The sequence below is a fragment of the Cyrtonyx montezumae genome, unplaced genomic scaffold (genome assembly GCF_038088225.1).
Source record: "Cyrtonyx montezumae isolate F1298 unplaced genomic scaffold, pur_monq_1.0 scaffold_0, whole genome shotgun sequence".
Classification (NCBI taxonomy): Eukaryota; Metazoa; Chordata; class Aves; order Galliformes; family Odontophoridae; genus Cyrtonyx; species Cyrtonyx montezumae.
Window position 1 is genome coordinate 1,795,684 of NW_027071824.1, and position 72,089 is coordinate 1,867,772.

The following is a 72,089-nucleotide window of genomic DNA, read 5'->3' on the forward strand; positions in this document are numbered from 1 at the left end:
TTTACATTTATTGTTCTTCCAAGCTGGATTGCCTGTGTTCTTGGAATTCACTGTATTTATATTTCATTGTGGATAAGAAGGATTAAATAAATCACAGTGGCGGATTTTTTGCTTTGGTAAGATCTCCAGGGCTATAAGCTTTCCTTCATCTAGGATCACGTAGCTTTCTCTATTAGGTGTACATCTTGAATAATAACAATAAATAATTTGAAAATGGCATCTGCCCCTTGGTATGCTACTGCTTTCAATTCATTTTGTAGAGGTCAACCTATGTTATACATCAACCAAACAAGTCACAATTGTCCTGAAAAGCTCCAGGTTTTGCTCAGGACAGTCTGAGCATGTTCAACCAGCCCTGGGGGCCCCCGAAAGTGAAAGCACTTTGGTTCTAGCAGCTTTTCTCCCAGAAATGCTTCAGGTATTTCCTCTTCTCTGAGCAACCTTAGACTCCAGATCCTTTCCCTCTTTAATGTAGTATTTCAGAGTGCCTCTACTTGTCTTGCTTTTTCTTTCCCTCTTGTTGCTACAGGCTTTCTGAAGTCTGCTTTGTTTAGGTAGGCTCTTTTTGTTTATAACCCCTCTTCAGCAGCTTTTCTGTCATTGTTATTTTGTTATTTTTTTAATTACTGATATTGATTCAGGGCTAAAGACAAGGACATGAAGAAGAACCAAGTTGGTCTCAACCAACGAAAACATCATAGCTTAGATTTCGAAGTCCCAAGGTACGTGCACTTGGATCTCTTTGCATATACTGTTTGGGCAAGTTACAAGTGATCAGAGAAAGGCCTGCTGGTGCCATGCAGCCCTGGTAGCGTGCAGGGAGCATCACCTGGCTTCACCATTTGACAGCAGATGCTTCTGAAGGGGCATTCAGAGAGGCCAGGATAGGAGGTGGGTCAGTTCCTACCCAGTATCAGAGCCTTAGACGGCAATGAAAGCAACTAGCAGGAGCTGTTCTGTCAGACAAAAGGGACAGTAATTTCTGTCAGCTTCCATAAGGACATTCAGCACCTTCAATATATCCTTAGAAGTACGATGCCAAAATGATTAAAAATTCCAAGACTTTTTCAAGGAACAATACTAATGAAAAAAAAAAGTCTTATTTAGATTTCTGGTTTTGATTTGATTTTTACTGGTGTTAATATTTCACAGGGTGGGACATGGGTTATTTTGTTGGATGTGCTATAGCAATATGAAAGGAGGATTTGTCTAGGTGAGAAAAAGTGTGTTTCTTTTTTTTGAGGTCAGCTAGTTTGCATCTCTTGAACATCATTTGGCAAACCTCTAAACAAATAGGATACCTTCTGTTTGAACTTTGCATTCACATTAACTGGTTATGTTGCTTTGTGACTCTTTTTAATGTAGTGCAAGTTGGAGAATCAGGGCTTACAGCACCACCAACATGACAAATAGAGGCTGTCAGCATTTCAACAACTGCTTTTTCTATATTTCTGTTTTTATAAAACAAAAATTCGATTTGGAACATAAGCAAACATGACAGAATCACTTAATCACCTTTCCAGTCATTCTCTTTAAAAAATGATTCTTTTTATTTTGTCCCCCGGCCAGGAGAACTGAGTTATAAAACAGCTTCACGCTAATTCTTCTTACTTTGATTAGGGCTTATTAAATTCATACCTTCTTGAGTAAGCTGTTAAAATCCACATTTAATCAATGTTTTGGCCAATATATCCTCATTAGGAAATGTTATTTTTAGCATGAAATAAACCACACTCCTTAAAAACAAGCACATAAAGTGAGTGCACACTGATTTGCTGTTGCACTCTTCACTGGGGCCAGGGTACTTACACAGCACGTAGTTCACCTGGAGTTGTGTGAAATGGTTTATTCTGCTGAAAATGTACTTTGACTATGATTCTTCTAAAAAGAGGATTATTGCCCATGGGGCATTGTATTAGTGGGGCTGAGACATCCTGATTCCAAGCAGTCATTAAGCAAATTGGAGGTAATTTATACTGTGGTGAAAAAAATAATGTGAAGCCTTTCAGCTGTCTGGCCCTTCCAGTATGCCTTCAGACAAAACTTTGAAGGTTCGTTCAGGAGCAGTTTCTCTTCCATTGCCTTGTTGTTGTGACGGGAGGAGGACAGTCAAATTCAGAGGCAAGGCCCTTATCCAGCAGAAGTTTAAACGTCTGCATAGTTTTGAGCATGTGAGCAATCCTGTAAGAGTCAACAAGACTAATTTAAATGCCTAGAGTTAGGCATGTGCTTAAGAGTTTTGCTGGATGAGAGCCATGGTAAGAACCAGCCCCAACTGTGACCTAAAATTAAAACTGGAACTCTTTAAAGATTAATTAAGGCCTTGTCTACATGGGAAAAATTGTTTGTCGTGGCATGAGAAACTTTCTTCTCATGACGTTTGTGGCCCAACTGGATTCAGACCATTTACAATTTAGTCAGCACTTATGAGGTTTCCTGACCGCATCTGGGAGGTGTGGAGAGTTTGGGAACACACCCAATGTTTCGAAGTGAATTTTTCATTCACCAGCACATATGAAATTTGTATGCCTTCATAGTCATCTTTATGATAGTATCGGCCTTTCAACTCTTGGGAAAATGGCAGAACCATTCAAGTAGCCCAGAGAACAAACAAACAGACCTATTACATACCTACTTTCTTCACCACAACTCTTGAAAACCTGGAACACCACAAGCCAGAACTATTCTCCTTTTAAAGCTTAAGATTTGAGGACTTTGAAATCTGTGGATCTCATTCCCTTTCCCAGAAGGCATCTGCTTTGGCACTCCAGAAGGGCTGTGGAGTAGTCATAAATTGTACTGGCATCAATTTGTTGTCCCCTTTTTACTGCCAGAAGAAAAGGAAAGGGAATTAGTGTGTGTAATCAAGGCATTAGTTAATAATATACATCCTGCCCCAGCAAATAAGCCAATCCCTTGTGCTTGTGTCAGTGCTGTCCCTTCAAACCCATTTAGCCAGGACACAGCTGAGACCTGTACCTTCAAGGAACCATGAAGTATCTCAAAAAAGTTGTTATTTTTGTCCGTTAATATGAAGGATCTCAACAATTCTCAAGGGGAACTGAGAGTTTTGTACCTTCTCTACTTAACCTTACTGCTATTTATTTTTTCATTGGGGGACTAAACCTGGTTTTGAGTGTCTTAACCAAAAAAAACCTGAAGTGAGTTATTTCACTGTGACATCTATACGGAGCCTTTTCTTTCCCTTTGTCAACATCCTTTGAGGAATGACCTGCGTCTATCACTCAAGCACTCAAACAAAGGCAGAAAGTTTTCAGTGACACAGCGTCACTTCTGGCTAGGCTACCTTGAAGTTTCATTTCCTGGTGTCTGAGCTCCTTGATCTGTATCACAGCAGCACTGGACAAATCAGCTGTAGTGGCTGATGGCTACTTTTTGCCTTTAGACACCAAATATTTACTGGCAGATGGAGTGAGTCATCCTCCAGCTGAAGAAAAGGCTGAAACTGAGTTAACAATTCAGCTCTGCTCCAACCTGAGATAGGTTGTGATAGAAAAGAGGTCCCTGGATAGCTGAACAAATGTCTGTATTCCCAGTTTACAAACTTTATTAGTTTCTTTACAATGGTTTGTCTATTAGCTGGTATGTAAAAGCCTGCTAGTAGGCAAATAGAGAGAAAAAATGATAATTAGTGCATGTGGTGCCTTGCATTTGTAAAGTGCACTGCAAACCCAAAGAATAATTCAACTCTGCTGGTTTCCATGTGTGCATGAATCTCAAATCACTTTGTACCACTCCTGTGCAATTTTATCCTCTAAATAAATGGATATCAATCGTGTCATTTAGGCTGGGCTTCCTTAGAGGGATGGAGGTGGCAGATGAGGACATTTGAGGTTACAGTAGGGCTGGGTACATTTTCCTGCTTTGTATCCTTGCAGACAGGGTTGGCACATTCTCAGCTTTTTCTGGGGGCCTTATGGGAGTGACCACAGTCTGTTCCTAAGTTTGCTACAGTGACGGCTAATTGAGAGTCATAGTGAGATGAAAAATACTCTCATACCCTCTTCTAGAATGCTATATTGAATGGTACATTTGAGCTGAAATCGTGAGTTTTGTTTTCAGATTTAAAATGAAGAGACAGATTGGTGAAACCAGTCATGTTTTGCAAATGTACTCAGCTGCTTAAAAAGGCTTGTTTTTAATCTAAACATGGCTCAACTTCTAGCTGCCTCTAACACTAAGTGTCTTGGCTATCATTCATCACTTCTATTTCCATACACTCTGATCAATTAATAGTTTGTTGAATAGATCAGGTCCTTTATGGGTATTTGAGAGTGAGGATAACAGGGCATGTAGAAGAGTCCCTCATCACACATGGTGCTAAGCGTAATGGAAATCAGCAGATTCAACATCAAAAGGCAATGGAAAAAATAAATTAGGCAGATTTGTTTATATAAATGACTACACCCACCATTAAAAAAAATAAATATCCTGCTCAGACCCCAGAATGAATTAAAAGTTAGTTGGAAACAAACAAACAAACAATCTAGCATAAATAACTTCATGGGTATTGAGAATTAAAATCTAAGCCTGTCTGAAAATGAAGGGTGGATAAACTGGCTTGGATGAAATAAAAACCCATGTGAACTTTAGTCTAAATTCAAATTCAGTCAAACTCAAATCTTTTAATGTTCAAAAAATCTCTTTTCTTTAATTATCTCACACAGTTCTATTCTCTGGTATAGAGTATGACTAAAAGCCATGAGAAGGCTAGTCATGAAAATTTTCAACTCTTTGGTGTTAATGAAATGCTGGAGTTTTTCAGTGACTTTTTATTTTTGCTTATGCCAGTAGTCAGGCAAGTTTCCCTTAAGACAAGCATCTCAGCAGTGCAGAAACCCAATGCTACTTCTCCAGCAGGCATCAGCCTACTTCCATCTCAAGTGAAACCATCTCTAGATACAGAGGCTGTGCCTGTCAGCCTCTAGAGATGCCTACAAGCTGCAGAGTCACGCAGTATAGGCTCAGGTTAGCTGTTGGCTCCTTGCAAACCAGAGGTTAGATGTAGGCATTGCAGAGTCCTCCATAAACGGATGGAAGTATTTTAAAGAACCTGGAAGGTCTTTGGCATCTCTGGCACTGCCCTTTAAAAAAAGTCATTGTTAAATAGGAAAAAAAAAGAATGTATCTTAAGCACAGTTAGATTTGTTAAATCATCAATGACAAAATCTGTCTTTTTCTTAATTGGAATTGCATGGCACTTAGTGGAGCACAGAAGAGGTTTTACTTGGGTCTGGAGACAGGTATCCACTGAATGGAAGAAGGCATTGTAGTGGGCACAATGTGTCTTTACCTTGTTTTCCCTTTTTTTTCCATAAGGGGAAACAAAACACAATACAGCAGAGAGCCTTCTGGTTGGAAATACTTCATCGAGTCATTTAGACTTCTTATTTCAGAAATATTTCTGAATAAAATTTAACTTTTCAATATTTGGCATTAATTTGAAATATCAAATCATTTAAAATGAGGAAAAAAGTAGTGATTTACTCCGTGTATCCATCCCTTTTTGTTTCTTTTGACTGATGTTGGTGGTATGTTTTCAGTTGTTTGGGTCACTGAATGTCACCTCTGTATCTTGACTGAATTGCTAAAACTTTGAGTGCCAGCATGCAAGAAATCAAAGGGATTTAAAATATCAACACAGACTTTCAGGAAGGATTTGCCTGACTGTTCAAGTGAAAAAAAAAAAAAGACACACTAGTCATGAACAAGGAGGAATAAATTCACCATCATGAGTCTTACTGGAAAGAAAAATTGTAAACTGAGACTTGAATATTGCTAAGGCAAACCTATAAGCATGGGATCTCCATGGCTGTAGAGATTTAGTTAGATTTTCAGTATCAAAACCACTATGTCAGTTAACATCAGCTGAGGATCTGCCCCCACAGGTACTGTAAGGAGGAGTGTGGATAAACTTAGATAGAAGACCAGGTAGAAGTGATAACAGATTACATTATCAATCCTGAAACCATATTGCACAAACATTACTTAAGATTTACCATAGATTTTGCTACAGTATATGTTTTCCAACCAAGCATTTATACTTACAGATGAATTTCCAAGAGCAACATTTTCAGAGCTGTATGGACAAACTCACTAAAGCCTGGGTAGCTTTAAAAATATCTCTACTTATCAAAAGGTTTTGCACATGGGAGCTCTGACACAAGCTTTTCAATATTTTATAATTCTGGAAAAAATTGAACCTTTCACCTTTGAATAAAAGGCTCCATTCAGTTTACATTCCTGTTTGGTTACCTTATTGGTTCACTTTTTTTTTTTTCCTTAGCCTATTTGCACATCACTGGAATGCTCTCCCATAGCTAACACATCAGTTTTGCAGAAATGACTGCATTTGAGGCACTCAGTAAATCTTCCAAGCAGCTCAAGGGTCAAATTGTAAGAAATATCTGAAATAGCTCTGCGGAAAAATGAGAAGAGAAGAACTTGGAACATGAGAGCCATAACATTTGTTTATTTATGGCAACCCAGGCTGTTTTGTTGCTTTCTGCGAGGTGTGTCAACATAGAGCATGTGAGCAGCTTTAAAATGAAGATGTACATTGCTGTCCCTCTGCTTTCCCCACCACTGTCCTGTCTTTTTTTCTTTTTTTTTTTGCTTTGATCTTTCTATTTTTAATGTCCTCTCCCCAACCCCTTTCCCTTTAACTCTCCCTGCCAAAGAGAAGGCTGCTAAAATTGCCAATCCATATTGTATATACAGCTTTTCCTACTGCATTCCCCATGCTTTTGCACAAAACCCTGGTCCGAAGCCCATCATAACTCCGGGGGATTCTTTCCATGTGCTTCCGCAGGCTTGAGATCAAGTTGAGTAAGGAGAATTTTTTCCAGAGTGCATCTTTCAGCTTTCTGCCCCACCTGTTTCCCACCAGACCCCGTCATGGGCATTAAATGTAATTCATGTCTAATTATGGGTATTTACACCTCAACCTCAAAGCCATCTGCTTCCACCTGCGCCCTGGCTGCTGTGGGCTCAAGGATTGGGCAAGCGGCAAGCTGGCTGGCAGCAGGAGGGACACAGGAGCAGCTGTGTTTGTTTGATCTCTTCACTGCCAGGTCTTGGGGCTGGAAGAGCGGACGGAAGTTACTAATAGAGGCAGAACTAAAGAAACATACAGAACGGTTCCAGTGTTACCAAATACACATTCACCATTTGAAAGAAAAGAGTGAGAACAAGAAGGAGAGAGCATGGGGAAAAAGCTTGAGGAGGATCTGGTAACTACAGCATAAATACAAACAGACCCCACGTTGCTATGTGTTCCCTTAGATTTCCAAAATGTTGAAAGATCTCGGTTTTTGGCTTTTGCTTTCTCTGGGAGAAGAGGCGCTGCAAAAGGACTAAGGTGTTTCTGCAAAGACAAGGCTTTCTGAATAAGGAAGGGAAAACCATGGGGTCCTCCCAAGGTTTTGGTTAAAAATTATTTGAAACGGCAAACAAGTGCAAAACAAATACAAACACAGTATGTGAAGGATGTTCAGTGAGGCCTGGAATCAAATGGTTCTTTTCAAGGTGCAAGATATGGTGTTTTCAGGGATTGCTTTGAGCAACCCAGCAGGGCTAGGGGATGAAGTAGGTAAGGGGTTCATTGTTTTTATTTTTTCACGTGGAATCAGTAGCTGGGCTTCATGTACAGTTAGAAGGAGGTTTTTGAACTCAGTAATAAATACTGTTTACCATTTTAGAGCATACTAAACCAACTGTGGCTGTGACTTTCTACCTCTTTCAGTACCTGTAGGCACTTGGGACTGCTCAAAGCCGACGATGATAGACAGACAAATTCCTGAGGATCTGGAGACTATGTTTCCAAGTTTGCTACCCTTGAACTGGAATCCTAGCCTCTCCTTATACAAAATTAATTTTAAAATCTTCCATTCTAGGTTGAGACTGTGGAAGTGTTCTGCCACTCAGACATTTAGTGTGAGCACAGGGGGACGAGAGAGTGTAGAAGTGGTCATATTGGGTTACAGCAAAGGACCAGCCTTCTGCTTCCAGCAGGGGCTATTTGTGGATACTCAGAGACCTGGCAAGCGTAAATTGTTTAGGCAGTCTGAAAGTCCTTCAGCTGACTCCAGCTGAGGAATTGTCCAGATTCTGATGTGATCCAAGATCAAGCACGAAGACCAGGAATTTTATCAGACCTTCTGAGTTAGAATGCAGTTCACTAATCACACAATCCATCTTGCTTCATAGGTTGATGTTCTCCTCTTTTTCCTTCATGCATATCACATGGGAGGTCTCCAGTCCAGCCTCGTGTTCCAGACAGGGTCACACTGAGTGAAGGGAAGGTATCATAGGGTTTGACCCGGCTAGCTTTGAGAGCCTCCAAGGACAGAGGTCCCTTTGCACTCTGCTCCAGTACTTCAGTGTCCTCACTGTGGAACATTTTGTCCTTATGTCCGATCAGATCCTCAGTGAATTCTTATTTTGGCCTGCCTCTGTCTGCTCATTAACCTCTCTGTGGGTTCTGGGGACTGCTATTGGGTCCCCTCTCCCTTAGCCTGCACAACCCCTGCTCCCACAGCCTCTCCCCACAGGCTGATTGCTGGAGCCCCTGGTGAATCTCCATCAAATCATTCTGATTTATCAACATATCCATCTTAATGGGAGGCTCAGAACAACATTCAAGGTTTGGTCTACAAGGTTCACTGCATATATAGATTATGCTGAATACAGATTAGGTGTGTATGTAAATAATCCAAAGCACTGAGCTATATCTCCAGCTGATATTTTTCTGTACTCTGACTATCCACTTCCTGTCAAAATTGAGAAATGTAAATTTAAACCTTGGCTCCTTCTCTGTGTGCTGAGATTTGAAAAGCTGTGAACACTGAAAATTCCTCAGTGACAGTAAGAGCATGAGTATTAAGGCACTTGCAGAGCAGTGATATTGCATTGCCAGACAAAGCTTCAAACAATATCAGGAGTGGACAATACTGCCTGCTGGGTTAAAAACAGAAGGGATGAACTTCAGCTCCTAGCTAAGGCAAGCTCAATACTATCAGGCTCCCATAGCATATCAAAGACTTCATTAAAAATACTGATACATTTTTGTCAGATACTTCAGATCATTTCTGCTAATTTACTGAAGAAGTTACTAAAAATTAAACAAATAGAAGCTAATTACACTTATTAATTACAATTTACGTTAAGTTGGGGAAATTTCCATTTACACACATATAAATACATCACTGAAATACTGTACGTTGGTTTACACTACAATCAAAATTATAACTAGAAGCAGAAATGAGTTCTCCCAGAGTAATTGTGCAGTGAAATCCTTAGTCTTTAATTCCATAAATGTTAGCAAAATGTAGCATTTGCCCCTAGAATTACTACTGTCATAAATGCTTTATTTCTCACCAAGTATCTCAGCTACTATTTCACATTTAAAAATTCCTAGCAGCCTGGAGGAAAAAAAAAGAATATGGTAATTAAAAAAGCAAAATAAATTTTTGAAATGCGTTTTTGGTTATGCAAACATTTGGTGAGAGTATTTCCATTTCTGTGAGCACTTTAAATGATTTAGAAACAGGGATTCTTTCATACCCAATGTCCCGAACCCTCAAAAATGTCAAGAGAAATGCAGTGGGAAAATAACTATAACCTTATTTTTTCACAGAGAAATGTATTTCATCAAACCGTGGCCATGGTAGTTGAGTGTCTCAGAGGGATGTCAACTGAAGTGTTTTTACCCCTCCTGATTTTACAGAGAGGAGTGTAGCACTCACAGCCATGCCAATCAGGAACTTGTGTGTGGAGCCTGTCATGCTGGCAGAATGATACACCTTGTTTGCTGAAAGGAGAGTCACTTTTGGGACCTCTCTGTTGGTGAAGCACAAGGAGGTAGATGTCTTCCAGATTCCCAGACCATGGTCTAGACAGCACATCCAAAGGGTCTTGTCAGTTGTCCAAGAGCTAGATGGGAGAAGGCCTCAGGAAACCTCAGTTTATCCTTCCACTTAGAAATCTGACAGATTATATGATGGTCCTAACCCTAGTTAGGTCGGTGGGGAAAAGATCTGATGAGCCAGAAAGACTGAAATCCAGCTGCAACCATTGCTGCAAATATCCTTCTTCATCTCTCCTACTTTAGCATGATTTTTACAGCCTTGTGGGTGTCTTTTTCTGTTACTAAGAGGAGGAAAGGGTGCAGCATCAAAACCCAAGTGAACAAGATGTTTCTTACAGGAATGCAGGTGCTGTTAGCATGACCTGAGATAGACTCCAGCAAGCTCTGAGCCCCCAAACCAGATCAAAGCTAAAGTGCTGGGAAATACAAATATACAGCCTGTTTTTTGGCAACCTCACACCACAGCAGCTAGCACCTCTCTCGTCGACACTATCAACACATGTAGGATGTGGAGACACGTCCTGCACAGACAAGCAAGATCAGAAATAACAACCTGTTACTGTGAAAGGATTTTAATGGCAGAGAAAAATTAGAGTAGCAGGGATTTCAGGGGATCACAGCTAACTTTCCAGTAGCAAAATTAACTTGTGGCTTTTTACTTGCCTTATTTTTTTAACAGCATTTTCTCATTGATTGATTACAACCTTTCCAAAATGGGAAAAAGGGGCCCAGCAGTGTGTTTGGTTGGAAGGGCTCGAATTAGGAGTTATCAAGAACTTCCCTGTAGCCAAGCAGCTAATTTCAGTGGCAGAACAAGAGAGCTTCTGTTAACACGCTGCACTGAACTCCCGCTGCTCTTTCCATGGCAGGTGTGGGCCCAATACCTGTTTATCAAGAGACTTATATAAAAGTAAAAAGTTCAGGAAACTAAAAAATCTGAGTCACTGTCTGCTAAAGTCCCAAATAAAATAGTTTTATTTTCCAACCAACCCAGTTTTCCTTATTTAAACCCAAGGAAAAGAAAGAAAGAAAGAAAGAAAAAAAAACTTACTCTGAACCCTGACCTTTGGAGGTGTATTCCCCCCTGGGTGATTCATCTGTTTACCTTAGGACAATTAAATGTGAGTCAGTTTAAATAAACTTTAAAACCAAAGGAAAAATATTCTAAAAACAGACCTGACCCCACCCCTTCTCCTACTACGGCCTAACCGAGAAGAATGAAAAAATGCAACACAGATCACACTTTCAGGAAAATCCAGAGGAATCTAGAGCAAAGCAGCAAGTCCCAGTGGCTTCTGTCCCCAGGTAGGAGCTGGAAGGTGGAGCTGCTCTGGGAGGGACCATTTAAGAACTGTCCCCACACAGCCACCAGAAGCAGTTAGCCATCACCCATAAGCTGACACAGGCCATCAGGGTTGTTAACCCAATGCAGTGCAGGTAAACCCTTCACCTTTAGGCTGCTGAGGCTTCAAGGAATTTTGGTTCAGTAGTGTCCTGTCAGCTTGAAATATTCAGCATTGATAGCATTGCTGCTAGCTCGGGAAATGCAGCAAGCACCCAGAGGTTTGCAGCAGATTAAAAAATAAATAAATAAATAAATAAATAAAAGGAGATAAAATAACCACAGAATTATTAACTGAGGCCAATGGGGAAGAGCAAGAACAAGCCCCTCTTAAGTAAGGCAGTGCTAAATGCTAAATGTCAGGGTTTATGCCTGCAAAAAAATGTGGCAGCTGCAGGGTGTAGCTCTTAAGAGGTCATTTATGGAAAGAATCAAAGCTTCTCTAGAATGCTCCAAGCAGGATTGCCAGTGTTCTTATGGTATGTGTCGGCTCTGAGACTGCCTTAAAAGTGGTGGGATTAAACAACAACAAAAAAAACCATATATCTGAGGGCATTTTTCACTGAGTTTATGTTGAACTACCTTCAAGTCACCTGAAGACTTCAGGGGAAAAAAAGTGAGCATGAGAAAAAGCAGCAGCATTCTGGAGGACGTAATCCTTTGGTTTCACAGGAACACAGCAACCCTTCTGTGAAATTCCTCGTATGTCCTAGTAAGAGAGTTGGGGACACTGCTGAGGAGAGCATAGCCCACCTTTCTTTCAACCAAAACAAGCAAAGGCTCTTGCAGCTCCCCAGTGCTGCTCAGGGGGTGGTCGTCCCACTGTGCCTCAGTGTGGAGGGACATGAGCTGCTCCGCTCCATGTCAAAGGAGGCAGCACAGAGCAGTGCAGCACAAGCAGGGTGTAGGCAGGGAAGAGGTGCAGGGAACATTCTCATCTTGGTTAAAAACTCTCACATTCGGGAAAGACTGGGCTGTGTGCCAGGAGTACATTAAACGATCCAAGTTTTTTTTCCCTTTTTACTGATCCAGTGGTCTCTCATGATATGCCACTTGACTTAGGGAGTTGCTTTGCCGAGTGGTTCAGTCCCGACATTGCTTTTGCTATCATGACAAGCTCTATGCCTTATATTGACTTCAGAGTGAGGGAATCCTTGTGTCTGTGGCCATCAGAAGCTGCTGCTGGCAACTTTGCTGAGGAGTTCTGAGACATCTTTGGTCAGGGTGCAAGGAGCTGTCTGCATGCACCACGTGTATGAAGCAGAGAAGCAATGAGGATCCAGCAGCACTTGCAAAACGCTTTTTCCTCACCTCTACCATACTTTCATACTGTGACCTGGGGAACCTAATTTCTCCCAAGTGTGGAGATGAGGGAAAGTAAGATGGGGGAGATGTTGCTGCTAATGAAACTATATGAAAAATGGGTTTGGTCCTCTTTTCATTTGCATTCAGGGCATAACTGTCAGTATTTGTAGGTACTCCTCCTATCTGAGTGTGAGCAGCCATTCACCTACTGCTTTGGTTCCTTTGTACAAAAAGCGCAACTTGGAAATCAGTGGTAGATGAAGACCCTTTGTCTTGGAGCATTTATTTTCAAGGATAGCCAACAGTCATTCCTGATGGCAAGCAGGTACACTTCCAGGGGCTGGGAAAAAGGAAATTCTGGAAATTCTAGAGGAGGCTGTGCAAGTCTTGTTCCTAACTGAGGCACCATAGGTGGCTGAATGACCTGGGCTTTGTGAATGCTAGCACTCTGTGCAAAGCTGCCAGCCTGTATTTTGATCCTCTCCTGCATGTGTGAAGGAGCTGCTGTTGGTTTCCTACTAAACGGGTCATAGTATATCAGGCAACACAAAAAGCCATGAGAGCTTGAGAGGTAGAAAAGAAGCTCTCCTTGGTTCTTTGTGGGTAGAGGATGTTTTTTAGTATATAGAAAAGGCAGGACTGTCTCACAGAGAGTTATGGAAACTGGAAGAAAAAACATTCAAAAGAATTGGAAACTGGAAGAAAAACATTCAAATGAATTTTGTAACACTGAGATATAACTGCCTGCAGATTGTTAAAAAGAAAAAACTTTTTTTGTGTGTGTGGATGCTCCTCTGCAGGGTGCCTATGTTTCACTTAAACTCACCATCTCAAGCCCAGGCAGGATTAGTATTGCACTGGCTTTCTGCTCCTGGGCATGTATGTGTGCAGCTCTACAAGCTCAACTTTGCTAATCTGACCTTTTTGCACATATGACTCTATCTTGCATGGTCTGAACCGATGTTATGGAGTCCTCTTTTAAAGTTTATGAAAGGTCCAGAGATGTGCTTCTCTGATTATAGGTGTAGATACCAAAACTATCAGAAATGCATCTCTTTCCCTGAGCCTAAGCCTCACTTGATCCCAGACAAAATTCTGTGTCATAATGTTGTAGAAAAATAAAATGTTCTGCAAACAAACAAAGTCATTGTCTTCTGAACTAAGGGAAATGACAAAACAGTCTATAGATAAGATGAAGTAATTCATTATTTAATGTCTCTAGGGACAGAAGCAAAGTTATCTGCAAGTCTAGTAAAAATTCCTTACATGTAGAGTACCCCGCATGAACTGCACAAGTCAACTGCAGACAAAACAGTCTGCTCATACTGGTGGACTTTAGGATCCAGACTTCAGGATCTGGATTGGTCTTTTTTTGTTGTGTTGCTCATGCATCTGCTTAGGAAAGTGGGACACTGATTTGTGCTGGGAGTTGGTATATGTTCCAGTGAGCCATTGCACAAAGACTGTGAAGGCATTTTCAAATCACAAACACATCTAAGAAAATGACAGTCTGCTGGTGGAAGTTTTATGCATGGAGAAAGAGCAGGAATAGGTTTGCAGGTGGGATCGTGGTGCTCTCTTACTGGGATTTTGCCACACTAATACATGCTGTTCAGGGTCAAGAGTGGGTGTAAATGCACTTTAACATTTATGTCATCCCAGAATATGAAGATGTGGGTTGTGATGGCATTTTACATGTCACAGTCACAGTAACCTCGTTGACTCTCTACAGCTACATATTCCTACTTGTCAGTAGATGGCACTATTTCTATTGCCTGTCCTAAAACACAGCCACATCTCTTTTCTAGAGCTCCCTGTAAAGCTGAGTATTAGGAAGGCGGAAATGGTACTTTGCCAGGAAGCAGCATTTCAAGCACCTGCGGTGAGGGCAGCTGGAGTCAGGAAGCCTAGAGGCCAAGTACAAATAGAAATCCCCTTTCCCAGAGAGCAGCACCCATGGGCCACGCAGTTATGCGTCTCTTTGGGGAGAGCATCGGTATGCCCAATCTGTCATCTTCACTCTTCCTCTGGAGTCTGATCTTGCATCCACTGCAGTCAAACAAAAGTTGCATGGTTTTAATGTGGTGCACAGTTTGGCCTTGGGACTAAAGCAGGGGAATGAAGGCTTCATGCTGGCAAGAGGAAGGTACCAACCCTGCTCTGTGCTCATCCAGCCGTGCAGGACTGCTATGATTTCAGCACAGGAAAGGCCACTGGATACCAGGAAGCCTGGAGGTCCCCCGGGGGTCAGCATCTGCTTTGCATTTGTACTTAGGGCCCTGTTCTTGCCATGTCATGCCAAGGATATGTACTGAGTCAGGCTCACAGCCCTGCTCACGCCCATCCTGAAGGTGTCAAACCCATTACACAGGGCTTACATTCAGGTAGTGTCAAACACTAAATCCTAGAATCACAGAATCACAGAATCACAGAATGGCCTGGGTTGAAGACCTCAAAGATCACCCAGTTTCAACCCCCCTGCTGTGGGCAGGGTTGCCAACCACTAGGCTAAGCTGCCCAGAGTCACATCCAGCTTTGCCTTGAATTCTTCCACGGATGGAGCATCCACAGCCTCTCTGGGCAACCTGTTCCCGTGCATCACCACCCTCTGAGTGAAAAACTTCCTCTTAACATCCAACCTAAATCTCCTCTGTCTTAGGTAACTATTCCCCCTTGTCCTGTCACTACCAACCCGTGTAAACAATCGTTTCCTCTCCTGTTTATGTGCTCTCTTCAAGTATTGGAAGGCCATGATGAGGTCTCCCTGGAGCCTTCTCTTCTCCAAGCTAGATAAGCCCAGTTCCCTCAACCTTTCTTTATAGGAGAGGTGCCCCAGCCCTCTGATCATAAATGTTGACAGCAAAGCTATAAAATAACACCCTTTCTCTACTCATGTGTGCAAATAGGCTCAGAAGTTATCCCTCAGCATTTTCTTCTCTGAGCTCCTTCATGCTGTTCTAAAATGATATATTTTTTTCTGTCAGCAACTCCTTGCTTTGTGTAGGCTCCACACTAGCATTGCATTTGAAAATTATTTACAGCTATTTGGTCATCATCACTTATACAGTGTACATCCCAGCTCTTCATCTACAGGACTTTCAATTAGGCAGGTTATACAGCTTGCTTATTCTAAGCACATGTCCCAGTTTGTGTAGAGAAAAGGCGTGACTGTGTGCAAGTGGATAGAATAGAGCCCTGTGCTTTGGATTACTTCCATGCCCCATGGATTTATGATGCACGTCTAGCAGAGTGACTGCCAAATGCGTCTATGGACTGCAATGTAATGTGTTCCCTCAGCATTCAGATTTACTGCTCTGCATTAAAATAGTCACTCTCTTAATTGGAGATAGCATCTTGGGATTAAAGCCTGAAACAATTATTGGACTGTTATAAAACTCCTTTAAATAGTCCTACCCAGCCATTTCTTCGTTAGGTAATGACTAGCTAAAATGTTCTTCCCTTCATTTTCAGACATCATTGTTAATGACCTCAAAACAGGTGAGACTGCAGCTTTGTGAGATATGGGAGTTTTAACGTAATCACTTTGCATTCTGCAGCCATTAGGTCAACAGAGCTCTACTAACATACTGTGTGTTTACACAGCTTCCAACAGTTCAAAAAGCCAAAGGAGGATCACAAGTCTATCTTCAAGCCAAAGGGGAAAAAGATTGACACAGGGTTGTAATCATCGGTGTCTGAAAAAAGCCTTCTCATCTGTTTTTCAGCATGTTCAAACAAGACATGATTCTTTGTACAACAGGGGTGCAGGGAAGGTGGGCAAATGCCATTCTTGTGGTCTAATTAAGGACCTCAGTGAGGATCTAACAAACACAGTGTGAGTTGTGCCTAGTGGTTCTTGCATGTGTGTATGGAGAAGAGGGAGGGGGGATACCGGGGAGGGTAGAAAGGGTGTGGGATTTGAAGGACGGTGTGTGGCAGCTGTTCACAGCAAATACTATTCTCGCTCATGGCTATGTGTTCCAGCCCTGTTGGAAAATTACATCTAAATAACAGATCATGAAAGAGCAACCCTGACGAGGCCTGTAATTTAGTCCCAAGAGGAAATTCTTCATTCATCAACTGTACAAGAGACTAAATTAGTTCTCTGCTGGATGAGACTTTGCTGGCAGTTTGCTCTGCAGGTCAACTCTACCTTCAGAGAATGTCCCACCGGGGAGTCACTCCTGCCAGGAGCAAAACCCACTTCCAGTCTGTCACTCTCCAAGCCTATGGCAAGGGTTTCTTCCTCATGTGCATTTTTGGGTTTGTGGGGAGTGATTGGCACTGTCTGAGACTGTTGGATGAGAGTATTGCAGTGAGGGGTGAGAGCATTTTGCCCAATGTGATGCATCACCTGAAGGCAATTCATCCTTCCCATCCAGAACTCTTTGTGGTGGGCTCTATTGCTCTGCTCTGGACAAGAAGTACAATGCTTTCTTGCTATAGTGATTACCAAGAAGGCCAATGGCATCCTGGCTTGTTATCAGAAATAGTGTTGCTTAGCAGGAGAAGGGAAGTAATTGTTCCTCTGTACTGAGCACTGGTGAGGCCACATCTCAAGTACTGTGTTCAGTTTTGGGCCCCTCACTGCAAGAAAGACACTGAGGCCCTGGAGCATGTCTAGAGAAGGACAACAAAATTGGCGAGGAGTTTGGAGCACAGGCCTTATGAGGAGCGGCTGAGGGGGCTGGGATTGTTCAGTCTGGAGAAGAGGAGGCTCAGGGGAGACCTTATTGCTCTCCATAACTACTCAAAGGGAGGTTGTAGTGGGCAGGGGGTTGGTCTCTTCTCTCACAGCGATAGGACGAGAGGGAATGGCCTCAAGTTGCACTAGGGGAGATTCAGGCTGGATGTTAGGAAATACTACTCCTCCGTAAGAGTGATCAGGTGCTGGAATGGCCTGCCTAGGGTGGTGATGGAGTCACTGACCCTGGAGGTGTCCAAGGAACGTTTAGATGCTGTCCTGAGGGTCATGGTTTAGAGAGAACTATTGGTGATATGTGGACAGTTGGACTAAATGATCTTGTAGGTCTTTTCTAACCTTGCTGATTCTATGATTCTGTGATTCACTGGAATATTCTTCTTTAGCTCATTGTACATGGCTGCTGACCATATCTCTGTGCTCTCATGCTATCTGAACAGGGGACTTCCCAGCCAGAATAATCAGTACAATGTAGACTGTGATAGCCAATGGCACTTCACTCATAGCCCAGTAGATTTCCTGTGAATGTTTTCCTTGCTGACAGAAGCATATCCATAACTGTAAGCATGTTACAAAAGGGAAGAGTAGGCTGTGCAATAGTACTAGAGGTGCCCGCTCAGACACCTCTCCCTATACCTTAGATGCTATCTCTGTACCTTAAGTTGCCTATGTTTATAGATATTCTGCTATTCTAATGAAAACCATGGGCTAGTTTGCATTCCCCAAAATATATTCTTGTCTAGTACTTCTGACCAGTATCTTCTTTAATCTATTGAGCTACTGAGCAGTTCTAGGTGTTTTCAGGATAGTACCAAAAAAAAATCCAACTTGTACATAATTATGAACAGTTTTCTACCAGCCTATGTTTTGTTTATGTCTGGAAATACAGGATCTCCTATACCCCTAGAAACAAACTGATCATCTGCATGTCCTTATTCTTATAGCAGTTTAATCCCATTTCAGTTTCTCAGCATTTAGTCACCATGTTTTTCTTTCAGTTATATATGTACGTGCAGATTATTAATCTTCATTTTTTATTTATGTTTCTCTGAATGTTCTTTTGCCTTTGTGTTAAGGAATGCAAAGTGCATATGAGGTGTTCCCCATCCCCTTCCACTGTTTAGAGGGATTGTTCCTGTCCCATCTCTGTTTATTTGCCATACTGGCAAAGGAAACACCTGTTCACTTTCCAGACTCTCTGCAAAAACTTATCAGCTGCTTATCATTCCGTTTCTCCTTCCTGAACTACATGTTCTCTTCTGTATCTATTACTCACTCTTCTTCTTCAGTCGCATTTAATGGTGTGTTAGCAAATACATTAAACATTTTCCCCTTTGGTCTGAGAGGTAAATCATTATTTAAGGCCTTGTAGGACTTTTTTTCTTTTAGGAGGAGAAACGGATGACATAAGCCAGACACATGCATTGACATAACCTGTTTATTTGCAAAGAATGCTCATGACTCTTCCAGCCACGAACACAACAGGAGCACACAGTGGAAAGTCCTGTTGTTTGCAACCTCTTTGTCTGTTCTGCCAATCATTTCTAAGCCGCAGGGAGCTCTGTGGCTCTTCAGCCTGTCGTCTCTTGGGTTTTCTCCTTGCTCTGCCACAACACACACACACACACACACACACACACACACACACATGCATACATTGCCAAGCAGTGTTTGCACCCATTCAGTTGCAGTCACCTCTGCTCAAAAATTTGCCTCCGGATTGGACCTAGGCATGCATAGTGGCTCCCATTGTTTCCAGCTACCTTACTGCATTAATAACTTTGTCCTTTCACACACAAAAGGGAGGTATGTGACACCCATTAGTTTTTTGCAGAGCTGATATTTGCTGTAGACCAGTGACTCAGTTGAAAGCAGCTAGTACTTCCTTTCACATTAAAAAACCTCCATTACTAGGATATGTTCAGTCTGGTTTTCTGTCACATCCTTCATACTTGTTAATACTCTTTTTACTTGTTTGGCTCACTGTACCAGCTATGGAGATTTTTCTTTCAGCTTTTTAAGCTAAGTTCTCCCTGGCCACAGGCAATGACAGGTAATGTATACACCAAATGGAAGTATGAGTAATTTTCCATTGTACTTTGTAGTAGGCATTACCTACACTTGTCATTAGTGATTTTTGTCTTCCCATTCATCTGCTTGTCCCAAATTGTTCTTAGTTTCCCTATTGCTTTCATTGATGTTAATGATATAAACTCACTACTTCATGTGCATATTTTGCCATGCTGGAGTTGACCCATTTCTGGAGAGAGTACATCTGTGTGAAAATATACAAACTTGATTTAGAAGTCTGTTTCTGAGCAAGAGACGTTTGTAGTACTGGGACTGAGGCTAAGCCTAGGGCTCTACTGCATAATGGGCTGTGTAATGGGACTTTGTCTCTGCACAGATATCATAGAAAAGCTTTTTGGTGGGTATAGTCCAGAGGAGCAGAATTGCAAGATGTCCAACTCAGTTCCACCACAGTCATTTTGTGGAACTTTGCAAAGCACTGCCTAGCTTCTTAGCCTGTTCCTACTTCTCTCCTGTTTCATGGGGTTTCTATGAGTGTTGGTCATCAGAGGGACACCATTATCTGGTTTTTTTTACTAAAAGAAAGAGTGAAAGAGCCCTAAATAGAACAAAAGTGACCTATATGGAGCTGTAAGGTAGCATTGCAGCACAGAGGATAAATTATAGTGTCTTCTCCAGACTTTTGAGTACTACAATGCTTGCTAAATGCAAGTCATTATTGTAACTACCAACAGAAGTGGCAACAAACCTTATGTCCTCAGTGACATCATTTTTGTATGGCAAATCCAACTGTTGTACCTTATTTTGCAATTTTTTTTAAAGGGTTGGTTGGAGTATGAAAAATGTAGCGGTTTCAGCTGAAGGTCAGACAGCCCACAAAATACTGAGATTACTTCTCAGATTCAGTTCTTCACTGTATTTATTGCACTGAACTCGCTTTCACTTTTTCATTGGCTATTCAGTTGAGAATAAATATCTCTTTTCATAAAATAACAGTCAAGAACACAATTTTCATCTTCCTCTTAAAGTTACTTGGTAGAGCAACAGTGTGCAACAATGACTTCTCATGGTATTAAAATGAAATGGTTCAGGTGTATTTTACTTTTCCTTTTACTGAGGGCTGGGAGTATTGAGCCCTGGGATGTCAAGACACATGCTGCAGGTCACATACCTTCTTGTAATAGGGCTGAGACCAGATATCCCACGTTCTGACCTCTGTGCCCACCTTTTGTGACAAGAGCTGCTGATAGCTGGTCTCGCATGTCTGGATGAACTTGTAACCTGCTGCTCCTTTGAAATAAGAGTTATACTCATCTTGCTAGGAACATGTGACTGTAAGAGCTGTTGTTTTGGTATTAAGATTTAAAAATATAAATAATAATAGAATAAAAATTAAAGTTAAACCAACCTTGGGAAGCTGTTTAAGTTGCTGACTTATAACTGTACCCACTATACTGCTAGCAGCTTCTGTCTCATATTGCTTTACAGTGTAGACCAGATGTTTTCCTCAAATTGGAGCCTGTAGCCCAAGCACTGCTTGGTAGCAGATACAGTAACATTAGTTACTACAGCAAGCCCTGCACTTTCAGACTGTTTCATCACTGTGTGTGTTGCCTGTGTCTACAGGAGCACCCAGGCATCTGCCTTCCAAAGTTGGGAGCTGAGTACAGCAGGGTTTGCCTCAATTACTCTGCTTTGGCACGTTATTTTGTGGTATGGCTTGATCTCAGGTTTTCCTTATTTGTGCAAAAAGTGACAGCCTCCTGAAGTATAATTTACTTTATAAAGACTGAAAAGTGCCCGGCTGGTGTCAGCTCTGGGTCCTGGCCAACAAGGAGTTCACGAACTGGTGAGCTCATAACTAACCCCAAAGCCTATAAAAATGTTCAAAAGCATTGTCCATGAGCTTCTTGCAGTGCAACATTTCATGGTTAGCCAAACAGAATTTTTACCCTTTTTTTAAATCTTTATTGCATCCTAGGACACTTACCACCCTTTTACTTGTTTGCTTATAACACATGGCAAATTAAGTCTCCCAAGTGACACTTTCTGGCTCCAAGTTGAAGGGCTGTTGGTTGGGACATGTGTGCAACACCTGAGGGAGCTGTATGGGTCTATTCATATTTGGTGTCCATATCTGGAGGACTGAACTATCTCATAGAATTTATCCAAAGGGATGCAAGAGAAGAAAGGCTTCTGTAAAAGCTTTGAGTTTTGTGTTGCTGGTCGAGCAGAAAACAGTGAAAATTCTTGAAAACTTAGAGAAGTATTTTCTGTCCATGCAAATGGTGATATGATCACAAACTTCTTCTCAAACTCTCAATGCATTTAATACTTGCAAAGAATAAAATGTGATAAGTGATTGCTCCTGAACCGTACGAACAACCATTTTGAATTTCTGTCAAAATGACTATTTGTGTATCTATTGCTTTCAAGTTTAGATGGAATTTCTTGATGGTGATCTATGGGGCACTGTGTGGGAAGGACTAAAGAAACTACAATGTTTTGCTCAGTTGGGATTCCCATTCTCCTCTCTTTCACCCTTTTGCCAACCCATGCAATTGCACATGGTAAAAATAATACTGATGACCAAGGTCACATCAAGAATAGGAGAACTTTACAACACATGCTGTTACGGAAAAACGCTCCTTGCCTGAGCACAGTTATACTAAGAAAGCTGTACTCTGTAGCTCCACACAATGAAGGCACCCTGCCATCACCCTCAGGACCAACAAGCCACAGCTTGGCTGTCAGGCCATCACCGCTGTCTGCAGTGGGGCCAGGGCAGCACAGCCTGGTTGGTTGCTGCCTCTCTGTGCAGAGCAAGGTGCTGCTGAGCTTCCCATGTTGCTGTGTTGGAAGCTGCTGAGCCAGGCTGCTCGTGTTCCAGGCAGTTGAGCGATCACTGTGGCAAACAAATCTTGTGAAAAAATCTCAACTAATTACTTACTTTTTCCAAGAATTGCCATGGCACTGATGCTGTCTTTAACTGTCAGAAGCAAATGAATTAACTGTATCTGCTTGCATACTGAAAACATAGACACTGTGGACTTAAAACTGCATGCACTCATGTTGTGTATAGTTATCTTCCTCTTACTTAATCTTTTTTTTCCATGAGAGTTTGTCTCACAGAGCCTTTCCACAGAGAAATCCATAGCATTTGCATTAGAGCACTTTGACAGCAAAGAAGTATGTGTCAGGATCTGCAGTCTGGGTGGCAGTGACAGCTCTGGATGTACTGTGCTCTTATTTCTTCAATCCTATATGGAAAAGGGATATATATATGTATATGTATGTATATATGCATGACATGAGTCAGCTGTGACACTTTCTCAGCCAGATCTCTGTTTTCTTAGCAACCAAAAACTGGATCTCTGTTCTAACTCAGTGATATATGTCATCAGGGTATTTAGACACCCATCTCACTCTGATTGCCAGGAAGGAGGTATCTGGTTGGCTTGGAAAGACCTCCACTGTTTGTCTTCTGTGAGGATACTCCAGAAAGTTTAGGCTCCACATGAACATATGGAGAAGCTGTTATTTGTCACCTCCTGGAGATAAGTAAGCTTTATTGCTAATTATCTCAGATTCACTTTTTAGAGGATGGATTGTTTCCATAAGATAGGGCGACACTGCTTCTGGTTATCAAAAGAAGAGGAGAGGGGAGGGCACTTAAAGCAAAAAAGCTTTATTACATACAAATAGGCAAAGGGTAAGTTAAAAATTTTGCCAGCTGGCACTTTTCACTTGACTCCCTTATTTCCAAGCATCATTATGTAAAGCCTGAGTAGATAAGCCTATGGTAAACATGCGTGTGTTTGCACTTGAGTATTCATATATGCATAATTAATATATTGATCCTCAGAGTCCTTCCCATATATTGAAGTTTTACCACCAGATTGATTGCTTTTGAAAGATTCAACTTCCAGGCAACTGGGACCTGCTCTCCATCCGAAAGACTTCACTCATTGTGTAAACAGATAAGAGGGTAAGAGGAGATGATGCTTGGATCCCATTGCTATCTGGCCTCATAATATGGGCACCAGAAAAGAAACTAAATGTGTATTTTCTCCTCGATAAGAGTAAAAATTAATGTCGAGATGACAGAAATTTCCAGCATCTGGATAGTAGCTAAACTTCTCATACAGAACAAATGCTGTTCATGTCTGTCCTCACAACTAACTCCAGCAAAGTAAATAAAATAAATTTGAGAACAAAATTTGATCCCATTTCCAAATGGAAAATCTAAAGGTTTTATGCATCACAAAAGCTCTTGTTTACTTGTTAAATATTTAACATTTGTAACTATTATATTTCTATAATATTACCCTTTGTACCTATTGTATTGTTTATTTTCCTATAGACACCATTTTTAAAATTTATTGTCTCTGCATTAATGATGGCAATATAATCTTGTGGTGAAGAATAGTGCTATCTAGATTTGTTTTATGTGGAAAAGTGTTCCTTTCATGTTGAAAGGTTGTTGTTCATGCTCTACCAAAAAAAAAAAAAAAAAGATAAATAGGTGTTCCAGCCTACTTTCCCTGTACTGCTCCTTGTTTTAAGTGCTTATATTAAATCTTCATTTTCATCTTCTTTTTCAGATAGGCCCTACCTAGAAAGTTTCAGGCACTGGAATTTTCAGGCTGGTATTGTAAAAGTTACACAGCTCTCCTAGGGTAGAGGCAGGATGCATTCCAGGATCCCCTTATTTTCCTCCATATGGAATATGTTATGCCAGTATAAAGCAAGTACACATTTTTAGGAGTGAAACTCTGACGTGTGAATCAGTTTCAAGAGAAATTATATCAAATCACTTCAGATTTTCTTGGTGTTATTTTCATTAGCTATAGAACTGAGAAGCCTCCTTTTAGCCATCAGAAACAGGAGTACCTATTTCTTGCATAGTGCAATGCTACTGATTAGGCTATAGTGAAGAGAGATATATGAATTTAAAGCCAAACTTGGGAAAATATAAGTGGTATAAATGATTTCAAGTTTAAGTTAGGTTTTAGAATTCATGTTTTTAGTACACCTTTGTCTGTACTTAGATACACAGTGCTTCATTAGTTTTAGCTGTGATAATAACAACATATGCATGCTTATGTGTATGCATGTGGCACACATACACATTCTTCAGAAGTGTACCCATTTTTGAAAGTTTTTAGAAGACTTTCAGTACAGAGAAAGCAGCAAAATAAATCTAAAAGGTGCACAAAAGCAGCAATCATTAATAAGCACCATCGCCAATGAGCATGCTTCTTCATGAGCTCAGCAGTGTCCACAGCTTAGAGGAGCTACTAATGAACCTTATCTTTGCATGAGATAATGGTTGGGACCAAACAGGGGAGTTGGAGGGGAATTTGGCCACCCACAGTACAAATACCATTATCAAAGTGAAACTTATGCCCCAAAGCGAACTTGCTTGCTAGAGTGACATTTCTTCCTGGCATTTCATCTGCTTTGTTAGATGAGGATCAGGGAGGAGGAGGGGAAGGGAGGGGGAGCAAAATAGCCCAGTTGACATTTCAAGTGAGTAAATAACCTCTGCGGGAAGACAGCTTGCAAGGTGTTTCCACTCATAATGCATAATCCCATGTGGCTGAATTCAGGTTGTGTAGAGTGGCGTGGGGAGGAAGGTGAGCAGGGCACTGTCCCCATCCCCGTGGTGGGCTGGGGAGGCTTTCAGCAGAGCCGGAAATCAGGGATCAGCTTTGTCAGGTCTTATCTCATCAAAAGAGAAGAGTGGCAAAACCAGGGATTTTGCTCCCACTCAGGGTGCCATTGGTCCCTGCAACCCATGTTAATCACATGGATTGAGTGAAAAAAGGCAATGCGTTCTGCTGCAAAAGACGGATTCAATTACTCACAAGTGTATCTTGCATAACAAGAGAAGTCAGTGCTGAGAAGCACTAACTACACTAAGGAGAGTGGGGAAATGCTCTCTTGGTTATCCTGTAGGACTATAGGAGCATTTGGTTTACCAGTATTTGTTTGAAAGGAACATCTATCTGCTTGTTTATAGCAGTCTAGGGACCCACCTCTGTTTTAGAGTTTATCTGGAGAGGATATGTGCTCCTATATGTGGGTCACTTTAAAAGTACTGCCTCCTATTTATTCTGTAGAAACTACAACAGATACAAGGAGCACAATAACACTGTTTGATAGACCAAATTCTCAGCTACAATACACAGTTATTCAACGTAATCATCACTGTGCATTTTCACCAGAGATGAACAAGAGCCTGCCATGCTTGTAAAAACCTGTACCGGCAGAGGTGATCTACTCATTCACATCTGCTATGACAGTGTCATTGCTAGGAGAATAATGCCCATGGAATACATTTTTATGCAATTGGAATGGCATAAAATATGGCATTAATGGCATGGAATATATTTTATGCAAATAGATGGAATTAAGAAGGCACCAAATCCATGCTATACAGTGGTGGTGTAGAACAGTCCAGACAAAATTGGCAGTGTGTTCTATGGTCTTCAAATTGATACAGGGCCTGGTATTATAGTGTTGCAAGAGAAAGATTGTCTTCTCTGGCCCTACTCTGAAAGCTCAAATCTTCAGCTTAAACAGCATCATATGTAGTGGACAGAGTTGATGGTTTATCTGGATTCCAGGAAATCCAGAAGGATCACCCCTTTCATATCCCAAATGACGGTGCACATTATTTTACTCACTGAGGGCTTTGTTTTGAACTTATTCTTGAAATGAGGAATTCACATGTTGCTGCTCCACAGACTGTCATTTTGACTCCAGCTCATAGTGGTGACACTATGTCTAGTCACGGGCAATGATGTGATCCAGCAAACTGTCACCTTCAGCCTCATATTGGTTCAACAGATCATGACACACAGTGTTCTTTCTGGTCCTGTAAGTGCATTTGTGGGGCCTGCCTGGCACAAACTTATCAATATTCCAGTGTTCTCAGTGTTGTTTCCAAAGCATTGATGTTGATATGCAGCTCCACGCAGAGTTCATAATCTGCTGATTGTTGCAGATGAGCTGATTGAGACTCTTCATTTTGTGGTGGGAAAGCTGTGCGTAGCCATCCAGAGTACAGCTTATCCTTCATATCAGTGCCACCACTGCTGAAGTGCAGCACCCACTGCCTCACTGTGCCATCATCCATCCATAAACATTCAGCAAGTGTCAATGCATGTCAATGGATGCAAGTTTTTCCACATTGAGTTCCACACCTTTGCTTCATACACGCTTCCATGTCAGACGCCATTATGTCAGACTGCCCCTCTGCTGCCAGCTGTCACACAGCAACAAAATGTAATGGGATATAGTTGAGAAGATTCAACCTCCACTGTCTTACCAGCAGCATCTACCTCTGATGTTGTGGGACAAAATCATAAAACCAAAAGCATTACTTTCAGAGCAGCCCTCATAAAATGAACTATAGAAGTTACATAACAGCTCAGAAGATGGAGATAAAATTAGGTATGATTCCTCGAGGCTCTGAAGAGCACTTCTGCTGTTTCAGAAATTGATATCTAGGCATAGCCCTGTTGTTTTCCCAATGAGCCCCAGCTAGCACCCAGCTCTTTGGGGCCCTGATTCCTGCAAAACTGCAAAAAAACTATGATAAGAAATATATGCTGGTAGAAAGCATGATGTCATTTTTCAGTTCTAACAGATGAGAAAGAAACTGAGGTTTAAGCTCTCCAACTCCCATTGAAGCAATTGTGAAGTTGAGGTTATGCACAAAAGTACATGGAGGTATGTCTTCTCTTAATCACGTGAACATTAATTGTTGCGTTAGCTGCAATTAGGATCAGTACAAGTGAATGTGAGTATTTATGGAGGAAATGTTCTTTATGGCAATACAGCACTATTGCCCCTCACATTATTTCTGATAAAATGATGTCCTTTCAGCTACAGCTTCACAGAAGGAGGGACAGCGATGCGGCACTGGGAAGGGAGAAATATCCTTGTCTGAAAAAGAATGTGAGCATAAAGTTTGTGTGCTTGACACCACATCTGGCTCTGATTTTTTTCCTCTGGTTCCTCCCAGCTGTTTCTGGACACATGGGTGCTTGCCCACTCCATTATTACAGGTTTTGATAACAGTGTGAATTTCAGATGTCTATTGCATCTCATTGACTTTGGGATCTAAAGCTCTGTAGTTATTTGTTCACGTTGTGTGATCCTTTTCTAGACCACTGGAGTGTTTTGCCATGGCAGTCAGCTCATGGATTTGGACCCTGTTGATTAAAGTTGCTTCAAAACAGGCACCGTTCACTGGGCCATGCTGTGCATAGTGCTCTGTGGAATGTAGTGAAATGTGGTATATTATCATAGGAAGCTGCATGCCAGTGGGTTTGCTGAAGTAGCCACTGAGAATGTGATTACACATGGATCCTTTTTGTAGACTCCTGTAGTTGCTGTGAATCATTCTTGACTCAAGTAAATATACATGATATTCAAAGGTCAGGAATTATCTTCTTAATCTTGTTTAAAATCCTGTTCTGTGACAGTTTTAGAGGTGCTCAAAATAACCTTTCTAAAAAACAGCTCAGAATAATTAGGAAATAATTTTTAACGCTGATCATTTCCAACATTGGCTTTGCCAAACATTCTTTTATAATTCTATTTGAAAATCTGATCCTTGTTCATTCTTCTACGCATTGTGTTTGTTTTCAGTAGTAATGAATAGATTGCTTTCCACCTGTAATATATGGATCCACGTGGCTCTGAAAAAACTAAAGAATCTCATTGCTCTTCATTTCAGTGCAGAAGTCTTATTTAATCCAGTAAAACAACAAACTGGTTGTTTCGTCACAGCTATTACTCAGAAATACCTGGTAAATGAACATACCAAGTAATATATGTTGGTTGGTTTGGTTCTTTTTTTTTTATTTGCTGGGAAATAAGCATAATCAGCAAGGAATCTACTGAAGTATGTAGCACTGACAAAGACTGTATCCTGCAGCTAACTTTTTTGAAAGCTTTCTTGAAAGTGTTTTTACTTGAGAGAAATAAACTTCATTTGTTCTTTCACATCTTAGAACTTCTACAGCTTCCACTATTCCAGTAGCTGCAAGTATGTTACAGTTTAGAAAAAGCCTACTTTCACTGGACAGCTTTCAAATTAATCTTGACTGCAAGGAAATTGGGCTTGTTGCATTTCTGCAATTCTTCTCCCTTGAAAGGCAGCAATGAGGATATAATGAAACTCTCTTCATCTCTCTAATTAAATATCTTGTGACCAAATAAGAGAGGGGTAGGAGTGGAAATACCCAACCCAGTTAGGTAATTGCTGATAATCACAAACCTGCTCTCAGTGCTTGAAAAACTGCAGGCTGAGGGCTTAATACCTGCGTGGCTGCCTGAGGCTGCCTGGGACCAGTTATCTCACCCGCATTCTGCAGCCCTGCACGAGGGTGAAGGGGAACCACCACCCTGCATGCAGAAACATGGCCCTGCAGGGAGGTAATGAGGAGTCTGCGAGATGAAGAAATGCCTTTGTGCAGGAGCTGTGAGAGTGCAGAAGGCTGAGGCACACTTGTGTTGCTCACACTACCATTGATCCTCTCATGAAAATTCGCATGTTGACCCAAGGGGCTGACAAAGAGCTACGTGCACTTCTCTGCATCTCAGAGGCAGCAGTCTAAGCTGTTTCTACCACGTTAGGTTCAGTGGTACTTTTTGCTGATAGGCTTGAAAACTGTGGTTACAAATGATCACATCTACAGGAACTTGGCTGGGGATCTCTGACACACAACAGTTTCCCAGGAAAGGTGATTGCATTTGGAAATGTGCTGGTAGGCTGTGATAGTGCAGCATGATGCTTGGGCTTCTGAAATGCCCTGACATCATAGAGGATTAGACATCTGTGAGTATCTCACAGCCAGCAGTGCTGCTATACCATGTATAAGATAAAAAGGGAAATGGTAGCGTCCAATATTTGTGGAGCAAATAGCTGTAAAATGTCTTAAGGAACTCATTAGGAAAGTGCTTTATTGAGGAAATGAGGACATTGACTGATAAAAATAATTTGCAGTGTTTTGTCCAAACATGTTAGATCCTTTTTTCAGGGACACTGTGCTCATGTGAAGTGGGATTAACACAGTAGGTGTTATTTGCAGAGTTCCCATAAGAAAACACAGACATTTGCTCTAGACTCTTATTTTCTTTTTCATAAGGATTTTCCCAATTTCCATAACTCTTCAGCAGTCAGGTGACCTCAGCAAGACAGCTGTGACCAAACTGGGAAGCAGCTTTCCATGGGCACTTTTTTTCCAGTGGTTTTGCTCAGTCACCAGAGGGCAGACATCTGTAGTTTCCCTTTGTTCTTTCTACCTCTACAGTTTTCAGTGCTAACTATAGGCTCACCAGGATAGCTTGGTTTCTGACTTGTCAGACATACTACTGGAAATGAGAAGGTGAATCTTGAGAAAGCTAGTGATATTCTTCCCATAATTTCTGACCTTTTCTGGCAAGCCTGTGGCATTGATTGAGATACTATTGGTCCTAACAAGGGAAGGAAAAATGTTCTCACCAAAGGCTGAAACGGGGAGGTGGGGCTAATCTGTTCTCTGAATCAGTGCAGTTATTAAGTAGATCCTTCTCAATATGTTAGTCTGTTAAATATCCTTCAGTCAAGCACACAAACAGGAGTGTTTGATGTTAGGGAAATTGAGAAACTACTAAAAGCAGTAGTAAGGGGTTTTTGTTTTCCATCACAATTGTTTTCATAGCACAATTGGCACTGACTATTCTGTACTTCTCAGAGTCACTTCATTGGCTCATTTATCTGTAGAATTCCTTTAAAGTTTAACAATGCAGAACTAATTTTGATGACTCGGTAGCATGAAAATTGTTGTTTTAAGTGCCAAAAAGGTATTTTCCCTGTGGATTTTCTAGCACTGAGGCAATGTTCTGAATGTTTTGACTGCTACTTTGTCTGACAGTATAAACAGACAGGAATAACTTAATGATTAACTCGTTATCCTTGATGCGTTCCTTAATGTCTCATCTTGTTATTAACAGTTTGGCCATGTTTTGAAATATATATAAGACACAGTGGAGCTAATTTTGCCCTGGTATGCTCTTTAGTACCATTCCACAAGGCTTTCCAGGTGCTGGCTGAGCATGGTCAGCAACTACACTCTCTATTAACACCCCAGCAACTTGCTCTGGCACTTTCAGCTGTATAAAATTAAACCTGCTAATAAGAAACTGTTCATCAAAGAACTTGAATATGTACATAAGTCTGTCCTTATTCAGCCCACTATTTAGACATATACTTACCTTTAGTGCATGCATGCAAATTTGGCTTAAAGCTGCCAGACTATTATTTTTCAGTTGTGTTTTTGAAATACTTCCTGGCACCATATCCTGTTTTTGACATCTTTAATAGTTACCTGTCTATCACATTTCTCCTCTGAAGAGGGTTCTGCAGAAAACTGCAGTCTGACACAAGATCTTGGAAAAATAACATTTGCCTTTGAGCTTTCTTGTTTTCTGCACAAACTGGAATGTCAAAAATTAACAGAACAATTTTCTGATCAGGGGGGATTTTTAATGCCTTTTCACCCAAACTTTCAGCATGATAATATCACTGTGTGCTGTTGTTTTCCTTTGACGTTTGTTACATGTATGAGATGATGTGTGTCTCGCCTGTGAAGCACTGAGATAATATTAATTCATCGCATTAGCATCCTAACAGCTAAATAGATAGATGACACTAACAGCTAGCATTGTGAGTGACCCCAAAGGGTATGAAAATCTTCATCAATGACACTGATGGTGGGATTGAGGGAACCGTGGTTGACACACCTGAAGGACAGGATACAATATAGAGAGATCTAGACAGGCTCTAGCAGTGGGCCCAGGTGAACCTCACGAGGTTCAACAAATCCACGTGACACCTCCTGCTATCACTACAAGCTGAGGAGTGTAAGGATGGAGCACAGCCCTGCCAAAAAGGACCTGGGGGTACTGGTGGTGGGAAGCTGGACGTGAGCCAGCAATGTGCCCTCACAGCCCACGAAACCAACCGTATCCTGGGCTGCATCAAAAGAAGGATGGCCAGCAGGGTGAGGGAGGTGATCCTGCCCCTCTGCTCTGAGCTGTGAGAGCTCACCGGGAGTACTGCATCCAGATGTGGAGTCCTCAGTACAGGAGAAATATGTACTTGTTGAAGCATGTCCAGATGAGGGCCACAAAAATCAATCAAAGAATGGAACACCTCTTCTACAAGAAAAAGGCTGGGAGAGCTGGGGCTGTTCAGCCTGGGGAAGACAAGACTGTGAGGTGACCTGATAGCAGCCTTTCATTATTTAGAAAGGCTATAAGAAAGAAGGGGACAGACTATTTAGCTGAGGATTTTTATTTTATTTTATTTTATTTTATTTTATTTTATTTTATTTTATTTTATTTTATTTTATTTTATTTTATTTTATTTTATTTTATTTTATTTTTATTTATTTTATTTTTATTTATTTATTTGTGATAGGACAAGGGGAACCTTTAAAGGTCCCTTCCAACTCTCAGGATTCTATGATTCTATGACTCTAAATAAATGTATGAATCTGAATATACATTGATGTTTGCAAAGGTTACCCAAACTCCTTTGATTGTAGAGATGATTCTTGTACTCCTAAACCACATTTCTATGGCAGACACCAACATCTGCTGAAGAAATGTGAAATCACTAAAACTATTTTGATGTAAGATGGAATGTGAAGTCTAGGCTACCTTTTGGCAGGGAACCATCAGAGATCCGGTATCTTTTAAAGGACTATAAAGGAACTTCAGCTTTGTGGGATCTGTAAAGGAATGTAGACTCAGCAGGAACTGTGGAAAACCACATTCAGTGCACCTTCTTCTGTCCCATGCCATCTTTTTCAGTGTCAGGCTTGTGCCCCTCATTATGCACAGTATTTCTGATGGCTCTTGCCCTGCTTGCTTTGCTCAGAAAGGGGAAGGGAGCTTGGGCAGCAGCCCTTCTCTCAGCCAAAGGGTTGACAGAGGAGTAGAGATGCTGAGTGTGACCTGGTACCAGATTAACTCCAACTGAACTGCTCCTCTCTCCGCAGGTGGGAAGACGGTGTGTCACAGACAAAGCTTGATGAAAATGCATCTGGGGTAGCTGAGTGTTTGTGTTGCATTAGCTTCTGGCATGGCCTGTACTGTATTTATTCTTCCGCCCACCTACCTTTCACAGAATAGGGATGTATGCAGTCACCGATCTTATCGCTGCCACGCTTTGATCCAGCTGGGATGTTAGTGCCTTTGGGAATTCCCCACATTTGATAATTCCTGATAGTTACTTTTAAGAAATACCAGCTGAAGGATGGGGAGGGATTCTTTAAATTCCAGAAACTGACTGAATGGCAGAATTTATCAGGCAGCCGAGCCAGATTTCCTTGGAAAGAACACATTTATTTTGAAGTGTCACATTTTCATTGTGTTCTGCAAGTAATATCACTTAAGGCCAAAGAAACCCAGTCAAACAGGACATTACTAGCATTTTTAATAAGCACAGGAGCCGGCCCTGATAAAAACATTACAAGACATATCTAAGCTATGAATAGCTAAGAAGCAGATTTATCCCAAGAGGTAACTCACTACTGCTTTATATTTAGCTTTCGAAGCAGCACCTCGGGAGAAACTTGACCCCAAGGAAATCTATTTCAGGAATGTGTGTGGCCCCCAACCCGGCGCTCCAACTGCCTCACCACCTTCGGAGCATTTACCTCGTGCCCCCCTGCAGGGCAGGACCCTGGCACCACCCTATGTTATGAACAGCAGATGGAAAAATGTTTACATGCCTTGCTGCTATTACTACCTACATGGTGGCAGTAAGTGACTTTCCCAAGCTCGAGGAGGAAGTTTGTGGCAGAGCAATGCATGAGAGCGGGTACCCAGTGCTCCCCGCGCCTGCCCTAACCCAGGGGTAATTTTTGGCTCGCAGGGTGTGGCTTCCCACCTCCCGGTAGCAGGCAGGTTACAGGGCTGTCAGAAGGTTTATGTGTTTGTTTTTCCACGGGGTAGCATCAGGAGAAAATATCCGTCATCTCCCGAGACCAGAGGCATTCCTGAGTGAAAGTGTGGGCGGCAGCAATGTCACACCACAGCTCTGGGGAGCTGTTTGCTGTGGGTTGCTCCCAGTCTGTGTCCAGCTGGGCCCACTTTGGCAGGTTTGGACTTGTAGATGTGGAGGGTATCGCTGTAGCTCGGTCTGGCTCTTCAGGGGAAAAAAGTACGAAAAAAAATCAGTGCTACAGCTTCTTGCAACCAGTCTGTTGATTTTGTTGGATAGCAGCTTAAACCCCAGATGAACTAATTCAAAGGATTTAAGACCTGCGATGATCATTAGGAAATCTGTTCTAACCTCCCAAGACACACGGGGCTTTATTCCCTGTAATTCCTGGGCTATTTGTTTGATGGCAGCGGTGGCTTTGGTTTTGTGTTCCCCTTGCTCCTTCATGCTCCTGGCTCTTTCCTGAACTTTTCTACATTCTGGAATGTGCAAACTGGGCATGTGGGTAGAAAAACTTGATTTACTGTGATAAAGATGATGCGCTATGAGGGAACATGTAATTAGAAGGGTTGATTAAATGTCACACAGAACAGAAAATACTGTGAACTCTAAAGGGCTCCTTTTCTTGTCATGTCATCTTACCATAGGACAGGCTTATCCATCCTGTGGCCTGTGGGCTGCATGCAGCCTGGGACAGCTAGTAATGGTACCCCACAAGATCATAAACTTTTAACATTAATATGTGATTTTTAGTGATATTTTTCATGAGTTGATTGCATGTAGTCAAGAGTGGACTGCATGGGCAACAATGGGATGCCGTAGAGGAAGGAGCAGTATAACTGCCTCTCACCACAACCACATGCACACAGTCGAATTGAAATCTGTGTGTATTACATGTTAGGTGTCCTTGTGCTACACGGTGAGCAAAGTGCAGGGATTGCCCATAATAATAGATCGACCTACGTATATGTGTGTGCCTATGAAGACACGTGTTGTTTATTATTAAGCAGACATGTACATTTTCTTATTTAGTTATTAAAACCGAACTTGTGCTATTTCATAATAATTTAATAAGCCAATAGTAAAGAAGGTTCGTTACTTATATATATAAACTATATTATATATTTTATATACGACCTAAGACAGTTCCTCTTCACTTAATGCAATCCAGGCAAGCCAGAAAGCTGGACACCCATGCCATAGGGCAATATGCTCACAAACATTTAGTACTGTCTGTGGGCTTCTGTGAGAGTCAGTGTTTTTTTTGTGAGAGAACTAGTTTCACACTATTCAAAAGTATATATTTTTTTTACTTTGTACACAGCAAACAAAATAGGGGTTGAAGACACCACAGATGGTGGTGTAGCAAGGTGGAAAGGATGTATTTGCCAGAGTTCTTTGGTGGTCACAGCCATTTCAGACAGTAATGACTGGAATATTTGCCTTTTGTACTTCAGTTAAATTCACCAGCAGCTCCTGCCTCACCTAGGAAATATGTCTGAGAAATTTCTTCTTCCCACCACAAGCAAACACCCATATTCTTGTTCATCAGTGAAAAAAAAGCAGAACTGTTTCACTTTATGTACATACATATTCCCACGCAATTTAAGCATTACCTGTTTATAATTGCTTGAGAAATGTTTTATAAGCATCTGCATCTGCTGGAACATCTTTATTGTGGGAGACTTTTGTAAGGAGACTTCATATGCTGCTGATCACAAGCCCTGCTTTAAAGCCCACTGCAGTCCATGGGAGGGATATACCTTCCTTTCCCATGTCTCCAGCAGCCTTTTGATCATGGCCGCTGTGTGAAAATGGTGTAGGACACCCTTCAGTCAGCTCCTCCAAGGTCTGTTTTCTGTATACACTGGCCAAACACTCCCAGCTCCTCTATCATATGAGGTGAACATGCCATAAGACACCCATGAGCAACCACATCCATTAAGCAACATCTGAGATGGGCACAAGTGGTTGAACCTATGTATTCTACAATTGCCAAAGCCAAGGCATAGTCCCAAATGTGTGTGAGATGTTTCAAAATCCTGGAGCTCCTTGTCTTGCTGGATTTGAAGCTCTGCTCTTCTTGTAAGGGCTGTGACAGCAGTGTGGGTGGGTTGTCTCCTCTCCCTTTCTCCTTGGAGGCACCACATCTAAACCAGGATTGCCCAGGAGCCTGCAGGTCTGTGCAGGTGTGTGCAAGCTGGGAGAACTGGCCACTCTGCCAGGAATCAGTGCCTTGGGAACATGTGTTTTCTTGGCTTCATGTCTTTTGCTAAAGCCTCTCTTGTGCTCCCACCACCCACAGTACCAGACCAGCCTCTGGTAGAGCAGGTAGGGGATTTTTGGTGTACCCTTGGTCCAGCTGGAAAGGGGGATGGAAGAGTATCCCATCTTCAGCAGGAAGACTTGGGTGCAGAGAGGGCCTGAACCAGTGCGTGATTTTCCGCTGTCTTAGAGACCAACTGGAAAGGATAGCATCCATATCAAACACATCAGCACATTTTTGCAAATACTGCAAAACTCCTTTCCCCAGCTAGTATTACTCATGCTAAGAAAATGTGTGATGTCCCAAGGTCTGACTAATTTGGCATCCTGAGCTCCTAGTCCAGTATCTCTTCTGCCAGAACTTTTATATTATCAGTTCCATTCATTCCTACAGAAGGCTGATGGGGTGCGATAAAGCAGATGGCCAAAGTCCCAGACAAAGGCCAGGCAGAACAATTAATGACAAGCCAACAGCCTCACAAAGGGCATGGGCCTTGGATAATGCTGGCTCTGCAGGACTGCTGACAATTGCATAAAACCGTTCCCCGCACAATGGAGAGATAAGATACAGTTCTGTAATAGGAAAGCAATCATCTCAAAATGCCATCAATTATATAAAAGCTGCATCAGTGGGGAACTGATTAAATATGCCCCGGTTGATGCCTCAACATACCTTGGCTGCACGTTTTGCATGGCTTCTCATGACAAGTCAGGTTGGGCACTGGAGAAGCTGAGGCTCACCTACCCCAATTCTTTCATCAGTTTTTGGCTCGTGAAATTACTCTGAATAATATGCTTATTCAGGTTTTTATATCTGTGTACCTATTTTATTACCTTTTATAATGCATACAGGGTCAGATCAGCTTGCAGCAGAACAAAGCTAATTACACCTTTCATTACCTAAATATAGCATAATGACAGAGTGTCATTCAAGTGTGGCATTGAGCTGAGAAACCTCATGGCAGGCTGGGACAATGACGGAGGCTATTCAGCCCAACCTGAATTGCTGCCGGTGCAGTGGGAGTGGGGCAGGGTTAATAGGCAGGTCACTACATAAATTACAGTATCATATTGAAATGGTGAACTGCTAACAGTGTTCTCATCAGCAACTGTATCTTCCACAGTCAGTAACCTCCAGAGCCAGCATTAACCTCTTCCATCCCTTTCACTCATACGTATATGAAGTTTATGCACTTATATAGGAGACCTGGGAAGGATACAACCCATTGATGAGCTCTGCAGAACACGCAGTGATGCTGCATTGCACACTGAACTATTCACATTTTGGATGCTGTGTGGGTGAAGTAGAACAGCTGATAGCCATTTCAGCTCTCAACCTGCAACAGTGTGCTTGAAACACAATTCAGAGCTAATGCCTCCCATTTACCAATGCAGGAAATTATCCCCCTTGAGGAAGAACTAGGCAACGGACAGAGAGTCATGAGCGGCCCTCAGTGTGGGCCCTGTCCCCAGCCAGGCTTTCTTACTAAGGAAGTAATCACTATCTGCCACGAGGCTCCAGATCAGCTGCTGCTGAATCCTTTACTGCTTGCTGAATTTTGTCTCAGGTGACGGAGAGAGTTCTCCAGAATCTTTGGCTGGAACCCACCACCTTAACATCTCCATTATCCTTTAATGGGTGGATGATTTGCTTTTAGCTTATTTCTTTACACATATTTTAATAAGAGGCTTTCCTAGTTTTTAATAAAGCAAAGGTGAGAGCAAAGGCCGGCAAAAATATTGTTCATAAAAATTATTATCAAAAGCTATTTCATTTCTGCCAAAGCAAGCAAATCACAGAAATTTTCTACCTTCCCTGGAGTGCTTCTGTTTTTCATCAAAACAAGAAAATGAGACAATTTAATTTGTAATTTTGTTAAGGAGTTGAAGAATATTCATTCCAGTTTTCCAAGGCTCTTGATGAAAATTTGTGCTGGGATTAATGTTTTGTTTTGTTTTTTTAACTTATCTTTTTGGCTGAAGAAAAAATATTTCCACAGTAAGTCACCCTTTCCCTCCCTTTCAGTTTTTCCCCAAAAGGGGAAAGGCATTGCCAGGCTGTAATTCCACTGCAGCAGTGCTGCCTACATGAAAAATCATTAGGGCCACGAACCTATGATGGGAGACAAATGAGTCTGCTTTATGCCTTGGATGAATTTCCAGCTACCTTGAAGACAGACATATTCTTCAGTACTTCAAGAGGCTGAAATTGGTTTCATTTCTGGGAGAGCTGTGAGGATGAAGTACATTCCCTTTTGATGGACGGATAGTTTTCTGACAGACTGGTTAAGTTTGTGGTTTTCTTTTACCATGGTTACATTATTGGTGTTGAAGCAAAGTATTGCCCTGTTCCTGTGTTTCTACTGCTTTACTAGGAATTCTGTGGAGTGTGCCTCCTCCTCCCTTTGCAAAGGCAGTGGTGAGATTCTTGAAAGAGACCTAAATCCAGATTGAATTTTTTTTAAGTGTCACTGTCATCTGTGACAACAATTAATGTAACAGTGTTATGTTTGTTTTTAGTGTTCATCAGAATAGTCTCGTGAAAACACTTACATGAAGTCTTTGCTTTTTGTGGATGCTGCATCTTCTTAGATTTCAGTTTTAGTTGTTCGTTCTTCCTTTTGCTTGGATTCCTTCATATCACTGAAAGTCAATCCGATTTAAAAACCACATCGAAAAACCTCATCCTTCAGATGCCTCTTACCAATTCCTCTGCTTAAGGATGGACACAAAGCAGCACTGAGGTCAATGCAAAGTTCCTTGACTTTGTGGTTGTAGCACCGGGATCACAACAGAAACAAGTAAGAGAAGTATATTCTTCAGAAAACCAAGGCTTGGAGGATCTGAGTGCTTTGATCAAGGTGTCAGGAGAAGTGTATGATGGGACAACAACTGAAGCCAGTTTTCCAAAACTGTAGTTTGGCACTCCAGCAGCTGCTTGCATGTGCAGGAGATGCCAGGGTCATATCTCTGATCTGACCCAGCTCCAAGTGTTGCAGAAATCTAGCTGCTGCCAGCTAGCTCCACATTTGAATTCTGCTCCTTTCTGTCCATAGCATTGTGGTCCTCTTTCTCCTTGAGTTTATGTGGTTGTTAGGTCCTTGGGAGAATCCTGCTGTGGAAAAGTAGGGGTTTATCTCCTATCTTGACTGCTCTTTAAAAAACAGAACTGTTTTTCATTCATTCACCTCTGAGCTTCCCAAGTTCAGCAAAAAGCCTCATAGGCATATTTATCATGTGAACTTCAAAATAGCTTCATGGACCTCCTCAAATTATTAAGGGTCAGGCCAGTCACTTGGGCACATTTTTACTGATACAACAAAGAAAAGTCTTGCCGTGGGACTCGGCAGGGTGAAGCTCTGCACCCTGCAAGCAGAGCAGGCACCCTCCCATCAAGCTCCCTGTCCCTTCACTTGCCCCAGCTGAGTGCTGTTCTGTGTGCTCCCATTCCACCACCCAGCTCCACCACTTGTCTGCTCCAGGGGCCACTTATTCTCCTTTCTCTGTCTCAAACTGTGACCAACCTTGTACTTGCTCCTGTGAAAACCTGACTGGATCAAGGGACACTGGCAGGATTGGCAGATTTTCACACTCACTTTCTGAGCTTTAAATCAGCAAGGGAAATTCCTGTGTTTCTGAAAACACTCATACGCTCCTTTCCTTTTTCTTTTTTCTTGCTCTGCAAAAGCCTCCCAAGCCTCCTTTTTTCATTTCCCTTTCTGCTTTCGCCTTTATCTCTCACAACTGTTGTAGTTACGTCCTCTGATGATAGCAGAAGTGACCCCCTGGGATGATCTTGGAAGATTATTACATTAGCTGCAGATTTTGAACCCTGGCCAGCCAATACAGTAGGGATTGCAACTCCCATCCTTTAAGTGCAGGAGGATTAACGCTCGGCAACGTAAGTACGTTAAACCACTCTACAGACACCAGTGACCATTCCTTTCTCTGCATATCTTTGTATTTCTCCCTTTAAGATCAATTGGGGAATAGAGCTTTGCTATTTATGTTGAAGTGGCGAAGGGGAAGAAAAAGACAGCATTCATGACAGTTGGGGCAGAACTGCATTAAATAAAGCCTCCATCTTTCATTCTTAAGCTCAGCTCCAGGTCCTTGATGAAGACAGATTTTTCAATTAGACAGGCAATGTTTGTTCTAATATTTTATATATGAACCACTCAGCTGACATCTTACCCAGATTTATGAAGGATATTGAATACAATTGGGAGTTTTAATATAAATTTATTATTCAAATTTATCACATATTTCCGCAAATAAAAATTATGGTTGCCTCGAAGAACACATTTTTTAGAAAAAGAAAGGAGTTGATAAAGTTTCTTTCCAGACGGTGAATAACAATATTGTAAGCTAAGAAAGACATGTCATAATATAAATTATAACACACATGGAATACATTTCCCATTGAAGACAATATTTCTTTCTTACACAAATGTTGCACTCCTTCATTGAACTGAAAGGAAGTTCAGGAAGGTTGGCAAAACAAAGTAGCCCATTTTTAACACTATACAGAACAAAGTGTATTCTGCTGCCAATTACCCTTAACTGAAAATGACTGCAGCTTCTGGGAGACGCAGCCAAGGGTCACAGATGGTACAAATGCACCCCAAAGAATAAGAAACATCAAGTGACATTCACACTTCAGCTATTTAAAGAAAAGGACGAAGAGAATTTAGGGGAATAAAAGGCCCTGCTACGCCCGTTTTTTAGCCATGGGGAAATTACAATTAATTTTAGGCCATTTATAGCACATTTCCATACGCTTTTCCTTCACAGATGGCATACCTAATCTAGGAAGGGATTAATACAGCAGGAGTTTTCATCTGCAGTCAGACAGAGGAGGAAATAGTGGAAGTTCTTTTTTTTCTTCTTTAAAATGAAACATTACAATGAAAGATTTATATATTTTGGTTTCTACAAACCGAAGCATTTCATCTTACTTATTCAGTTATGGCACTGCCATAGTTTAGCTGCATTTTCAGGTTCCTGTATTTCATTTATAGTTCTCCTGTTTTCCATCTTTTCTTTTTCTTTTTTTTTTTATTAACTGGAAAACACTATGAGATGTGAAAGGTGACCAAAACCTATCAGATTACTTTAAACTTCTCTGTGTTTACCATCAGTATTAAAAAAAAATGAAGGAGGAGAACATGGAAAACCTTAACAATAATGAAAAAAACATTTAAGTGTTTCAAAAACTGAAAGAAAATGCAAAATTTCATAAAACATTTTTGGCAGACTTGACATTTTTCTTTGGATTTCTATTTTTCATTGAATTGTGTTTTAATGCACGTAGATGTTTACAAGTTGTTGTGCCTGGTGTACAGGTGCTTTCATGAGAAACTTTAGCCAGCTCTGCCCATACTGTTATGTTATTTGATGCCCCAGAAAACCAAACACCAAGCAGACTCATGCAAAGACAAAAGGTCATGTCTTAATGGGCACTGATATGTGTAAGAATCATTGTTAGAGACTGGTGGGATACTCTTAGCAGGAGAGCTTCTCACCCTGCTTAATTTCAGTACAGTATGGCATCCCAGCAGTAAAGAGAGAGTTTATCTCACCTTATTATATCCACCTGCAGAGACTGATGCTCTGAACAACGCATGAAGTACCTTGATGCTCCTGGTGCAGAGAAATGCCTTCTCATTGGACATGAAGGCAGTTTTTAAAGTGAACCCAAACGTAAAGATATGCAGTTGGCATGGCTCCCACACCATTTTCCAATCTATAATTAACTATAATTCAAATGAATCAACAGGCCCAAAATTTCTATCCTAAAGAGTACAGATTTTAGGTCAAGTATTTTCTATTTTAGATCCACGCGATTTTGTAACACTACAGAGGAAAAACATATGCAAAGACCCTGAGCTGCATACTTGGGTGCTTCTGTCTCAGGTTTTTTGGAAAGCACACTGGCCCCGGTCCATCAGGGACTGAGTCTCTAAACTCTGTATGCCCAAGCCAGTTCATTTCAGGGTTTAAATCTCCCAGTTCAGTCAGAGGAAACACCCAAAGCTCTTGGATGATCTAGGTACTATGGAAGCATTGTTTTAGAAGACTCTGAAAGTCATATTTACCTTCAGTTTACAACGTACAGCTGTGAAGCCAGACCTTCCACCCCAAGATAACAGCACAGGAAGAGCAGCAAGAGGATGAAAGATCTCTCTGCTGTTTGTTTTCACTCTGAAATATACTATTTGATGCAACAAGCAAATAGAAAGAGAGAAAGAAAACAACAGGATATTTGTTGTATACATTGCTGAGTCCTACAGTAGTCCAGTTGCTTCTGCTTATCCCACCAATGCACAGACTCTCACTTCTTCCCGTATTTATGGTAGCTGCTTCCAGGTGCCCACATACCCTTCCCAACAGCCCCCCCATCCTTACCAGCCACATGATGGCTCACCTGGCAGGGGCTGGTCCCAGGGACCTCACATGGAATCACAGTTCAAAAGAGAGCTTTTGCTTTTTTTCCCCATCACCTTTAATAACCTCAGCAAATGTAAGATTTGACATGTTTATTTACTTTAAGACATACTGAGTGAATTCTCCGCTGTATCAGGCACTCAGTTCAGTTGGGGCATTTTGCACCACGTGGGAGTGGACTTCTTATTTCCATTTAAAGACAGGAAAACAGAACACAGACAAGATTGGGAGGGAGGTTTAGATTGTTTCTTCTTGTACATGACTGATCTAAAAAAACAGCTATACACCAAGTTATCTGTAAGAGTAGAACTATATGGGCCACAGAGAGGGATGAAGGTTTCAACTAAGGCTGAAGTCTGAGAAACTACTACTGCTCAAGCTCTGGATGTGCCTGTCTGACCACAGTGTCCAGAGAGCAGCCCTGCCTCTACATTTGCTTCAGTCTACCTTGTATTAGCTTAGGGTCAAGAGCTGAGTATAGTGTTGCAACACATCCTCTTTTGAAGGAACTGGCACAGCTGAGACACTCAAAAGGCAGTCATACTACTAGGTTTGGAATAGGTCCCAGCCTTCTTGGCTGTTTTCTTTCAGAAATAGCCTAATTGTGTCTGTCAACTGTTGTTTCTTGGCCTTGAGGTCAAGGCCTTGGACTAGGAAGTGGAGGGTCATCCATTTTGACTCAGAAGGAAAATATCCCGGGGATGAGAACAGGACGGAAAGGTGAGCATTTGAACATTTCTCTCTGCTGTTGCACTCTTACCCATCTGATGGAGACAGAGCAGTAGTGCAGCACTGACTACAGTTTTGCAGTGCCAGGGTACGAAGAGAAAGGCACCCAACTAGCCGGTAGGCTTTCTGGCTTCTGATCCAAACTCCCAAAATTATTTTCTTTGGGTTTTGTTTCTTTGTTTTATTCCAAGATTGTTTATCATTAAATATGAAAGCAGCCCTGGGAGAGCTCCCTCCTTGCAGCTGAGACCTCTGACTTTTGTGCAAAAGACACCACCAGTGTCTGTTTATGCTTGGGAAAAGAAGAGCTGTAAACAGTGACCTTCTGAGAGGGTCTGAAGTGAATGGAAACAACTCCCCAGCTGCTCTGACTCAGACGCCTTCGGCACACCAGCAGTGTGGCAGTTCACACACATCCTTCAGTAGTTTCTGTTGACTAATACCACATACTCACCAATGCTAGAAGGATCTCTGGAGATCACTGTATCCACCTGCCCTGCTCAGAGCAGGGACAACTAGAACAGATTTCTTGGGGTCATGTCCGGTTGGGTTTTCAATTCCTACACGGCTGGAGAGTCCACAAGCTCTGTGGGTAACCTGTTCCAGTGTCCAATCCTCCTTGTACCTCCTGTACATTTCCTTACAAGTCTCAGGATTTGACAGAAGTTCTGTGTTTGTGCATGCAATTTTCCTGCTACCTTTGCTTGCTTTCCTGCTTGTGAGGATGGAATGTTGTTGCATTTGGAAAAGGTGATCTCTGAAAATCGTGTTCTTCTGAGTCCCTCTCCTCGCCAAGGCCAGAACTGCTGCCCTCCTCCCACTCCCACCAGCAGCCTCTTGGTTATCTTGAGGAGCAGATGTTACCTCACCCTCAAAGGTCACCATTGCTACTGAGAGACCAAGGCAATCACCTCTTTTGACTAACCTCATACCTAAAAAATTGGAACCAGCTTAATGTTTTTTTAGCTCAGGAATAATAATAGTTTACTCTTGAAACATGGGAGGATTAGGACCCTGCCATGCAGCTTTGCTTCTTTGGGACGGTGCCTTTATGCTTCGGTAGCAGCCATTTGCCATCCAAACAAACTTAATGTTTTCCTATCATGAATTTGTCAGGAAAGACCAGCGGTTGAGATCAGCAGCAGGATCTGCCTCGTGGCCATCTAAGCACAGGGCCAGACACTGCTTTGTGCTATTTGCCTGACTGCAAAATCCCAGCCATGGAGAGCAATGTCCCTGCTTTGCAGCTGCATTGTTACAGTGCTGGATGAGTGGTCTTCAAAGCTGGGTGGCATTAAATGTTTTGCCAGGCAGCTCATCTGCACACTTTCTTCAGTGTCCATAAAATCCATTATCAATGTAGCTCTGGCAAATTAGCCCATAAAAGTTCCAGCTAGGTCAATAAATTACCTTGGTCTTAAAGGAGTTATCATGCTTGGTGTAATAAGCAGGACAATACTCTTTTTTTTTCTTTTTTCTTTTTTTTTCTATTAAATAGTCAGAGTATTATTTATATGTCTGGGACTGAACTATGCCTGAACCATGAAAGAAGCACTATGCTATAAATAAAGCTTGTTTTACTGTCCAAAGACTTTAAACCTAGTTTGGAACATGTTAGTGTCTGCCTAAGCCATCTAGCTTTGCTTACTCTCTACTCCAAACAAGCAGAGGGTGGACTGACATAGTGTATCTAGAAATGCTAATATACAGCGATCTCCTGTGCAGATAGCATTAGAGGTTCTGAGGGTACTTTCCATTCTGAAAGGTCAGTGGGTGAACAATAGCACACTACAAGATCACTGGCGTCAAGAAGGGACTACTGAATTTTGCTGCTATATGCTTTCAAATGTATGTATTTTCCTACGTCACCTGGGTTGATCTGTAACTAATTTGAAAAGAAAAGGAGTTTTCTTTCTACAAATATTAAGGAAAATTTATTAACATTTTTAAAGGAGTTTTCTCTAAAGCTGACACTTTTGAATTGGTTGAAATTATCAATTTGGGTCAAATACATAAAACAACGGCATATCTTTCTTTCAAAACGAGCACTTCCAGGCAATTCAGTTTCTTTAATATTAATATTTTAAAAGGTTTTCTTGTATTCATTTGTGTGAAAACAGCATTTCAAAGGAAGTTTTTTGGAGATATCCAAAGCACGATCCGCAGCCCAAATCCCAGTTCATACCTAGGAAAGCAGTTGTGGCAGGCAGGAGGTTTCTTAGTGCCCTGGCTCTCTCACTGCTCTCATTAGAAACAGCTGCACTTGCTGTGCAAGGAGCCACCCGTGCACCCACCCACACATCACAGGTGCAGGGCACTCACCTTCTCACTGAACAGTGCTTAGGCAAAAGCCATAGCAACTGGCTACACGACTGTGCCTTTAGAACAAATGTCTGGGGTTTATTCCAGCAGAACAAATGCAGCTAACTAGATTTGTAGTTTATCCAGCAGCTGATCTCAAAATAGTCAAGAAATCACCATGTGCAGAGTAAACTCCACCTACAGGTGGCACAGCTCAAGGCTGATGGCCAGTGGGAATGCTGGGAGTCTGTGCCACTGATTAGACCACCTGTGTGAGGGGCCCTTCGTATTTAAAGGTGGGAGTGAAACTCCATCTTGTTGCTAAATCCTGTGTGGAGCTGATGGTGATATGTGAGGTATTGTGCTGTTGTAGGGATACTTGGGGGTGTTTGGTGTACAGATAGAGCATGATGCAGCCTTGGTGTGTATCTTTGTAACATCTGAGTTTTAGAACAGATAGTACTTTAGTGACAAAATCAATAGTAGAAAGGGATTTTGTCTGGCTGTGTCCGCTACGGTGTTTTGTTTCAGCTGCTGTAAGGAGTATGGGGAGACCTGGTGCAGGTGGTGTGGGCTCTAATGCGTGGCCAGCAGTGCTTGGCTGTAAACTTTCCTGTTGTATTAATCAGTGGAGAGGTTTGTGCAGCTAAACACAGGATTCCTCATAGCATTCCTGGGGTGTAATAGGGTTATACACTGTATATGTATGAAATCCAGCAATATTACCCAGTTTGCCTGTCTGAGGGTTACACCCTACTGTGCATATGTTAGTAATGTAAGAAGTAGGAGAAGTAGCTTTTCTAGGGACACAGGTCTGAGCTCTGAGTTAGATCTCTGCCCTGCAACGTGTTGCCTTCTGTGGTGAATATAGCATAATGGGACTTAAAAAGGGCTGAGGTTTGCTCTGCTTCCTACCTGCTGTTCCTTCCTTGCTATCAAGGAATATATTCTCTATGGTTTATTTCTCTATTACTAAGGTGACAACTATGATGCATTCCTCAAGTTTTTTTCCTCTTGTCTGATTAGTTGGAAAGGTCTTAAGGTCACTTGTTACTCATTATTTGCCCTGTGACATCGTGCCAGGCACTCAAACAAGGGAGGAGGTTTAGGTTGACTACTAGTTGCAAGCAGCAAGTCTGTTCATTGTTCTCTGGGAATTACCTCTGTCCTTTTAACTTCCTTTGCAGAGGCTGGAAAAGCACGTAACTTGTAGGAACGTTGATATGGTATTGTTTTCTTTGATTATGTCCATTAAAATAAATAGCTTTAGAAAATGGCTGAACAGAAGTGGATAACTTGAATCTGAATGAATGTAGGTAACATAAGTGAAAAGTTTTGCAGTTATCACTCCAAAACACCGCTATTAAATCCAGTAGGTTTTTAGCATCTTTGAATACCATCTCTGTGCCAAGCATGACTTGCAATTACGGTGTTTTTAGTGTGATCTCTTTAGGCCATAACCTACAGATGAAACTGGGTGTTCAGGCATGCCATTTGTGTTTCCTGTGTTAACAACACTTAGCTAAGAGCCTTTATCTTTGCATTTGGATAGTATTGATGCACACAGTTTGAGACTTGCTTTTCTGGTTTTGTTCTGTTTTTGTTTTCTTAACACAATATGCGAAGGAAAAACTTGGATATGCAGCTTTGGTAGTGTGCAATGCTTAGAAGTGTTGCTGCTGGTTTTTTTTTCAGACTGAGTGTAAAAGGAACTGTGTGGTGTGTTTCTTGCTGTTGTTTCACTAGGTCAAAGACTGATAAACTGTTACAATGCAATTCAGTAACTTTCCTCTTATCAGATTTTAATTAAGTTTCATTCTGAAGAGCATGACAATGTCCCTGAACGGCAAAATTATTTCGGTGCACTGGAACATGTTTTCTTGTTCTATGTATGAGCATTCCAGCACCTCCTGCCTTGCAAGACCAACTCTGATTTTGCATGTTCTTACCTGTGTTTGTGTTGGGCTAAGGTGGTTATATATAAAGCTGGTCTTTGGTGTGTTTATAATCAACAACTCCTAACTTTTTTTAAGGTCTCGACACTACAAAAGAAGACAGGTTTGGAGAAAATCATTTGAGCAGTGTTAATTCACCAGGGCAGATTTTATAGGTGGGGCTTCTAATTATTTGTAAACAAAACCAGGCAGAGTATCTCTGTTCAAGTATGTGTCAAGTAGAAAAGATTTCTGTGGTTGCGCAGTTGGTGAAATTTAAGTAGCTGTGTCTTTGATAACTAGAAATTTTCTTGAGTCAAACAACATCTACATTCTTCAGTGAGAGACCAGCTGTTGGCTTATTTGAGGTTTGCTGCTATCTTGTCTAAACTGGATGTTCTCCATTCCTGTAGTGGAAACACTGACTTGTGTCCTGTAACTTAGATGCTGGGTTATGTATGTTTTCTGTCAATGCTACTCATGTTAAGGCAGGACTGGTTGTTTGCCTTTTCATTTCAAGTACTGAGGCACAATCATGATGACATAAGTATTTTCTGTCATGCTGATGTATGTGGAACTGGGTTCTTCTGGAGAAAGCAGCATTCTGCAAACCCTGAGGAAACTACATGCTAGGCTACCGTTTCTCCTGCATCTGTGAACAGAATTAAACTTTTCTGTGTTGCTCCACAGTGGAGGAGCTGCTAGCAGCTCTTCACAGGGAACAGCTGTCATCTGAGTCTGGTTCTGAATGAATGTCTTCAGCAGTAGATATGGTTATGACTTGACTTTGTCCCAATTAAGTCATTTTTTTAATTTAAAACATATAGCAGAACAATATGTTAAAAATTATATGCTCTGATTGCCTCACTTAACTAGTTCTCATTCACTTCAAGTGATGGGTAGAGCCCGTGGGGAAGGTGGTGGGGATTTTTTGATAGTTTTTTTAGTTGGTTGATTGTGTTTTTAGAGGTTTATGAACTCATTTTAGCACTTTCTCAATCTCTGAATTCATGCAAAACAGTACCATGGAATTGTTCTGTAACACTGTGGATAGATTAATTGCTTTGGTTTCACTTCCTTTTACTATTCTCTTCAATATCTCTTTGTTCCGAGCATCTCTTCTGTCTGTTCTTTTCAGATGCCATTGTGCTGTCAAAAGAGACTTTCCACAGGACATTGAGTCACGCAGCCCTTGTAGTGATTAACTGTATTTGTTTTCAAAAAGTCTTCAGCAAGGCCTCCTCACAACAAGCAGCATAATCCAGTCCTTAATGACACAGGAGTTGTTCTGTATTGATCAGATTTCTTTCCTTCTGCTCAGCTTTGGGTGCTGCATTTATGGAGTCCTTCAACCTGTTCAGCTCACTTGTTGGTTGTGAGAGAAAATGTTGCAGCTCCAGAGAGATCACTGATCCCTGACAAGTGGCTCTGAACAGGCCTGGGAGGGTAGAACAGGATCTGGTATTAGGTTGCTGCTGTCACATCCAAAAATGTAACGGGTGAAATCTTAGACCTGCTTGAAGGTTGTGGGAGTTTTGCCACGGACTTCAACAGAGCCAGGATTCCACCCAATATATTTCCCAGCCTCCTGCTGCACCAGTGTGCGAGGTCGGACTCTCAGCTGGTTGCTCCATGCCACAGTCTGGAAGCCATTTACTCAGTCTAGTGAAACTGCTCCTTTTTCTCAGTAATGAAATTCAGTGGGAACCCTTGCCTACATTTTCGTGGGTAGGAACCAGCTCTTGGCTGATGAGCATGGCTCCCACTGCGCACAGGGAGGGTGGGCTCAGACTGGTGAGGTGTTTGCTTCTTGCAGAATGCTTGCCCCAATAGGGTTGGTGGTTTTTTCTTATTTCTAGCAAGTTCTTTTGGAACCTGCTACATGCTGACAGCGAGAATTTGACCTTAACTTCAGCAGAGGATGCTCCATGTATAACTACTTTTTTTTAATAAAAATAAAATTCCTTGACCCGGAAAGACCTGAATCTTGGGATTTGAATGCAGCTGTCAGCTAAGGATATATCTTGGGATGGGAGTGTTGATCCTTCTTACCCCATGAACTGTAATTAGCTGATTCTTTCCTCACTGCTCTGATGTACATCGGTGGCTCATTTGTGGAGTCACTGTCCAGGTCTACTTGCAGATTTCTTATTGAAAATTCAGTTTAAAATATTGTTACTTTGACCAAGAAACTAGAACCAAGCTAAACCAACAAAAACAGGAAAGTTCACTCTGAATTTCTGGGATAGGAGCCAGTTCTCAGCCACATGTTGTAACTGCATTATTTATGTCCTTATTTATTGAATACATTGGCACCTAGAGTTCCTCATCTCTGCCTGAGGCACTGTTGCAGTACATGTGAGAAGCATAGTAAGAGTCAGTCCTTTGCCCTGAAGACCATACAAGATGCAGCACATGCACAGAAGAAATTCCACTATAAATTCTATTTTACAGAGCAGGAACTGAGACTTGCTGTTTCCAAGGTTGCACTCAAATGAGGGGGCAGTGGAAAACCCAGGGTGCTCTGCTTTATACCAGATAGGGGCTTTAGAGACTGTTGCAGTTGCAATACTTCTCGCTCCCCCTCCTCTCATCTCTTTTCATTAATAAATCTCTCCAGTTTTTTCCTTGTATCCTACTCTCCATTGTCAGAAGCAGTGCCACCTCTGGCACTGTGGCTGAGAGGATTAAGGGAAGGGCCTCATCCCATTCTGTGTTTCCCTTGCTTCAGTGGTTGAGGGAAAATGTTAGTGTTATATAAAAATAGTTTCTGGACTTGAAGCTAATTTATTTCAGTTGGACTTCAAACATGTTGCAAAGAAAAAAAAGACATCAGCTATTGCGGATTGCAATTTGGAATCCTATTTCCTATTGCTCAGGTACCTAGGATTTCTTTTCCTCCCTGAGGCTTTCAATCTCTTTCAGCCCAAACTAGTAATGTACGAACTTGGGTTTCCCCTAATAGCGAAACACAATACTAAATTGAGAAGCTTCTTGAAAGGCTTGTAAGGGAAGTGCACAAACATCTGGTTGACATTTAATCTAGAAATGTCAAGTCTCAGCATTTCCAACCCAGGCTGACAGTTCCTTGGGTTGAACACTAGAAATGCTTATTGAAAAAATACAGGGAAGAGGTAGATCAGAAAACAAATATTAAACTGGAAAAACATTCACACAAAAAAGCATTCACAGAGGGGAAAAAAGAACATACTTTTCTTTTTCTATCTGTGGAAATCCTTGTGCATTCTCAATTGTAATCAGAATGCCTCTAAAGGTAGTTTTCTGTCAAGAAAGCTGGGCTTAGGCTTCTGTGCTGAGGTGGGGTGATTTCCATTTATCCTTCTGTAACTTATTTAAGTCAATCCATATGTTAGCCAGCTGGATCAGACCTTAGGACTGGGCAGACAGCAGAAGATTCTCAAATATTCTCTTCTGAATTCATGTGCTGGGTACCACAGTGTGCTCCTGTCCAATGAGGTCTACGTTTTTTTTTTCTTGGAGTGCACTGGAGTTTTATCTTTTCTCAATGGGTTTATTGAGATGGTGTCTATTTTCCTCTGTCTCTTGGGGTTGTTCGAACCCAGCCTAACAGTGCTGTGCATCTCTCAGAATTCCCACTGTTGGTGCTTCCTGTCAACTGGCTGTGCATTTATTGATGAAAGTGGCTGGTAAACAATGCTTTGCTCAGCTCTTCTCTAAGGCCAAAGAAATTTAGTTGCCCAAATCCTGGAAAACCTCTGTCTTTGATGTGTATTAAGATCCCAGTTGAATCAATGGGAACTTAAGTATACACTTTCAAGACCTGGCATGGATTCAGAATGTTGGGGTTAGGGTCTCATTGTAGTACTTAAAAACTACTGTCTTACTAAAAATTGTAGATATAAAAATGTTAGTAAGGAGATGGCATCTCCTAGGAAGGTATGTGCTTATTTTTTTTTTTGGGGGGGGGGGTTTGTAGTGGATTCTAGTGAGGGTTTGGTTTGGGGTTTGACTTTTTTTTTTGAGAGAGAAAATTTTTGAAGGCCGCTTCGTATTTTGTCACTACTACTCTCAAATGTATTCTCTTAGTTTTCTTTCTCACTTTGTGACTCTCAACATCTTTAGTTCTTTCTAATCTACTTCACCTTTAGGAAAAATGAGCAAATACTGACGTTATTCCAGATGAGATTCCACCATCTGTTTGTCAAATAATAAAATGTGTTACTTTACTGTCCTGACCTCACATTCTCTTGGCTTTTTTTCCATCCCTGCTTGATGCTGAGCAAAATGTGCTGCTTTTGCTGTAGGCAGGGATTTGTTGCTCCTGCTGATTTTGACTCCACTGTGTGTGAGTCGCTTCAGTCCACCTAGCATGTTGTATCTGGATTTAACCAGCAGCAGCTCTCTTATCCTGTAACTCATGTAACCCATTCATCTTCTTTAGAAAGATGAATAGAGCTTAATAGTGTCTTCATTCTGAGTGAATGAAATGAATGAATGCTATAGTTTGCTTCTGCTCATGTCAATGATGCATGCTACAAACTACATCCTAGGGCATAATGTTTCTTAGCTTCTTATGTTCAGCTATGGAAAACAACGAACAGATTCCTTTCTAGATCTGATGTGTTGGTTTTTTTTAATGGAATTTGTAATCCAGTTCCCACTCCAGCAGGACTCATGACTCAGAGCATTTCATTTACACAGGGTTAAAACAAAGGTCATTAGAAAATGTACCCAAGAGGCCAAGACTTGTTTAAATACACATTAAGGGATGTAATGTTTGAGGGAAGTGTAGTTAAACTAAGCAAATCTGATAGGTGACTATGTCACTGTAGCTTTTAAAGGATTCCTTGAACTTCCAGAGCATTTGTTTATTGGCTGATCAATAAGCAGGCTTGCTTTTGCTCTAGCAGAAGTGGTGAGGCAGAGAGAGGGATGGAGAATGGAAATAGTTCATTTCAGGAAACAGTTTCATGTAAGCTCAGCTTGTAGGAATCACAAACTGAGAAGTTCACATGACTGGAAGGCAAAAGCTTCTGGCTGCATGCCAAGTAGAGAAATGAACAGAGTTTGCTGGAGGAGCTTAACCCCATTTGTGGATGGGAGGAGTGGCTGTTGGGGAGGTACCCCTCCTGTGTGTGTTTTCTTTCTGAACCATGTTGCCACCTCATCCCAAGGAGGCTGGAGCTGAGGAATGTGATCCCAAGGGGCACAGTTCTGTGTTGCTGTTTGGGGCCACTTTATCTAATGGAGGTGCACTTTAGAAAGAGTTGATCAAGGACAAATAATCAAATAGCTTGTTTGGCTGCTTGAATATGAGCCTTTCCAGGTGCTCCAGAAAATAGCGGGCCATGCTGTGCTGTGGGACAGCCCAGTGTCAACTGATGCTATTACAGCCCTGCAGTACTTTAGCACTCCTGAGCTAGGGTCAATGTAGCTGCTGGGGTGATGTTTGACTTCATGTAGACCTGGAAACCTCTCCCTGGTCTCTATCGTCCCATAGTGCATGCAGCATCCCATTCCTGCTTTACAAAAGAGAAGGAAAAGTTGAAATGGTTGAAGAACAGAAGGGCCATTCTTTCCTCCTTGTCCCCTGGAGGATATATCATTTAATTTAGATAAAGGTTGTTAAAATCAAAAGATAAGATTGGAAAGCTACTTGGTGTATAATGGCCTCCAGCAAATATGAGGGGAAAATCTCTGAAATGTTTTTAATCTTTCAATTCTTGGTGGGACAGGAACAAAAGAAAAGCTGGAATTAACTTTATGCATTAAATTTGGTTTGCATTTAAAATTTTTACTTTGGGAGTTTTCTTTATGTTAACCTCCCTAAATTATTGCTTTAAGCCAAAGCTACAAACAGAAAGGAATTCGAAGCTGCCTACAGAATATGGCAGAAATCATTTTTTGTGATTTTTTTTTTGCTTTTATTTTTTTACATTATCAGTAACTCAATGAAAACTATTCTCAAAAGAGGGTGAGGGGGTGGATATGTATTTACACACTCTTTAACTTCCACATGAAACGATTGTGATTTTCAGCTAGCAATACTCTAGCTATTGGACTGGAAACAGTTTTTGTTTTTCTGGTCACAATTTCATGCATCTGTTAATACAGGAATCCATCTGACAAGTCCAAGCTATTATAAAAGATATTTAGGTTCAGGTTTAAACTCAGAGTTTGTATGCATTTTGATAGGGAACTGGGTTCAGCCCTGGTTCCAAGCAGTATCTTCCACATGGAAGTATTTGCAGTTGTGTATTCAGGAATGTAGAGCTTAGTTGAAGCTCCAAATTTAGGATTTTGCTGTGTACTGAGCAAGGTTGGATATCAAAGGTTTACTCAAGTAAGATACCTGTTTCATTGATCAAAAACATACATAGTTTGGCACCCAAGTGTGGTAGAACTGGTTGGTTGCCTGCCTGCCCTTTGAGATGCTGAAATTATATTCCAAAATGACCAAATCCAAGAGTTTATAAGTTTGGACATGAAGATTGTGATCCTGGCCGAGGTCACTCATAATAAACCAAACAATGTCCTTACTTAGTGACAAATGTAGAACTGGAAAAGAATTTCTCAAGATGTTGCAATTTGTTGGTGCATCAGTGGTTGGTTCAGCCATAGCGAAGTGAGTTTCACAATGTGTGCTTGTCCTGCACAAAGCTTTTTTTTTCCCTGTGCATCTACAGGAACTTCAGTTACCAATGAATATAAGAAATTTTACCATCATAGAACCCTATTCCTGCACTCTTGCATAGCCACATGCCAATTGTAATACATTGTCAGGTATTTTTTCTCTATTCTGCAGTATATACTGGTTAATTTACAGATACCTTGAGAAAGTGCATTAGAGTGAGGTTATTGAGTGTTTTTTTCATTTGTGAATCTATTGAAATCTGCATGCTATGGGTGCATCTAATAATATCTACTTAGACTGTTCAGCAACAGCTGACTTGCTTTTTTGGTCTCTTTGTAAACCCTGTCGCTGAGTTCATGGATACAGACCCTGGCTCAAAAGCTGCTGCTACTGAGCAGTGATATTTGGTGCTAACCATGAGGCATTCTCCAGAAGTCTGCCTATGTGAGCACATCACACTTCACAGAGTAGATTCCTTAAATTATGCCAGAAATATGAATTGAGTATTTATAGATACAGCTCCAAGAATGTGTCCAGACTTTTTTTGATGCTGAAACTGGTGTGTAGCTGCAGAAGTGCCACTTAGGTCATGCTTGTGCCTGCCTTAAGTAATCAGGGCTGTTATGCAGCAGCTGAAAAAATTGAGTTTTCATAAATGAAAAGGAATGAAGAATCAGATGTTTTGGCTACTTCTGTGGCTAAGCTGCCTTTCAGAAATCCCTGGCTGAAATTCTGAATATGAGTGATGCTTGGACTGCATTATGTCTCTTAGGCATGATCTCTTAGATGCAGATAGTTGTTCTTAGAAGAAGAACCCCCACACGTTTTTGCACTTGTATGTAAAATTTCCAGCCCTTTAGCAGCGATTAGGCTCATGCTGTTTGACAACACGTGCAAGCACAAAGTCATCACATACTGTGTAAAACTGATCGGGGGATGCCGTTTGTGTCTGGTGGAACGTATTTAATCATTTTCCCAAAGATATCCCCATGATATGAATGGTAACAGGATGTTTATAACAGAGATAAGGCTGGGATGAAATCCTATCCCTCTCTGGGAGCTAATAAAAGCAAAGATTTGGAATTAAGTATCACTTTCTCTGAGCTGCACACTAACGAGGAAATGGGGTCAGAAGGGCAAGCTGCAACATTGTAGGCACTTTATCTAAAACATAAACATTACTAGAGTGCATTCTGACCAAATTAACTCTCTCAGATCTGCGATGTTAGCATTCCTGTAGTACTTAAGCCTGCCAGCTTTACTGCTCCTCTGACTGAGGGTTGAACTCCAAGTTGGGGCTGACACTTGCAAATAGGGCTCTTGGTGTGGAAGGTCATTGAATTATGCAATTAAATGTCTTCTGAAGGAATGCCAATGCCAGTGAGAAGGAAGAAAAAAATGATGGCAATATGGAAAGAATCACTGTGGAGGCAGAGAGAAAACTGATCCACTCAGACGTGAACAAAATCCTGAAAAGCAGAGCTTTCTTTGCACAAGCAGTAAAAGCAGGAGTCTTTCCTCTTCACTGCAGAGCACTTGGATCAGGAAGGTTGGGCTTGAAATCCCCAGCCCTCCTTCAAGCCCAAAGTGAGCTGTTTGTTTTTGAGCTGGGTGTTTTGTTCCTGTGCAATGCCAAGAACTTCTTAAAATCAGAACTCAAAGGGGAAAACAGTTTGTCAAGGCTGCTGGGCAGCTATGCTAGGTCAAAATCTTTCTCATCTCTTGAGAGGAATTGTGATTCTTGTAAAACCTACTCACAGATGCTCAAACCAAAAGCTAGATCCCATAGATCCCATTGTTCTAGGCATCATCCAGATGTCTCATCACAAAAGGCAGAAAGGATAGGGAGCACATGCTCTCTCTGTACTTGCCACAAGGGATTGGTGGAGCTGATACTATCTCCACTGTGAAAAGAACGGCAAAGGCCTGGGAAGAGAAGGTATGAAGGGAGGAATGTGATATTAAAATTAGCACCTCCTAAAGATCAGACAAGCCCTTGGAGCAAAATTACTTCTGTGCTCTGGGGAGGGAGCAGAGGAGAGCAGTATGTGCCCCACACCTTTCTGTGGAGCAGATGGCTCCCCGCAGTCCTTATGGACATACGCCAGGAGGTGTGGGAAAGCTCCAGGGCTCCTCCCAGGCCTGGCTGCAGCTGATGAAGTTTGGCATCTCTGACCTACTTGAAATGCTGCCCAGTTTTCGTTTAGTTATTTATGTAACTTTGCATTTAAGTCCAAGGTAAAAAGAGGAGGATTCTCAAAATGTATTCTGGCAAGAAATTTTCTGCTAGCAGCCTGAACCCTTAATTTTGGGTTGTGTTTTGTTGTTGTTTTGTTTTAGAAGGAGCAGAACCTCAGCATCTCCTAAATCCATCTGTGGTAGCTGCCAGATCTCAGGTCTTTCTGGGGTCCCTGGGAACATTACAGCAAGGAAGTTGATGCCCTCCAGGGCAGGGTGTGTATGGTCAGGCAGCCCTGGAAGTGAGGGACTGAGGACACTTGGTGTCCTCACATTTTTTCCCCACACAGACAACCTAAGAACATGGTAATTCTTTCAATCTAGTGGCAGGAAGAAAGCACCGGTATGATTCTTGTGGATTGTCTGTGATGGATTTTTCTCAGAACCTGTACCAAACATCAGCTTGAAATTTTTTAATGTCCTAGTCTCAATGGTTTGAGATTTTTGTGATTAAGAAAGTATTTGTTTTATTACCATTCATTATTTTTCCTCAGTTCTTTCTCACAGCCATCCAGTCACACCAGCAACTGGGAGAGAGACGACCTGTGGGTCTCAAATGCCTGTCCTTTCTTTTAAAACACCCAAGCTAGTATTTTTTTTTTCCCCTGAGCTCCTTCCTCAGGAACCTCTTAAGTTTGTAAACTTTTTTTTTAACACAATCGCTTAAATTCTTATCATAATTCCTCATCTATGGCAAAGAACAGTGTAAATACCTAGAGTGAAATCTCAGCTCTTCCGGGAACAGTTAGTCCTTTTTAGTTTGTGGTATTTTGTGTTGTAGATAGCAGAGCTATCAGGAGAGGCTTTGCACAGCAGTGAGTATAAACAAGCCATCCCTTTGTTAACTGATGTCCATCAGAGCCTTCTTTACTGCTGCAGCGTTCCCTGATGTGCCCTTGCAAGGTGCGTTGGTAGGTTCCAGGGCAACAATCATGTAGGAAACTGAGTGGTGCTGTGCATTAGTGATGAGCACAGACTGCCAAGGGGTTACCCTGCCAGTTTACTTTCCTTGCTTTGTTTCCCAGTGGCCCAGCTTAGACCAGCTTCCAGCTGGATCCTGGCCTTCTAGAAAAGGAAGATTAGGAGCTGTTTCACTAAAAATCGAGTATTGGGAGGGGGTGGAGGGGGAATGGGAGCAAGCTGAGAGAGGTTCTTCAGGCATTATAAAGCCACATTGCTGTCTGGAGAGAGTGCTGAGCACCAAAGGCTAGGACCAATATAAAACTAGACGTTTCCTCACGTTGTTCCCCCTGGTACAGTGTCAGACAATTCTTGAAGCCAGGTCGGATGGGTCATTTCACACTGACCTTTTATGTTTTCAGGAGCATGAAAAGTTACTGAAGTTTGAAACCATGCATTGGAACATCAAAGCTGCTTAGAACTGTCACAGGCAGTGTAACAAAGCTGTTTGTATTCAGAAGGAATTGCAAGCGGTGTGTTAATCCCACAGCACTCGCAGGGATCTCTCTAGGTGAGATCCGTTCTCCTTCCGAGGGTTTCCTTTCAGTTTTCTTTTCAAACCGCAATCAAAACTCTCCTGTATTTTGAGATTTAAAACATTCAGCGGTTCACTGATTTCATATAAAGGGCCTCTGTGTGGGGTATTGTATGCCCATTTAAATACCTGGGGCTGGATGCCCCTTCCTGAGCTGAAGTTTGTCAGAGGAGGCTGTGCGGTTTCACTCTGGCCTCTCTGCAGGGGGACTGAAGTGGTGCTGGGGCTTGCTGGGCAGCTGTGAGGCTGCTCAAGTGGGGAGAGTCAGTTAGGCTGGGGTGAGTGTTTGTATTGCTGGAGCTCTGTGCAGGGTGCTGGTCTCTCAGCCTTGCACTTCTGGAAGGAGCCACCTTCTACCAGCAGCTCTCCAGGTTACAGTGCATCTGGTGCTTTCTGGTCTTAATATCTGGTATTGGAGGTGAATCTGGGGAATGCAGTTGTTACGTTGCTCTTCCAATATTCCGTAACTCACTTTGAGGGAAAAATAAAAATAAGTATAGCTTCCCTGCTTGCCTCATATCTGTGTGCAGGGTGACATTTCTCATGTCCTTGTCACAGTGCTCTCTGCCTTCACTTTCCTCCTGGCAGCTCACTTTCTATTTGCATTTGTGTGGCTTTGAGGTAGTATGGTCTTGCTGGGCTGGGGCCAGAAGCATGCTCCCTTCTCCAGCTCCTCAGAGCAGCTGTAAGAAAGTTGTTTCAGACCTCGGCAATGCCAGAGGAAGCCAAGCTCAGTATCTGAAATAATCAGAGTATCCTGATAAATAGGTATGCCTGATGTTGCTTCTGTACTTGGCTTTCTTTTCCTCATGGTTGCATAGGAAGATCTGAAAGCAAGCACAGTACAGATCAACAAAAGTCTCTTTAAAAAAAAATTATATTGGTAAGCTAATCTCATCCTTCAGTGTCTAAGCAGTACTTTTTGAATGCATTGTTCTGGCAAACCTAAATACCTCATTATAAGCTTCAGTAGATACGTTTACATCAGCTTATGCCAAATGACTGAGTGGGCACATAGGTCTGTGAAAACTGCTTTGACTGTTTAAAAAAATATAATTATTGTGCAAACAATGTATTTTTATCTAACTAGGCTGTGAGAGGTTTCCAACCCCCAACCACCTTTCACAAGAACACTGGGCTATTTCAATTTGAAGACAACTTGCAGATATTTTTGTCCTCTTGAGTCGCATTCATGTAGAAGTTAGTTTACATGGTAGAAATTGTGCATGTAACCCCCAAACTCTAAACAGTGTTGGAATTGGACATGTATTTATTAACTTGAAACCATGTAGGTACTGTGGTTTTCATGGAAACTGTTGAAACTGGCTGGTTTCTGTGAAACTTACTGGAAGATCCAGTCCCAAGATCATTCTCCTCTGCATCTGTTACAGGCCCCAATGGAAGGAGCATACGTAACAGTAATTAGTGCTAGTGTCAACTGGGATCTGCTTTGTTGTCATTTCTGCAAGAATTAAGGAGTAACTTGTACTGAGTGTAGTTATACTTGACCAAGAATCTGTTTCATCCCAACCCCTTTAGGGCGTTTTCTCTGCAGTAATTAAGTCTTTGTTAGACAAGAGAATCAAGTTTGCTTCAGTGCTGATTCCTGTACAGGAGTTGTTTAGTCAGACAACTCTCAGCCATAGCATGCACCCATAGGATCTTTTTGCTACCTGACACCACTGGTGGTGGTACCAAGGCTATTCACCCAGCAGTCAGATTGCTCTCATCCGCAGTTAGTTTGCACCCAAAGAACCTGAGATCACCACAGTAAACTTGGAAACTGCTTGGAGTATCTCCTATTTGGTTGGCTGGGCTGAAGATGCACAACTTTCCTAGACTAATAGGACTGGATTGATGCAACACTAGGGAAAACATACACTCATTGGACCCAATGAAGATCATGGCTGTTCAACGTCATGGGCATCTCCCTCCTGCATGCCTGCTTGCTATAGTTAGGAAAATGAGGTCTGGGCTCAATTCCCACTTCTGTCATTGGCTTCCTGTGAAGTTTTTCATCTGCTATCAAAGGTTGTGTTCCATAGAAGGGTGTGAGGACAGGCTATTTGCTCAGCCCTGAGCTGTCGGCCTCCCTGACCTCTGGTTATCCAAGTGCAAGACAGGACCTCTTGACCTGGTGCTGTTCAGTTGTACCCACAGCAGAGTGTTTGAGATTAGGACACTAGTTTTCTGTGCTTGGCCCTTTATAAAGATCAGAAGTCATCTAATTGTAACAGGAATATAGAACCTGAAATTAATGGTAGTAGTAATGTGACATGGAAACTGAGACTCCTTCTCAGTGGTTCTTTTCCTGAATTATTCCAATTATTCTGACTAGGGAAAAGTTATGTGTTGTACATCTTTGAACATACCATATCTCTTTGCATAAATGCACATTTAGTTAAGTTTGTTGGGGTTGAACCAAAACACTGACATGTTCTCCTAGTGAATGTGATATAAACGTTTCCTTAATACTCTTAAAAGATAAAAAAATAAAAATCTTCAGAGCAGGTAAACTTCCCAAAAAATATTGTAGTAAATGAGTTTCTACATTATAAGGTCCTTCTCACACTCCTTTCCTGTGTACCTTTTTCCTTTTGAAGTAGAAATTGTATTCATTTTCTAAGTAGATATGTGCTGTCAGCAATGATGAAAATGAAGGTAACTGTCAAAAATATTGCCAGAAGGCACTTTAATTTCTGCTTACATTATTAAGACAAGTAAATTATCTTTTGGTGGAATGCTTCCTTTTTTTTTTTCTGGAAACACTGCTGATAAATGGTGTAATATTCAAGGCCCTTCTCCACAGTTGTTAGAGGCCCAAAATTTCCCTACACCACAGCAGACGCATATGTGAAGTAAAGCCTTACTCTGACTTTCATGATTAAATGTGATGGTATTGCAGAGGGAAATAAGGGATCTACAGATATTATTCTGGAAGTAATAGGTTGATTGAGCTCCCCTCGTCCCAATATTTAGTAGGGGCCTGCTGTTGTTACAGGGATTAGAAAGAAGTCGTGTAGTTCTGAAATGCTGTCTGTGAGGAGCTTTCTGTAGTTATGAGCTGAAGTGCTACTTACATGCCACTGTGACAGGAACAAAATACAGCTGCTGTGTCAAAGCAGAAAGGTACTATTCTTAACGATGACATCTTAACCTGTTCACAGGCAGGGATTTCTTTCTACACTATTTTCAAATTCATTTTTAAAAATAAGTGGATTTTTGGTAACATTTAGGAGGATGAGTAGCACAGAGAGAAAATCTCATAGGCTGACAAAGTAATATATAGACTTTTTATGAAGAAGGATCCCTGTTTCGTTTTTTCCCACAAAGCTGTCTACTGAAATTTGAATAGCAAAGCCCACTTTTGCTATGCACTGTAAATAATATAGGTCAGTGCAAGTAGCTTATCTTATTAGTAGCTTTAGGGGAAAGCTGATTCACAAACTCACAGCGTTTTAGACCTGGGACACCATAGTGGCTGCAGAACAACTAATAGATGTGGGATCCCATAATAGCGCTCACTGTCATGGAAAGAGACTCCGTCCATCTCTGGCTGCTTTGTTGCTTTACAGCAACTTTTAGTTGGATCTGCAGAAGGCTTGCAGTAGGCAGAAGTGCTGATTGGAAAGATAATATTGATATGGTACAATGAGTGTGGGTTTCACGTTGCAGATCAGCTCAAATGAGAGGTTCTGCTCAATTATTCAGAAATTTCCAAAGTACTCATTTATCCCAACTCCAGTTTTCCATTAGAAAAATAGTATTTCTGTGAAGGCAAGAAGGGGAAAGGAGTTATTGGACAATAACTCATCAGCCTTTCTGAAAAAATCCAAATCCCCAACCATGGCATTCAAGATTCCACTCAAAAAAAACTGCTTCATGAGGTCAAACAGAAGCAAGCACTGGACTATCCCATGGCACAAAAGGACCGACTTGTTACCATTAACATAATTCAATTATGGTGCTGGGATGCAGCGTACTCTGAAATATATGGTCTTGTGAAATACAACCAGACTGAATTAAACAGCAGCTTCTCTGGTAGCTGCAAGGATAAAACAAGAGAAGCTAAGTGTATGTTTGTGTGTGATTCATTGCACTGAGGGAACCTGACTTACATTTGGGTTTGGATGCAGCCAGCCCGACTTCCTGGTGCGACAGTGCTTCCCAAGAAAACTTTGCATGTTCTAGGTGGAGGTGTTGACTTCAGTGCATGAAGTGATGTTTAGCAACAGCCTTTGATGAGAGCAGGACTGCTTCTGTCAGATCCTGAAGACATTAGCTAACCATCTGCTTTCTAAATTCCTGGGAACTGCCCAGCAAAGGACTAATGGAGCCAGCCAAAAACATGCTCACACCAAAATGAGTTTTGCTGAACACCTGGAGCCAACACCTCAGCTGCTGAACGTGGGCAGCAATGACACTAAGCTAATTAATAAAGCTGAATATTTGGTCCAGGAATGCTATTATATTTCTATTTAGAGTGGTGCTAGCAATTTACAGGAGTTTATTAGGAATGGGCCGAATATTTCAGAGAAAATTATGTAGTAATAACAACCACAGAAACTAAATTAGTTGTTTTTGAGTTATAAGTGCATAAAATAATAGCATCTGACACCACTAGTCACCATTCTTTTTTTGTGCTTCTTAAAGCTTCAGGTGTGCTTTGCCAAACCAATTGTTTCCAAATTCTGTCAAAAATATTGTCCTTGGGCAGAAAGCTTGGATGCTAAATTTCAACTTAGAATGATTTTTATGGCTGAATGACAGAAACTTTGAGAAGGGGATTTATAATGAATACAATCTTTACTACTGTGGAGTGAACAGTGCTGCAATTCTCATTAGCTGAGCTTTTTTCCCTTTTTCCTCAGAATTTCAGAGGGTGGGGCTGAATATAGGAAGTAGTTGACTGGTGTGTACTCTTCTGGCAGGAAAGGAACTCTGCAGCTTCGCTCCTTCTTTCATCTCTGGACATCTGTGTAGGTTCAAAGATTGTTGTGGGTCTGAAGCAATAGAATTTCAGAATGTTATTTGATGCTGTGGCCATGAGTGTGGGCAGGCTGTGTGACTGTGGCATATGAGCCATGTTGACTCCTGTCCTTTTATTAAATGAGGTTTATTCATTAGGGGCTGGTAGAAAGGCTTTGGATTTGAAAATGACACTTACCGAAGAAGGAGGCAGAAAGCAAGGGATCTGCCAGGTTCATGTTTAGCTCAATTTTGCTGCTATACTCCAAATTCTACAGGTTATGGGAAAGGTCTCACCCTTTGTACATGTTTAATACCAGGTGTACAAGGTTGGAAGTGGGAGTGGAGAGCAAGCTGAAGGATTTTTTTCTGTGTATTTGGACTTCTGCTTCCATCTGCAGTGAGTGCAGTCATGGAGCTCTCAGAAGAGGTGGTGTGGATGCATCTTCCATTTTTAAGGCATGTCTTCAACATGGCACAACATACAATGCAAAAAAAAAAAAAAAGCCTTTAAAAACAGTTTGTTATAGAAACATAAGGCTTTGTGGCTCCATATAGCCCTGAAGCAGGACTGTGACCTTCCTTTGAGATTTTCCCAATGCAAATAGCACCATAGCTATTCAGCTTCCCAAACCTCTGGTTGGGACCTCAGCTGTGGTGGCAAAAACCAGATGGAAACTGCAAGCCCATAAGTAAGAAATGAGTTATATTGTCCACTGGGTCTCCCCAGAACTGTCTCCTGGGATGGAAGGATGGCACATGTGGTGAGTAATGTCATAATCATCATAGAGCAGAAAACAAATCCAAGCAAAAGGTCTTAGAAGTCTTTCATCTCTACTTTCCCAAGCCACAAATGGTGAAATCCTCATATGGCTTGCTCAGATTGCTTTTGAAAGATGAGAACTTCCATCCTCAATGGGAGAGGCAGAATACGACTGAAATTGCCTTGTTAATGAAAAAACCATTAATAATAACTGCTTCTGCTAAAAGCTGTTCTCATGGTACCTTCTCTTGCCGCCTTTGGTAGGAAGAGAGAAAGTTTAGTAATCCCAGAAACTCTTCCATCTGACTATAAAAGTTATTCAAATTATTACAAGATGAGGGAGGGTTCCCCCAGAATGAGTGGCCCAGCTCACAGTTTCATAGTGCATGTACTCTGCAGTCGGTGGTTTTAAATGTTTTATCTGGCTGCTGGCAAGCTGCCTTTCAGAAGCCAGCTCTTTTCTGAATAGCTTTCTTGCTGTTATTAAATAGAAAACAACTTTCTGGTGTTCAGCTCAGGAAGAAGTAAATGAAATCTGAGATACTGAACTGTTACCTGAATTGGGAGGAGGTGAATCATGTTCAAAGTGAAGACTCTGAGTTGAGTGCAGTGAGGTGTCATCACCCAGCCCTTGATACTCTAAGTATGTTAGAGGCAATGTAATAGGAGATTTGGGCTGGGATGTATTTAAGCAGCTCACTGTAGGTTGTGCATACTCTGCTGCCATCTGGCTAGCATCGAGCCCCTCCATCTTACTTTGGCAGTGCAACAAGGAAGCTTTCCTTGTGTCTGTTTTGTGGGTAGCTGGGATATCACTTGATGCAGTTATATGCAAACACTTGCAAATCTTGCTGCTGTGCCACAGTGCAGTGGCTCTCACTGCAATGTATGTTGTTCACAATCTGTATTTTTTTTTCACCTGGGAGTGGTCCTTTAACATGTTTGTGCATCCGCTTAAGTCTTGAGCTATTTTGTCTTCAGGGTTTGACTTGGTGTTTTGAAGTTTGTGTGTGACTTCCATTTGACTGTTAGTATGGGCAGCTTAAGAGAAAGCACTTGCTGGCATAAGGGTGTCAGTATATGCGTTTTGCCTTTGGACCTCCTTTTCCATCTGCCCTGTGCTTGTGTAATCTAAAGAAAAAGCTGCATCAAGCCTATGCAGGGCAAGGGGAAGCAAATAAACACAGTCGTGTTTATTTTCTATCCTCTTATTATCAGATACAAAGAAAAACTTCAAAGCAATACATAACTAAGTTAGGTGATACACCAACAATAATTAAAACGCCCCTGCAGGAAGTCATGTCATTGGAAAAACAACTGCTTCAGAAAGCAATAACATTTTTCTGCCAAAGGCATGTGAAACTACTGTATCTGGGCCTTGACTCAAAAAAAAGAAAAAAAGGGCACTTGCTTCAATCCAGCCCTACTCAGGACAATTGAATTCTGTTCTGAGACTGCAGTGCAGAATTAAAGCCTAGTCAGGCTGGGACGGGGTGGCTTTGAGACTTCTTTGAGTGAAGGAGGGAAGGCCATCACCATGGGATAGTCCTGTGGGGGGCAAAGCAGAGCCTTTGCAGCTATTGCAGTCAGCATTGTTATTGAATCAGTTGTCACCTGCCTCCTGCCTCCTGGTTTTCTGACCCATCTGAAGGAAATCAGGATGCAGTACTTCTGAAATGCTAAGAAGATCATGGGCAGCGAAGGGGTTGTGTGACCCCTATCTTGGCTATTTGAGCATAAGGGACAGTAACAGTGAGGTGCTGTTAAGACACTGCTGAGTGTTTGCAATGTAAATCAGTGATGTTCATGTGGAAAACACAGATGTTTGCCTGTCATGAGGAACCATGTTGATGACGGTTTGCACAGGGACAAAGGCAGTAGCCATGCCCACACACTCCTCTGCACTCTCACCGTCTGTTTCAGTTATACCAACTTACTGATGTTCTCATCCAAGACTAAGCCAACAGAAAATACCCAGTTAGGCTCTGCATCACACTGCTGTGCATTTGTCATAGCTAGAAGAAATGGCCTTCTCGTAACTGTTGTTTTTCTTTTTATTATTAAAAACTACCTGCATTGTTTGCTTTATGGTCCATATATATGTAGTCCTATGTAGATCTCATAGATGTCAATGCTCTGTTTTTTGTTTTTGTTTTCTTTTTGTTGGGATTGGGAAAAATAAATGTTCCTCAATCAGTATTATACTGAGTTTGGAAGTCTTTAAAGTCAACTTGCAGTCCTTATTTAAAAAGTAGCAATTATAAAGAGAACCAAATTGTTGAGATCTACGTGCAGGGGAAAAAAAAAAAAAGGAAATGCAATTGCTGCTGCTTAAGTTTTAAAGTATAGATGCTTTTTAAAAAAAAGTTGAATGCATGTCACTTTGAAGAGAGGAGTTATTCAGAGCTTGAGCAATAAGCCCCAACAATGAAGTTAAGTTACAGACAAAACCCATGTTTTATCAATCAACTACTACTTTTAAGTTTGACAGCTTTTGTAAGCAGGAAAATGTCAATTACATAAGATATTTGAACCTGTGGAAATAACCCATGGAAACACAAAATGTCTGTTCACACATCAAAATGATCCAGACTTGAAGGAAGTTAAAAACCAGAATGCACTAAGGAATTATCTGACGGAAAAATGGAAACTTTGTTATGAATTTTCAAGAAATATTGGCTAATTAATTTCTTTGGTGAGTTTATAAGGTTATTTAGGATTGGAGAAAATGAGGTAACTTCCCTATTTTTCCTGATGTGTAACAGCTATGGAAACACTTTGAAATGAGTGTCCCATCATTATGAATTCATTTGGTTATCCTTTTAATAACAATGATTACACTCAGGCGCTTTATATGAATGTTACATCCCATCTCTTTCAGGTGCTGCTTGGTCACTTCATTGAGCATCAGCTGGGTCTTATTAAATAGCCATTAAGGAAAGACGAACTAACTACCTAGTAACAAAATTGGAAGGGAAAAAAATCTAAAAAACACATAGTCTTGGAGCTGGAAAATTAGTTCTTATGGAGTAGAAAGCTTTCTTTTTAAGCTAACAAAAACACTGAAATTTACTGATATTGTGTATTGCTGGGTTAAAAGAAAAAAACAACCTGTCAGGACCCTGGTTTGACAAAGCTCATTCAATTCCATTGCGTGTTTATTTACTACACTAAGACTGTCTTTGTGGGATGTAAACAAGACAAGAACTTGGTAATGTTTTATTAGATGCAACTGATGTAGCTGGAAAAAGTAGACAAACTTTCAGGCTTATGATCTACTGATCTACTTTTCAGATCTGAAGAAGTGTGTGGTTTAATATGGCACGTTTTGGAAAGTGTGTTAGAGCAAACTACCAACATCTAGTAGTGCCAAAGGAGATTGTCCATGCGGAGATCTAGTAACTGCTACCAAACTCACTGTGAGTTCAAATGCCACTTTATGTTGCCTTTAGTTTACATGTCAAGCTGAACAGATTAGGATGACTGTGTATCTTCAATGAAATCCTGTGTAGAGTTTTGATGCTGTTTTACTGCTCTGATGAAAATGAGCAATCTCCTGTTAAAACTTTAGGCATATGAATGCAAAATTAGTGCCTGAAATTATATACTCAAACAAATACTTTTCCAGCAATGAGGAATACAGCTTGTAGCTTATTAACATATCTGGGAAACATTTCTTTTTTCCATGGAAAATTTAACATTGTCATTAAAGACTAAACATTTTTAGCCTAACCTGGAAAGTTTTCAGTGTGAGGCTGAAACAAGAAAGTTTTTCAGCCAAAATCTTCCTTCTCTGGTAGTATTTATTTTTTTTACATTTTCTGTGAAAAGTTTCAATTAACTAAAACAGGCATTTTCTGTCTTAAGAACAAATCTGGTAGATAAAATTTACGTTAGGAGGAAAATAAGCTGTACAAGTTGAGGGGCCTCATCTTGCGAATGGCCCAAGTGTAAGTCATACAGAAGACGGTGTTTCTGCCTTTTGCCACGGATTTCTGTCCTGCCAAATGAATGGTGATGCAAAGCCAGAATCTTTTGCAAACTACAGTGCACCGATACTGCACAAGTTACTGAACGTAAAGCAATTTAAATTCCATCCTTGTGCTTGGATTTGTCCTGCCCAGAAGGGGTGTCTATTGGGTTATTCACAGAGCAACTCAGAAACAATCTGGGAGCCTACGGACTCGTTTATGGCAGCAGAGCAGTGTGGTGCTGACAGCCCTTTCATTATCTCCTGATGTAAAAAAAAGAATGCTGTTGGACTCTTATCCTCTGTAACTTGGGTGAATTAGATGTGCCTGTTTGCCCTACTGAAAGGGAGCAGCTCTACTGAGCACATTGGAGGAGATAGCCATGGGTGTGTTTTGGTGGAGGGAAGGACCCAGGGTTATACATTTGCTGGTGTGCTCAGTTGCATGAGCAAAGGGTCCTCTATGAAGCAAACCCCAGGGTCTCAGCATATCGTAACTTGGTCAATGAGGTTTTCAGAATCAACTCTGTTTTGAACTACCCTCAGTAATTGCTCTTCCTCTTAATGACGGTAACTAGCTCTGGCTCAGTTAGCAAGGTGAATGTGCAGTGAGGTTCTTGCTACCTAGAGGAGAGGCTTTTTACAATTATGGAGCACCGTCTCTGATAGTCATCTTAAAGCAAATTCCCATCAAGCCACCTGACATCATTGCATGTGATTACTGACACCTGTTTAGAAAATAGTAAAATTACATCAGATCTTTTCAGCACCAGGTTGTTAAAAGAGTCTAGTACAGATGCAACCTCCAGTATGAATAGGAGAATTCATTAGGCATCAAGGTCTTTAAACTTATCAGGGCTAAACGGCACTTTACCTCACACAGTAACTGTTAGCAAGTGATTTAGTGACAAGGGATTGATGAGGTACATTTCCCTGGAGCGCACAGTAAATAAATTTTTTTGTCCTGAAGCATTTTTGCAGAAATGTTTATGTATTCAAGTATCCAAAGTTAATTCATTTTCAGTAGTTTGACAGATTATTTTTTTTTTTCCAATGACCAATGAAAATCTTGTGTGAGTTCATCTCTTTTTACGGTATTATTTGAACTTTTCCTGCATGATCTAATCTCACAGTGGAAAACTAAATAAAAGTTTATTGGTAAGCAGGAATGAATTCACTGGCCTGCTCAGCTGGCATTACAGATGAAAACAATGCTTTGACGTTTTGGAATAGTATTTTTCCGTGGTTTTGGAAGCCTTGATGGTGATACTTACCAAATCATATGCATTGTTTCCCTAATTGTACCATTGCTCTCCTTGGGAAGACCATCAGTATGATCTTAGCTAATTTTCAGATGCCTCATTTATACTGAAAGATAGATTTGAAAAGGAAAAAAGCCTTCAACTACTCTGGTTGTCACACAGTCTTTTGATTACAGTTTAAAGGTTTCTTTCCAGTCCCTTCAGGTTTTTTCTTCTTGTTTCTGCAGGGGCTCGTGCAGATGTGAGTGATAACGGCAAGGCCATCATAAAAGCAAGAATCATGTCCCTCCAGACATCTTCCAAATGGACTGAGGTAGGATTTCTGTACTTGATCTTGAGTAGTTCAAGCGAAGAGCCTAACTCCCTAAAAAGGGATGAGGTTTTAGTATTTGGAACCTCAATTTATATCAGGTTATGTATTGTTGTGAGTAAACTTTCCTTTGTGGTGCATGTTCCACTCACGCTGAACTGATGTAAAAAGAAGTACTTTAAGGTGTTTTTCAGTGGAGAATTTTTGTTGGTTTTTTTTTTAGTTAATAAAATGGAAATTTTCATAAAGAGAATTCTTGAACTTTCAGTGTATTCTGAAACACTCACGTTGGGTTTGGTAGCGGTTAATTAAACAGTACTTTATTGTGTGCCCATTAAACACAAATAATAGCAGTTCAGCTGCTGATCTAGGGCTTCTAAATGGCAAAATGTTTAGCCTGAAGCTTGATATGTGATTATTATATCTTAATTTATCTCAAAATTGGAAATACATGGATTTGAAGGTTTGACTGTTCAGTGGTTAAGGAATTGATTAGACAGTCACAGCTAGAGGATTGAGGTCAACTAATCTACATCCAGGTGGAGGTTAGTGATGAATGGTGTCCTTCAGGGGTTTCTCTTGGGACCTGTGCTCTTCAGCATCTTAATGACATAGACAGTAGGATCAAGTGCAAGTTTGCTGACAGCACCAAGCTGAGTGGTCAGTTGACCCAAGAGATGAAAGGGATGCTATCCAAAGGGACCTGGCCATGTTTGAAAAGTGGGCCCATGAGAACCTAATAAGGTTCAACAAGGAGGAGCACGGGGTGTTGCACGTGACTGGGGCAATTCCAGATATGTGTACAGACTGGGAGAAGAGCTCACTGAGAGCAGCCCTGCAGAAGATTTGAGGGTGTCCTGGTGGGTGAAAAGCTGGACATGAGCCAGCTGTAGGTGCTTGTGGCCCAGAAAGCCACAAGTATCCTGGACTGAATGCATCAAAAGGACTGTGGTCAGCAAGGCGAGGAAGTGACTGACCCCCTTTACTCTGCTCTCCAGAATCCTTAGGTCACATTTCCAGATCAGTTTTTCTACCTACACATACGCCAGATGAATACACCAGATCCTATACTGTAAGGGCAGGAATTTATCTGCAATTTGTTACTTTCTGCAGTCGTTTTTATTGTAATCTCTGCCAGGTACAAGTCCTGTTGTGCCTTTGATAAAATGTTGATGTAGCAGCTTCACTGATTTGCAGCAGATGGTTTCAGTGGTTAATCTCTCATGATTCTGATGGCAAAAAGTGAGAAGATGGTTTCAAACAAGTGCAAATTCCATGTTAAAGAAACAGTCTCCTAGACTAGACCAGATGCAGTACATCCTTGTCACGTGGTTCTAAGAAAATGCAAGAAAACTGCAATCCTATCCGGCCAATGTGAACTGAAGCTTCTTGTTCTCTATTTGCTGACTGAATCAAAATTGTTTCTGCATTATGTAAATGTCCTTTTTGGTTGTTTTTCATTTTAAGAATTTTGCATGCAAACATAGTCTTAGAAGTTCTATTGTTTTTGTGGGTGAGAAGTTTGTGTTTTAGCGACTTTGTACACGTGTGGGAAGTTGCCCGCTACCTAAAACTATAGCTCTGTCCCAGCAACACAGTCTCTGATATTGCTGCCAGATAGATATCTCTTTGTTTACCACCTCAGCCTTTCTTAGCAGACATAGGATACTGCTGTTGTAGCTCCTTTTGGCTTTGGTGCAGGTATAGAGGCTGTGCTGGAGGAAATGCATTTCACAAGGGCTTTGATCTCCCCCAACAGCCTGCGTAGCAGGAATCTCCCACTTGGAAATTTATGATCAACTGTTCATTTCCACTGAAAGTTGCACTTTGAATAGTCAGAATCTCAAATGTACTGAGATGCCCAAATCACTCTGTGGTCTCTAAGGCCCCTCTGAAAGTGAGATTTAGACTTTTTAAGCCGTGTAATTATTACTGCAAATCATATATTGGTTCACAAAGTAACGGGTGCTGATGCTTTCTTTGGCAGTCACACTGATGTTCAGAAAGCTTCAGCCAGTTGTTTTCCAATCCCTGCTAATATTTTGGGTCAACAGTCATGTCTGTCAAACCTTTTCCTATAGCACTTGCAAGCCTGAAATACTTTTTTACAATGTTAATGAGGATGGGAGAGGACTTTTCCTGTTCTGGGAACAGACTTAGCATAATAGTTTTCTTGTGTCCATATAAGATCTGTTCTGCCGACAGGGTGGAAAAAAAAAGGCCCCTGCAAAAATAGTAGTTTGATTTTGCTGTTTTCTGTATGTGCATCCCAGGGGCAAATGAGTTTGCATTTGGAGAGAAGTCCTGGTGAAAGAGGAAAGCAAGAAAAGCACCAGGATAATATAGAGGCTGTGAGGGAAGCATTCCTTCTTCCCTGAGGCCTATCTAAATCCCTGCTTGAAATACAGCATATCATGTTTTAATCCCCAAAGATTTTCAGCTGTATGTTATTTGCTCAGGCTCTTTGTTTCCCATCCACAAGAAGACAGAACGTGGGCTCCTGCTCTTATGCACGGTGTCTCTTCCCAGACATTAGGAGATTTTGTCTGTGACAAAATTCCCACTCAGTTAACACCTCCTTATCTGAAGTCCAAGCACTTGCACAGACAGAGAGTAAGCTGGGTGTGACTGCAAAGCACAGTAATGCCCAGAGTGGATGTTCCTGCTCAGTTCTCTCCTAGGGATTATTTAATGGCTTGTTTCCCAAGTGGATTAAGATGGACCTGGTAAAAGCACTATCGGTATCCCTTCATGCAGATATTGATAAGTATATATTCAAAGACAGCTGGCCTTAATTTCTTCTCCAAGTTAGAAAGGCTGTAGAGTAAAGATGTTTGAAAGTGTCCAGGAGGCTTAGCAACACATATGCCACCTGATTCTTAGCAGGATTCGTGGTCCTCTAAAGATTAAAGATAGCCAAAGTTGACAGAGTGTTTGCAAATATTAATTCCAGTTTTGAACAGCTGTTTTAGTCAGCCAAACTTTGTTCCCCTGTTTCTTGCCCTTGAGGATGTTTCTGGTTTATACGAATGTCTGTGGAATTCATACCAAAAGCCATGCCTTCACACCAGAACCTGTGCTGTGACAGGCCAGCCAAGAATCCACAACTGTTAATGGTCCCCAAAGTTGAGCAGCTTATTAACATCTCATAAACTGAAATAGATAAAATATCTGACAACTGTAACTAAAATAAAATTAATTTTCTTACTTTTCTAGGGATGACAAAAAAATAGAAATGAAATATTAAAAATTCTTGGTTTTACTCCAAATGCATTTTTCATCTATAAATTGAACCATAAAAATATCTTTTAGCTGATATTTTTCAAGTTAGTATTCCTAATTGAGACAGAAAAAAGTGTTTTTTTAAGCAATTTTTTCCTTTAATTGCTTTTTCTTTGTAAGTACATTTACTCAATTTTTTAGTTTGAGAAATAACTTTAAAAAGAGCAAGAAAAAGATTTCTTTTTTCTAAAAAAGAAGCTCTTCTAACTCTAATTTCCTTGACTTGTAG